At 49.1% G+C, this 71,735-nt stretch overlaps 1 protein-coding gene across 1 annotated transcript; it reads right to left on the bottom strand.

Annotated features, from left to right (window-relative positions):
- Positions 1–427: 427 nt before the first annotated feature.
- ZBTB40 (zinc finger and BTB domain containing 40) lies at positions 428–32,000 on the bottom strand (the record flags this gene model as incomplete). Its single annotated transcript, XM_082009376.1, has 17 exons — positions 428–619; positions 1,324–1,493; positions 2,503–2,589; positions 2,921–3,083; positions 3,675–3,889; positions 4,326–4,490; positions 5,224–5,430; positions 5,917–6,318; positions 11,770–11,938; positions 12,881–13,014; positions 13,648–13,837; positions 14,273–14,409; positions 17,280–17,472; positions 22,717–22,859; positions 23,386–23,581; positions 30,515–30,648; positions 31,277–32,000. 17 exons carry the CDS (start codon positions 31,998–32,000, stop codon positions 428–430), a joined length of 3,621 nt encoding a protein of 1,206 aa, XP_081865502.1.
- Positions 32,001–71,735: the final 39,735 nt, after the last annotated feature.

Genomic DNA, 71,735 nt, shown 5'->3' on the forward strand with positions numbered 1-71,735 from the left:
GAATTCTCAGGGCAGCTTTTTCTTTGGTTTCACATACCCATATCATCCCCAACTTTGTCCTGTACTAGTCTCCTTCCCTCCACTCTGTTCACAGCAGTGGAGAAACACAGGTGAACACGCCCAATTCCCATCTTTTCCTCTGCTGCCTTATTTCTCTCGAGCTGGGAGGGATAGGTGGTCCAGCTCACCTGAGCTGGCAGCTGCTGACTGCAGGGAGACTTCCCAGGCCCTTGTGAATGTCTACGAACCTCTCCTGTCTTTGTCCGTGCTGTACTTAATGCATGCCATTTCTTTTGCAGCATCACATACCCGGGGTTGCTTTCCCAAAGAAACTCTGATCTCCCTGCTGGAGCAGCAGGTTGAGGTACAGCTCCTGAACAAGTCTAGTAGATGCCAGGCACCATGCGTAGGCACCCACTGCTCACTCTCATTTGGTTTCTTCACAAATCAGCGTGACTTTGTCATCAAACAAGTCCTCCATGGTCACTGCTACCAGCTCGGAGCCAGCTTGGCTCACTTGGGATTCAGGCAATGTCACAAAGACTTGGGAGCCAGTGAGTTGGGCCTCATCAAAAGAGATGATGTGCTCTGCTGCTCCTTGCTCCGACGTCTGAATCACCTGCGTGGAAGATGACCTGAGAGTCAGACACAAGCACCACGATCACTTTGCTACCCACATCTTTCTTGGCCCCAGCTCTGGTAATAATATTTAGCTTCACGCCAGAGGTCTGCAATTACAATAGGCAGAAGCCTAATGGGAAATGCCAAACCACACACACCAATGATGCAAAAGAGAACACAGGAGAATAATTTAAATATTTCTCTCTACAAAATTGCTGTAATTTAGCTCCATAAGCAGCCACAGACAATAAACACTCTGTGATTACGCACTGGAGGAATGCTAGCCCAGGGAATCTTGCACACTGGGCTCCCTCATCCAAGGAGCTGTTCCCCACTGATGGCTGTGATATCGAAGAGAAAGAGTCTGGGTTCAAGCCTAGCATTTGGCCTCCAACAAAACATCTATAACCTCACCGGGTATGTCATCTGAGTTTTAATAGCCTCTGAGTAACCAGACACCTCTGCACACACTGTCAGTTCCTCCTCCTCGGCTCTTGAAAACTAAGACTGAACTGCTTCCCCTCCAGCAAACCCACCTCACACTAGCACAGAAATCCCAGAGCACTGGACCCCTCTAAGAATGGGGAATCAGGGAGCAGAAGGGGTGACAGGAGCCGCAGGGTGGATTTGGGAAGAGCAAGAGGGTTGGAGGGGGAGGATGGATGAACAACCACTGGGGCTGTGGCACAGAGCAGTCTTTACCTGCACAATCTGGGCTGTGGTGTCTTGGGAGAAGACCACCTTGGGATGTTCAGCACTGTAGTGCCCCTCCAGCTCTCCATGGGAGGGGAAGAGCTCCCCGCAGAGCTCGCAGGTGAAGGTGCTCTCCGTCTGCTTGAAGTGCTCGCTGGTGACGTGGTTCTGCAGGGCCCCTGGGAAGCGGAAGGATGCTGAGCAGTACAAGCAGCGAAACGGCTGGGAGCCTGGAGGCAGAAGCACTGCCCTGAGCCTGGGCTGTGATGGCCAGGGCCAGCCCAAGGGCACAGGTAGCTGCAGATGGACAGGACGCGCAAGGCTGAAACCCACCACCAGGGACTTGGGGCACGGCATGTCCCAGTGTCCCTTCTCCTGGCTACACTACTGTCTGTCAACAGTTTGTGGCTGTTCAGGTCCGTTTTAGCCCTAGCTCCCTGCAGCACCGGTGTTCAGAAACCAGGCTGGTGTATCTGATTGTAGCTGCGGCTGTCTCTTCTTGCAGAAATCTCTTCTAGCTGTTCCCTTGCACCATTCAGCACTGCTCCTTGTTGGCCTGGCTTGCACCTCCTGATTCAGCTATGGCAAACCCATTATCCACCCCAGGGGCTCTCTCCTCTCAGCGGGAGCTATGTCTAGATCTTCTCCTTCCTCACTCTTCAGGCTGCTGTTGGCTGCCCCCTCCAATGTCTTCTGATCCATCTCCTCTCCTGCTATCCCATGCACAGCCCTAGGGACCCACCTTTTGTAGTAGCCTGGTCTGGCAGTTCACTCTGCCCTCACAGCCTTGCTTCAGCCTGCACACTTGCCAAACAGCCCTTGATGTGGTCTCCCCAAGCCCAGGTGCCTCTCTGATCTTTCTGGTGTTAAACTCCCTTTTTCTCCAGTCTCTCACTAGCTGTGTCCTCCACAAACCCAATGCTTCGGGTTCAGTTCCTCGCTTCTCTATGCTCATGTCTCCTCAACTATGTTTAGCTCCCTTCTCTGCTGTCATAAGCAAATCCAGAACCCTCCTTGACTCCAGTGGCTCCAGAAGCTTAACAAACATGTCCAACCTCACCAAAACCAGTGCTTTTCCAGTTCATCCATATTTTGTTTCCTTACCATGTCCATCTTCACCCTCTCTTACAGCTTAGACATCACTCACTGAGAGGAGCAGTAACATGAACAACAGCAAGTGTAACAGACCTGAGTGCCTGCACTTCACGTGGACCTGCAGGAGAGCCAGTGTGGGGAAGAGCTCCTTGCACGTCTCACACTCATGGAACTTCACATCTGCAAACAAGGCCAAGAACAGAAAAGTATGCTCCCAAGATTTCTACGAGAGGCCTTCTGGACCAAAGCTCTGTTAATATTTCAGCAACACCACACATGCATACAGACATCAGGAACATCCTTGGAGATAAGGCAGAAAAAGGAGAGGCCAAGAGCAAGTGAGCTGCAAGATGCCGAGATGAGACTTGCCAGAAGAGACTGCCACAGGGTGCAAAGAATCTACTGTGATTTGCAGGTAAATGGGATGTGCAACCTTGTCCTATCAGAATTAGCACTACACCTCTCCCAGCAGTCGCCACGTGGTTTTGTTCACTAATGAATGTGCCGTTACCTGTGTGCTCTGTCTTGACATGCTTTCGGTGAGCAGCAGTGCTGGAGAAGGTTTTGTCACAGAAGCTGCACTGCAGGGAGGAGAACTTGGAGGAGCGGTGATTCTGAGCTGCAAAGACATCAGGGTGGTGGGTCCGGTTGTGATACCATAAACCTGACAACTGCTGCAAAGATAAGGATCAAGTCATGGTTACAAACCAAAGCTGGTCCCGGGGCATCATGACAGCAAGAAACTGTGTGGAAAGCAACAGTAACAGTGGGGCTGTGCTCAGCAGGTACAAGACCTGCTTATCCTCTCTCAGGACAAGAGCTAACACCTCACTTCTGTTCCTCCATTGCCCCTGAGGAGCTGAACACTGCTGAATCCCTCATCCTCATCTCACTCGCTGCAGGTCTCTTTTTGGTGTGAATTTTTGTTCCCTTGTAGAAATGTGCTCCCACACACACTCCCACTGAGACATGCCAGTTGCAACGTGAGTATTTTTATTCCTACACTTCCTGGCAGCTAGAAACTTTGGTGAAAGAGATTCCTGAGGGTCCAGACAGGCAGGTATGTAGCCTGTTGCAGTCACAGCCCATCTCTCTCCATGGACCTGCCTTTACCTTACGGACTCTGCCTGCTCTGTGCAATTTTTCCCTCTGCTGACCCCAAACTGCTGCACTCAGTGTGCATGGCCAGCAGAGACATCCTGGTGCAAGAGCGAGCAGCGGCAACCTCCAGCACATGAGACCAAGTCCTTGCTGCACCGGCTCACCTGGTAAGCTTTGTCGCAGATCTCACAGCTAAAAGGCTTTCCTCCAACATGGGTCACCATGTGGCGCTCCAGCAGCGATGGGGCGCTGAAGACTTTAGAGCAGGTGGGGCAGGGGTGGTACTCCCGGGAGTGGGCTTCGTGGACGTGCTTGCGGTGCTCCTGCAGCGTGGCAAAGCTCATCCGGCACTTCTTGCAGTCGTAGGGATCTTCGATGTCTGCTGCCCAGAAATGCAACAAGAACACAGGGGACAAAGAAATCAAGGGAAAAAGAGAAGAATTACGAGGAAAATTCACCGAGGGAGGAAAGAAAAGGAAAGTAAAAGCTTGTTACTTCCCAGACAAAAACTAGCACTGGAGTTTTGCCTTTGCATACAGATGTTGCTGCTCCTGCTCACCTATAGCTTCCCGTGGTATGTTCCCAGCAGCTTGCGGTTTGCTGAAAGCCAGCCCTGCCATTTTCTTTGGGATAACCCTACCCACAGCATCAAATCCCTAAAGTCTCTTGCTTTTCTTGGCGGGGGAAGGTGCTTGTAGGCACCAATAAGACCTGCACAAGCCTCTGCTGGCACAGATGGGTCTGCCATGACCCTGCAGAAGCCATGTCATCCAGGTTGGACTGCCCAAGCCAGGGAGGCAGCTGGCCACACTCACTGTGGAAGGTCCGGAGGTGGATGGAGAGCCCGTTGGCCTGGCGAAAGCCTTTCCCACACTCCCGGCAGACGTACGGCTTGTCCCCCGTGTGAGTTCGGACGTGGCGTGACAGCTCAATGGACTGGGCAAACACGGCATCACAGTACTGGCAGGCGTACATCTTCCCTGCAGTGACACCCAGGATGAGAGCCTGCACCTAACAGGACAGAAGCTCTGTGTGGACTATGCCTAATTTCAAAGGGAGAGGGAAGAGATTGTAAAGTGGACAGGCTTTCCCAGGGTAGCCAGAACATCTCAGTGCAGGGTCAAAAAGGTCCCAGAGGTGCTGGAGAAAACCACACCTGCACAAGGAGTATTAAATTAGTAAAGACCTCAAGTATCTGGAGGTACTACAAGCTTCTGGAGGAACTACATGCTGGCATGTCTCACGTTCAAAATTAACCACCCAGCTGCAACATGCTCATGTGCTGGCAGTGGAAGCGGCTGGTGCAGGGGCAGGAGAAGTGCTGGCATGAAAAACTATGTGAAATTCAGTCAGAGGGTGGAATGGGAAAGAGCAGGTTAACCAGAGGGAGGAGGACGCATCACAGGAGTCTAGATGTGAGGGGACAGAGCTACTCAGGAGAAAAACAAGGAAAGCGGAAGAAAAGGAAGTTCCCCTTAATGGAGAGCAAACTGTTAATTGCTAATTGGAGGACCTGGAGAACGGGATGGGGGAAAGGCAGAGTGGGGAACTGCAGGCAAAACCATGTGGGTGAAGGAGATCTGGGAGCAGCCTGCTTCCCAGGGCTCCCCCAAAGGATGGGGAATGGGCCAGGATGCAGATGAAGGACCAGGGCAGGAAGGGGTGGATGGAGCCAGCCAAGCCCATAGCCAGGCTCCCGCAGGGATGGCTCACCCTCAGCGTGCTTCTTCTTGGTGTGGTAGGCGAGGGCTGAGGCCTGCATGAAGGTCATCAGGCAATGCTTGCACACGAAGGGCCGGTCCCCCGTGTGCAGCCGCAGGTGGTTCTTCAGTGTGGAGTTGGCTGCGAACTTGGCCCCACACTCCTCACAGGAGAAGGGCTTCTCATCGAAGTGCTCCGTCAGCTTGTGGTACTGCATCCCTGGGGAGGCAGGCAGGACAGCGGGGTGGCATTGGTGGGACCCAGTGCCAGCCCTGCCCAACCCTGCTGCAGAGGCACCGCTCCACCCAGCCCACTTGCGACACCGGGGGTCCACTGGTGTCCTCTGGCCCAGCGGTCCACTAGGATGTTGTGAGCTGCCACAGGGAAGGCACAGAGACTCAACTCCTCTTACTCGTCCTGCTAAACCAGCCACAGAACTGGAACAGCTTGATTATTTTTGGAAGCTTTTAAATTTGCCAGTAGCCCCACTTTTCCTTGATGAGCCATGTGGAAAACCAATTAGGGAAGAACTAATCAGAAAGCGGTTGTGCTCAGTGGGGCAGGAGAAATGAGCTGAGCCGCATTGCTCATACACAACACTCACAGAGCTGCAGGGAGGAGGAAGAGGAGGAAAAGATTTCAGACTATTGCTTTATTATATTGTCCAGATTTCTGTCCAAACACCTCTGCTCCCACCAATCCTACCTGAGGCATGAGCAAACTCTCGGCCACAGATGTCACACGCTACAGGGAGCCTCTTCTTCTTGGCTGTCCCCACCACCCCGTGGATCTCCAGCTGATGCTTCTCCAGCTCCTTCTTCGTCGATTTGACCTCACTGCACTCCTTACATTGGATTTGCTTTCCTCTGGCCACCCTGCAACGTTTCATGTGCACCTTCAGGCGGCAGTAGAAGTGGAAAGTCTTGTTGCAGGCTTTGCAGACAAAACTCTTCTTGGAAGAAGCTTTTTCTTCAGGTTCCTTCAGTTCCTTGGCACCAGCACCTTCCATCTTGTCCTCATCTTTGTCCAGAGCTTCAACTTGGGATTCACTGTTTACCTTCCACTTCCTGATCCCAGGTTTCTCCCCGCTTCCCTCTGTCAAGAGACCTGTGGAAATAGCAATTCCTGTTTCAGTGGTGACTAGCAGGACTGGGCAGCAGCCCCTCAGTCTCCTTGTCTCCTGAATGCTCCTACACAGACAGTTGTCCCTGCACAGCAAGAACAGACACACATCAGACATGCTGTCCCATCACAACAGTGGCACATGGCTCTGCCGAAAAGTGGCCATGGCCATGCATGGTACAATGCATTAAAGAGTGGTCCTTGAGTTTCTCCACCCACACATACCAGGGGCTGGATTAGATAGCAAGAGCCAGGGCCAGATTTTCCAAAGAGCTTCCTCCTCAAACAGGAACAACTGCTGCTTCCAAGCATCTGCCTCCTGCTCAGACACATGTGAAGTTATGGCCATGCTTAAATGTTTGAAGATCTGAGCCTGAGGTATGATACTAAGTCTGTCATTGAGAGTGGATATCCAGCCATTAATTACAAGAAATCTCAGGAACACTTCCCAAATGCAAACTCTTTGAAAGGGAACAGATAATCTTGCTACGACCCTTTTGAGTCTTCTGGTTAGGGCCCTGAGGTATTTTAAATCGCTCATTACATTCACTTCCTACAAAGTCTAATGCTTTTCTGAGTCCCTGTAACACCATCATCTCAAAAAGCACAAGCTAGAAAATTCACCTAGGATCTCAATCTACAGAAAAGACCCACAGGGAACACACGTATGGAAGAAATCAAAATACAAACAGATATATTTGGCTTCTTTGCTATAATGAGAACCATGCAACTGTGTGGCCATGGAAACCAGTGCAGACTTCTTTTGCCAATGCACAGGAAATTCAGCCTGTGCTTGCAAAACTTCATTTCTGCCTTCCTTGCTATGGGAAGAGCTCAGCAAAGCATCCTCCCTGCACAGTGACACTGCCCTGGTTTTCCAGCCAACTAGAAACCAGGTGACATATTCCAACCAATTTGGAAATCTTAAGATGTCAAGTGGTGACGCACCAACCCCTGAATACATCAAGCAAGAAAAACAGACTGGAAGACTGGTTTTCAGTTTGTCCTGCTCTGTCAAGATAGCAATACACACCTTTCACCTCTAAGGTCTCTTCCCACATCCCTAAAACCAATACTCTCAGTTTTTCTGGCCCAAGTGAAGAAGTATCTTTCAACTTCCCAGAAATGCTGAACAACAAGAAGAGTCATCTTGCTGGGTAGGACGACTGTGGACGACAGTAAGAGCACTACGGAAACCAGGACTGGAAATGTCTAGTAGAAGTGCCATGGCAGCAGGGGTGTAACCTGAGTCACATGAAGCGAAAAGGAGTTTTCCCATGGACCCCTGTGTGCCAAGAGCTGGCTCATGGTCCTCCTCCTGCTCCTGCTGTGAAAACGTTGTTCAGGATTACAAGCCTTGAGCCTAGACAACATCACAAGACTGTAATGGTATAAAGGCAGGGAGAGCTCTTAACTTCAGTCCACCTTCATGTAGAAACGCATAAAGGGGCCCCAGGAACATCTTTCTTCAGGGGGACACTACTACTCCTGGAGAACAGTTTTGAAAGAAAGCTGACGATCACGTGAAACCAATGGCTAGGTACCTGCAACATGTAGTCCTGCACCAGTGCAACATACACATCTTGGATGTCAGGAGGAACTTTGCCTGATAGTGGAACACATCCTGAAAAGGCCTTCAAAGTCTGGCTACCGTAAGATGGGAGAATGGGAGACATGCTAAAATGCATGACACAAAGCTGATGTGACAGTAAGGTCAGGTGTCATGTTGATGAACGTGCAGGTTTCTTTAACGACATTAAGTACCATGGGCTGGCTGCTGCCTGAACAGGAGAGGACATGTGACACTGCTACATCTTGGCAGTGACTCCTTTCCGCTTGGCAGCCAGGATGCTTCCCAGAACACCTCTTATGAGTAAATACAACATTTTATACCTCGTTAGAGCAGCATCGAGCACCAGACATTATCCAGTCAGCTTCCATCCTTGGAGATGCAGGAAGCCTGGAGGTGAACCCAAGTGCTCTCTTGAGAAATAAGACCAGACTGAAGAACTGATTGCACATCAAGTTTGAGAGGCAGGAACTTAGCACGCCTTGGCCATGCCCCTGGCTGAGCCACCTGGGAGCAGACAGAGCCTGAGGATAAACATACACCAGAAAGGTACCAGACAGGAATTCCCAACTGCAGGGTCCTCTGGGACTCTGGACTTTGCATCACTTTCCATTCTCTGGTGGCAAAGACATTCAGCATTGGACAAAAAACCCTGCTGTTTATTATGGCGTATTTCATAGTAAGTTCTCTTTCTCATTTGTAAGTGGTCTGCTGAGTCTGTAATACTGGTGGCTGCTCTATCCTCCCTGCAATTCATGATAGATTATTAGACTCCAGAAGCAGATCTCTTGGTGTGTGACCATTCCGTTTCCCACTTCTTCAGCTTAAGATGGAAGAAAATTCCAGCTCCCCCTTTGCATTTTGAAGGTCATTCTGATGGCTGCTGACACACATGGTGGCTTCTAATGCAGAACCTTCACAGGGAGAAGGTTGCAGAAAGTTGCTTGCAGACCCTGCAATTTAAGAATTCCAGGGGCTGACTCAGGCCTAAGTTAGATGCTGCTCGTCTTTTTTAAACACAAGAATATGCAGAGAAAAAGCCTTTTTTTGCTGGAGTTCCTGATACATTTCTGAGATTTGAAAGTGAGGCATATCTTGACAAACATGATCTCCCAAGAAGTGATTGTGCAGAGACCTGGGAAGCAGATGGATAGAGAGGAGGTTATGGAGTTGGCTGGAAGAGCTAAGCCTCGTCCTTGCAAAGCACCAGCTGCCAAAAGTGAAAGTGCTCCAACTACAGAAGGGGCCCAAGAAGAAGCCAACAAATATCATATTGTAACTCCATCCCAGAAATCAACCCATTTCTTTGATGATGCTGAGCATGGCTGAGGATAGATGCAGACAGTTTCCTCCACAGAGGTACCTAGTTCTTTCCAAGTGCCTTAGGTCACCTAAATTAAGTATCAGAATTTTTTTCTTCAGTAGAGATGTAAAAACTGTTGCTTTCAAGTGGAAATGCAAACTGTACACATCTCCACACGGCACATATGTTCTTCAGAAATGTAAGATCTCCTCTGTTTCAAGTGGAAGCTTACATCCCTCAAACATGAGGCCTGTAATTATCATTCGTATCTCATGCCAAAAGCCACATGACTATTGATCCATAAAACCACCTGCAATATTTAGAGCTGGTAAGCAGTGATAGCAGAGCTGAGGAGACTGGACTGGAAATTAAGATACGAAAGTTCACTGTGAAGATCTGTAGGATGCCAAAAAGGGGCTGGTAACTGGCAATCCTCCTCTGGACACTTCATACACAATATATGTTTTTGTCAAGTAAATACCATTTTTCCAGTGCTCTTCGTTTTGATGTTGCTTCTTGCTTGATTTCGTCTCAACCTTGGCTTGAAGCCCTACAAAGACACTTAGTAACAGCAGTCTGCTCTCTTTGATATTGGTGCCAGAGAAGCAGGCATCTGCTAGAGCAATCTAGCTGACTCCCCAAGTCCCTTGCTGGTAAGCACTGCAGTGTCCAGGAGCTAAGATGGGCAGCACGTTCACAGGCACGTGCAATTTTTCTTGGCTTACCTCCTCTAGAGTCACCAGGGCATCAGCCCTGGCACATCCCATGGTCTGACAGGGTCAAGAGGAGAGGGTCAAGTGCCTGCAGCATCAGAATGAGACAGAGAAGGAATGGCAGATAAGAAGGAAAATGGCCTTTTCTCTAGAAATCCTCATCAGAGCCTTGACCAGGTGAAAAAGCCAACTGGACTGGTGGCAGTTGTTGGTGAAGTTAGAAGACAGGACCTAGATCTGAACTGGGCATGAATACTGGATCTACAGTGTAGAACATCTCTCAGGGAGACTGCTAATGCCACTGAGTAAAGAAAGGGAAGCACAGCATGTGCTATCACCCCCTGAGCCCTAAGGCTAGAGCAGTAAGCCAGGTCTTTGGTTTCTTCTACACACCCACTGCTCTGAGTTACCCAGTCCCATCTACTACCCCAACAAAATTTCCCCATTGCTCAAGAACACAGGCAAGGGTGCAGAGAGTGACCTAGGGGCAACACACGGGGCACACTGGGCAGCACACGGGGAACATTGGCTTCGCCTGTCATTGTCAAACACGAAATGATGGCAAGTGTCAAAGCCAGGAGGCTTGTGTTCATTCACAAAGACTGAATGGTCCTGATCTAAATTTTCAGACAAACCTTCTACCCTTAAAAAAGACGAGACATTAATTACAAGCTGCTTACTTTAACTACCTACCAATCTGCTAGTATTTCAACACTGTGCCGTAAGCTAAGCAGCTCTGGCACCACGAGTAAATAGGGACAGATTGAGCTGAACCAGCGCCTGTGCTTGGATAAAAATCACACTGTGTACATCCCAGTGGACTCTGCAGCCCAAAGAATCTGGATGCACTGGGAAGCACAATGCCATAAAAATGTATGCAAGCAAACAGAATAAGGAAGTCACATTTGCATCCTTTTCAAGAGGATGCAAACTTGCATTTAGCTTCCTGGCCCTCTTATCTTTTTCTCTAAAGCACCAAATTCTGTTAAGCATTCTTCCTTCAAATGATGGACGCAGAGATACAATTCGGCTCAGCTGGAAAGCACCCCACAGTTCAGGGCAGGGTCTCACACATGGTTATTGCTGTGCATTTGTTTCTGGAGTTCACCAAAGTGCTATGTGCATATGTTTCATTCATACCTTTGCCAAACTAGTACAGTATGTAACATTCCTCTGCTGCTGTGGGACCCTCCCAGGGGATCATTTGCTCTGTAAAGTGTACGCCTAGCAAGACCGAGTTAAAGCACAATGAAAAAACAAACTCGGAGACTAGTCTGGGACTACAAAATGCGCCATCATGGTCATCTTTGCACAAGACAAGCGCACTCCTATGTGACCTTTTCACAGTCAGCCTGTGAAGTATCCACACATACACAGATAAAGTCAAGGGACTGTAATACAAGTCCAAATTCATACAGATCCAACAGTACTGGAAGAGCCAAAGAAATGCCACAGGTTAAGGAAAAAAAAAATCTGAAAAATAACCCAACGTAGATACAGGTTACATAACTAAGTTGCTTAAATGCCTACTGAGCAAGGGCTGGGGTGGAGAAATGCAAACACAGTTAAGGAATACCAGTATGGGGTCAGTTACAATCTCTACAACCCTCATAACATACAAAACTTTAATCTTGTGCATTTTACCAGCAGTAGAAATGCACACTCCAGCGCTTGGATCCATAGGTCACCCCTGTGAATCCTCCTGCAAGTACAAGCCTGACATCTGGCCAGGGGTAGTTCTGTGCAATGACCTAAGGCCACCAGGACAGAGGTCCACTACCAAACTGCCCAAGACTCCCATGACCATGTGTAAAAGATCACAGAAGGACGAAAGCCTGTGCTTTTCTCACCTACATGCCCCAGCTCCTGCATCACTGGCTGCAGGTCTGGGAAGGACTCGTGGACATTGCACAGGAGCTGACAGATCTTGATGGCTGGGACAGACTTCTCCTGGGCTGTGCTCAGAGCTGCCTTCAAGGAAGCCTCTGAACTTTCCTTCCGAGCAGAAATACTCAGTAGCTGGAGAAGTAAGAAGAAAACATCACATGACAGAGATTTTGGGCTGGGAAAGGTCATGATGGTCTGCGAGTGAGGGTAAGTCCGCTTTATTTCATCTCTACTGCTGGGAACCTGCTCTGAGAAACCAGAAAAGAAATCCCTTTCCATACAGGTCTTTGCCCCTCTGCTGATGTATGTGTATGAGCTGAGAGAATTTCAGAATTAAAAAAAACTTACAGCAAATTAAATTCTCAGACTTTCTGTTTTGGTATTAGCTCACTTAAAACCACCTTTCCATGGAAAGAGCAGCTCCTCAGTGCCTTACAGCATTACAAGCTTACTTACCTCATAAATCTGTCTTTCATACACAACTTTCTCTGGGCTTTTCTCTCCCTTCCAATCCAAACCTGCTTCACACAGCCACTGCAAGGAGACCCAAGGTGAGGATCTGTGCATGCCCATACGTACTTCATCCTTCCAGATCTCCAACAGCAGCTAACCAGAGCAGGAATGAGCAACTGCAGACTGCTTGGTGGAAAAGGCCAGCTTGTTACTAACACAGCCCATTTTCCTTGTCAAAGGGAAAACAAGCAAGGCACTCTGGGATGCTACACAACCATGGCACCCTCAGTGCATTTTCTAGGAGCATTCCATTCTCTTATGTCCTGGAACAACCAACTCAAATGGAAACCCACTCCCCGGCAGCTCTGCTTTCTCTAGGACTTAGGCACACTTACAGAGCTGAAACAGTTTTGCTGTGTTTGAATACCCTCATTTTCACCAACTGAGAATCTCACTAGCAATTTCTTTTACCTAAAAACTTATAACTTATAAACTTAGATAAAACACCCAACACACTCCCACTTCAGCAGAGGGTAATGTCCCTTGATTTCAGTGCACGCTATGGCACTGTCCACCCTTTGAGCTCCGAACCATGCTGGCTCCGAGAGCACCCCCTCGCACCTCTTTTACTGCTTCTGTGAGTCCTGCCTCGCCTGGAGCCAAGCCCTCCAGGTCTGCTCTCTGCTGGATGGCCTCTGAGATCAGCTTGCTGTGCCGCAGGATGATCTCAATGGCTGTGCTCTCGCTGGTGGCCACTGAAGATGAAAATAAAAAAATAAAAAAATAAAAAGTAAAGGTATTTAAAAGTAAAGGCATTTAAAAACACAAAACCCAAGGAGAACCTGAAGGCCTTTGCTTCACTTAGTTTTGTCCACCCTGCTCCTGAAGCTGAGTTGTTAACAGCAGGACTGACTTCTTTAGGGCATAGGAGACAGCAAAGAACTACAGGCAAGCTTTGGTTATACTAATTGCAGCACTGACATCCAGCACAAAACCCTAGCAGACCTCACTTCTCAGTGCTTGTCCAACTTTGGGTGAGAAGATCAGGTTTTCCAAAGCATGTTGCTGAAAGAGACAGTGACAACCTCAAAAGGCATGCACAGTTCTCCCAAGGCTCAGGATTTTCTCTCCCCCAATTACAGACATCCCATTCTGACTTTTGCAGAGAAACATGCATTTCTAGGCACAATTTCTAGGCACAAGCAGCAGCATTTGCAGACCAAAGTGCTTTTCCAAGCAAGCAACTGTTTCACTGAGGACACGGGTGTTGAGACCCGTTGAAAGAAAAGAGGTTCCCAGCCAGGGAGAGGGCAAGGAGTTAGAAAGCAGCTCCTGCCAGCAGCGGGAGAAGCTCAGGGAGAGCATGGGGGACACGCCAAGGCCATTACCTGCTTGGAAGAAAAAATCTGCGTCAGGTTGTTTCCGGATCTCCTCTATGAGCAGGTTCAGTGGTGCAGGTTCCCGCACAGCCAGTAGCAGCTGCCAAATGGCAGAGACCGACAGAGACCGCTCCTCCAGCGCTGCCGACACAAGGGAGGAGAAACCACCAGCCTCACGCTTCACAACCTGCTCCATCACCTTGGAAAGACACTCAGTGAGGCACTAACAAGGGACCCCATCCATCTGCCCTGTGTCATGCTTAGACAGAACCGTGGCTCACCCCAGACCCAGCCTTCCCTTGCTCCCACCCTGCTGAAGACCTGGCTCATGGTGCAACCCAAGTGGCGATCACCCCCTTCACCCAAACACATCAGCAGTTTCCTCAACTCACTCCAAAGCTGAACATCTCTCCTCAGTGCCCAAATCAGCCACTCTTACTTGCCAATTTTCAGCTTCATATATGCTATCTGCTTCTCTCCCACTCTGGGATACTAAGGAATCATTAAACCAAGTCCGGCTAGAGGATTGCCCCAACCAAGCCGTGACAGGTAGTAAATCGAGTCCTCAGGACTTGATAGAGATCCCAGATGGGGATGAAATAGTCTGTTTCCACACGTGTAGGAGACTGCTTACCTCTCTCTCAGCAGGAGCCAGGCTCTGTGCAGCAGAGATGCCCTGCAGCAGCGTCTGGGTGTCTGTCAGGAGCTCCACTAAGTTTTCTTTATATCGTCTCAACAGTTTGGCTCCGTAATCCTCTGGGCTCCATTTAGCTGAATGCAAGTGAATGAAAATAAGAACAGCTCAGCTTGCAGCATCTTCCAAAAGAGCTTCAAAACTAGTGCAGACCAAAAAAGCCAAGGCAGCCAGTTCTCCCTGGGTCACTAATGCTCAGGGCCTTACGCTCAGCACACCTGGATTCACCTTCAAGCAGAGGATGAACATAATGAATCAAAAATTCTCCAAATCGAAGACAACACAGAATATCCTCTGCCCGTACGTGCCTACAGAAATAGATCTCTGGCACCCAAATGCCTTCTGAGTCTCAGTCCTGGTCTGAGCCCAGAAGAAGAAAGTCTCAGTTTTCAGCCATGCTCAGCAGGTAAACATGTGCCCTTGTCTCTGAAGACAACACCTTGAGATGTTCATCAGCCTCTTCTGATGCCCTGGAATCAAGGAGACCTCATTACTGACTCTTAATTGTAGTTTCATTGAAAAAGGTCTGTCAGTGAGAGTTTTACACTCCACGAAGAAGGAGCTCTGCAACATGTTCCATCTCAGCAGTGTATGACTATCAAACATACTAACATTTTACAAACACCCAGATGGTCCAAGGTAATCAAGAACTTAGCGGGCTGAGTTGTCCTTGGTGAAAATGTTGAGGGAACACAAACCAGACTTGTGATTGCAAAGCGGCAGTTACACCCTCTTCTCTCCCCTACACCAAAAAAATGCAACTTTAACCTCATTCCTTCCTCCTCCTGTATCTAATTCCAAGCTAGGTCTGCTGAGGTTTGCCCTGATGAATCTGAGAAACAGTGACTCTAGAGTAACACCACAACCCTTTACAGACACCCAGTATCAGGACACAGTGGACTAATTCAAGAAAGAGGAACAGCGTTTATTCAGGATAATGAAGAGACTTGGGCAAAATATACTGTGTACTGAAAGAAATATATGATTGTACCTGTCGCCAGATTAGTTGATAAATAAACTGGAAATTGTCAAATAGATGAATCTGAAAAGGATTTTTTTTCACTGTTGGAGAAGATGCATAGTTATACTTTTGTGGGAGAAACCAAAACAAAAAACTGTAGTTCATCCAAGACATCTGTGCGTCTTTTTTGTTTGTGTACTCAGGTCTTTTAATCATTTTGGTTCAGTACCAAACAGAACAATCTATTTTGCACAGCACTCCTTGGGAGAAAAGCAGCTAAATACACACAGCTTGGTGAAAAGAAAATACAGTCTCTGGGACCTAGAAGACATGCAGTGCTGGGTAAGAGGAGGAAGTTCTCCAGGATGGCGAAGGAGGCAACAGCAGGCCGTGCGAATCATCAACAGAAGATTCTGAGCTAATATGAAAAACTCCCTGGACAAAGACTTCTTGGAGACATGAGTCTACTCTCTGGCAAAGCTAAGGGAACCTCATTAAGCACTTGAGCTCCATAAGGTTTAGGTGTGACTTGGATGTGGCCCACATGGATCAGTGGATGGTTTACAAATAAAAGTATCTTCCCACTTCTCCCATCAGAATATTTCTGATTTTATTACACAAGTTTGAGTTGTTATGAATGCACTCTCAGCTCTGCTGCTGTACCAAGGTGAGCTTGATAACCAGAGCATGCCCTGCACCACTGTAAAAGATGTCCTCCTTTCTGTTGGCAGGACAGCACAGGACACCAAAGGCTGCTGTCAGTGGCTCAAATCATTCCCCCCCTCATCTCCACGATAAGAAATATTTGTGCTTCTGTTTGTTCAAGCTGCAGTTTGAGGAGATTCAGCTCTGTGTAATTAAGGAATGTTCCTCCTTGGAATGGGTATTACCACTAGATAATTAACCATGTTGGGAGTCTGGTGTTTCAAGAAAGCAATCGTGCTTAACAAATGACAAAGTAAACTGCCTGTCGGGAATGTTTGCTACAGAGGAAATTATCAGCGTTATGAGCACAGTTTTGCTTTCTATTAAACACTCATTTACATTTCACTGCATGTTAATTTAGTTTTTAATTTTTATGTGACTTCAGAGCTGGTGAAATTTGCATTCCTATCTGAAATGCTCAGGGGTGTGCCTAAACCCACACAAACTTGCAAGGCTGTCCCACCAGTCAAAAGATGAGGACTCATGAGTCCCTGAACCACCACAGGCAGGCAACAAACCAAACCAAAACAAAAAGGAGGGGACTAGCAGTCCAAGATAATGATGCCTAATGGGGAGACTAAGTGTGGGACTCCCATCAGCACACTGTGCTCCATACAGGAGACGACAAGTCAGTGACCATGATATGCAGAAGTGCTACCTGGATCAAGAACAGGAGCACAGCCCAACTAAATTTTCCCCACAATCTCCCTCAATCACAAGGAATTCACAAGGACAGCAGCCAGATAAGACACTGTCTGTATTTAATGTCAAGACTTCTATGACTTTGGGGAAGTTTCAGGTATTTGCTTTCAAAGCCATCAAGTACCATAAATTAAAGTCACCAATGGACCTCAGTTTGGTAAAGATGCCTTCACCTATGAAGTATTTATTACGTGAAAATTGTTCTATTTATTATGGAGACACATGCTGCTGCTGCTTTTAAGTGACTCAAAGCCAAATACTAATTTGACACTGGAGGGAACAGTTGTCCTTTCCAGAGATGACATCCTAGTTTCTACCCTATCAGTGTCAAACTCAAGGAAGGAGCCCAACAGGCTTCTGCCCCACACTGCTCATTTCATTGCCAAGCAGGGGCCTTCTTGCTGGTATAGTCCTCCTCCCCCAGTGCTCCCAGGCCATTTTTGTTTGAATAAAATGGCCATCCCATTCCCTTACATGAAATGAGATTACAAGAGCATGCTGAAGTCCAGACGAGCATCCAAACTTCCTGGCAGTTCCCTGAGCTGAGCCCCCAGGCTCTGAAATTTAGTATACCTATACCTTTGCCATCAAAGACGTTTGCTGTTGCCACCAAATTGTCTAGCAGAAGGTGGAGACCAGGGAATGATGCTTTCACAGCCCCCAGAAGTTTGACCAAACTTTCTGCTTTCAAGGTTTTCTCTTCATCCACCTTCCTGAGCAGATTGTCCACGGCTTCCCTCTGAGAGCTGCCTTCACAGCAGTCCAAAATTACCTGCGACAAAGAAACAGCCAAGAACCTGTTTGTGAGAGCTTCCTACAAACTCTTGGATTTGAATAGAGATCAAAGAAACAGGAACAGTATCACATTATACAGTATACGGCAATAATTCCATATACACTTCTTCCACTAATTTGATTAACTGGGAGGTGTTATGGGGTGCTAGTTACAGGAACATCTGAACACGTCCCAGGTATATCTGACATGTGTCACCTTGAAAACTACCCTGGTGGGTTCTTCCACCAAGTCTAGCTCTTCAAAGTGGTTGACAAGCACAAAACATTTTTTCAAAGGAAACAAAAATAGACATGAGGACAGGGTTCAAAACTATATTTCATTTAATATTTTTAGCAAATACTTTTTAAGTTGGGAGTCTCTTTCCCTTATCTCCCCAGTTTTTCTGCTTGATGTCAAAAGACAGAAACGGACAGAAAAAAAAAGACTTCTTATTTAAATAACCATCCTATTAATCGAATGATTATTTCCATGACGAGGCCACATGAGACATCTCTTATGTGAGATGCAATCACTGTAGCTTGGCAAAGCTCTAGTGTGCCAGTGTAATGCCTACAAGGCTCCTTCAAAGGAAGGCCAGTTGACAAATGCAGGTTAACCTCCTCTCTGCAAACACTGTGTTCCTAAGCATCTGAAATGCTGGACTGGCAGAAAATCTGTAGGTCACCAGCCCAGTTCCCTGCTGTCATAAGCACTACATTACACAGTCCCATTAATAAAATCATTAAGAACTGTCCTAAAACTAGTTATATGTTTACTCTCTTTCCCCTAGCTGGAAAGCTCTTCCACAGTATCATTCCCCTGTTGATTCTTCTAATTTTCAGCCCAAATTTATTCATGGACAGTGTATACCCATTTGTTCATGTGCCAACATTATCTTTTAGCTTAAAAAGCCTTCTAAACTCTCCGAGATGTTTACCCTACCCTTCCTCTCCAATTTGTTTATAAGAACATGATCATATTCCCCCTCAGTCTTCATTTCACTTGTCTAAATAAGGTGGCTCCTCTCATAAAACAGCTTCTCCACTCCCCTGATCATATGACTGTCTCTGCTTCAATACAAATTCATCTTTTTTGAATGAGACTGTAAGTGCACACAGAAATTTCAGATGAGGTCTTAATTCTAAGTTCTTGTTACCGCATCTAGATGCACGCCCTTCACTTTACACTACCACGTCATTTAATTCTCACTACTTAGTTCTCCAGCCATGTAATTCTTCTCCCTCTTGCAGATCCTCCGTGTGGACAAAAGGTCCTGTTTTTGTGTCAATAACGTTGGTGTTAATACTAAGTAAGTGCCAAGAATCCCACAGGTCAGTCCTGCCTTCAGCACAATCTGTAGTTATCTCCCAACAAGATGCATCCTTTTTTAATATCACCACTTCCTCTAGTTTAACAATTTCCTGACATGAAATTCAAATGCTTTGCTCAAGTCTAGATGGAGGCAGAGAAACCCATTTTTATCTCATCAAATAAAGATTCCAGGTCAGGCAGAAACAATTTACTGCACACCCTTTGCTGCATTTTATCCCTTTTTTTTGCTTACACGCAGTGCTTCAGCTATGTGCGTCCTCCAGCCTGTCGTGACACATATCCCTGTGCACCCACACAGCTGGTTGCCTCGATCACTGCTTCCCTCTCCCACACATCTGTCCTGGTCATAAATTGTAGGGACCCCTCTCAACTTGGAAAATACAGTAATAAACTTTGCTGTCACTCTCATAGTCACATGTGTCAGCTCCTCCAGTCTGCTGAGGGATGCCCTTTGAGTTGTGGTTTCACTTCAGCTGCAGAGAATTTCTGTTTCCATGTCTCTCCTGGATTTGTCCCTAGGCTCAGTCGTGAGTTTGAGGGTCACCTCTTCTCATTATTCTTTTTCTTTACTTGGGCAGACAAATTTTTGCTGTTTGTCTCAATATAGGCTGTGATGCCCAGCAGCCTGATGTACCGCAAGACTCTCTTCATACCTCTAAAGTACATTTCTTTGCCTGTCGGACATTTCAGCCATTCCTTGCAGATCCTCTTCCTCGCTCTTTCTCAAGTTATGAATTCACTCAGGTCTGTAACCCTTCATACAAACTCTCCTCTCTTGTTGAGGATGTAAACTTCAGACAGTCCTCCTACCTTTAACATAAAAGAAACTAATCCAACAGCTCCTCCTGCACTCTTATGAGCAGCTGATCTCATTAATTAGTTTCTCTCATTTCTAAAAACCTGTCCCTTTTTAGCCAAAACTCTGTTAGTGAACCTGTTGACATATCCTCCCATCTAATTCACACTGAGCTGACTCTGGATTGCTAAGTCTGAAGTCATCTTTTAAGAGAACACAAAAAGGTGTTTTGGGGAAGCTCATGCTGTAACCTACACCTGCTCCCAGGCAGGTGTCAACAGGCACAGAAGTGATGGCCCTGGCAGTGGGGAATGCAGTGCTGACATTTTGAGACTCATTTTCACAACAGCCAGGTGAGACAGTCAGAAAACATACCCCTGTTCTGCTTGCAACAGGACTTCTCCATGCCCTGGTGCATCTAGCTATGATTGCTCCTGCAACAGCCAGTAACCTTGCTCAAGTTGTCATTCATACCTGTCCCAGCTCTCAAGCAGTTTGGTTTGAACATCAAGCTGTGGTAGGCACTGGAGCCAAAGGGGAGGGAAAGCGCATAGCTTAAAATGCCCAAGTCCTCTCTAGAAGACAGCCTGCATGGAAGGAAAGGATGGCTGTTTCTACCAGCTACTCTGATGCTCCAGGTTCCGGGCTGTAGTATGGACAGGTCACTCTGAACTTTGCCATGACCTAAGCCATGGGACACCATGCACAAGAGGTTACCTGCTCTTCCTTTGTATCGAAGTTTATTTCTCTTAAGTGAGAATCTGCACCCAAGCCATACCCCAAATCCTCCATCTTACCTTCCCACATTACAGAAACACTAATAAAGCCACAAAGTTAAGCACTCAAAAAAATAGCAATGCTAGGTAAAAGGTTCCCCAGAAAAACATGGATTTACAAACAGGCTTCACAATACATCATGTAACAGTTTTCCAGCAAAGAAAATCAGACTTGCTCCATACACAGCTTGGACCAGGCACAGAAAGAACTCAGTTGCCCAGAAAAAAGGCTGTTACACATAAAACTCACGCTTGTCTTGCTGAATAAATGTGTAGCTAATGAGGCAGTGATTGCGAAAAGAAAAAGGAAAGTCTCATCTTTATGAACCCTGGAGAACTAGATCCTATCTCTGTCAGCCCAGAGCTCTAGTGCAGTGCTGGATGAATCAGGTAAAACAAAACCTTCAGAGGTGGCTGCTAATTCCATGTTTACTTTCCCAGTACAGCACCTGAGACACCAGAGATCTCAACTGCACATATGCCACAGGCCCACCGTTTTAATCAATTTAACTTCTGAAATAATTAAGCACTTTTCCACTTGTCTGGGGTGGGGTGGGGGAGGAAATAAACAAATAAACCAGGCCTGGAAAAAAGGGAACCCCCCAAGGTCAGTCTACACTTGGCAATTTCTGCTTTCTTTTCCTGTGCCACAGCAGGAAAAAAGCTATGCACCCATCCTTACTGGAGTGCTCCCCAAATATGCTTGTTATTTGCTGGGAGCCTGTGGGCTAAAACAAGAGCATGAAGGGATGCCACAGAAAGGAGAAGGATTTTGTATTCGTAGCAGGGTTTGGAGGCTCTGCAGCAAACAGAGCATACAGTGAATGAAGAGGATAAAAAGAAATACTGAATAACACTACCCCTCACCAAACAAGGCAGGAGTCCTGTAGTATATGATGATGCACTTAAAGGTTGTATCCTGTGTCCAGGGAGAATTATGATGGCAGAATGATTTTGGTTTATTGTTGGGTGGTTTTTTGACTTGGGAAGGGAGACAAAAAATGTCTGCATTTTAACCTAATTTCATGGGAACAAAAATAAGAATGCAGGGAAAAGGTACAGCCTTTAAAAGAAAGGCCATGCTGCAACAGGAACAGGCATATATGAAAAATCCTGATCTCCCCACTGCTGATGCAGTTTTCACAGCTAGGAGCTCAGCTCCAGGCACTCCTGCGTAGGTCTCTGCTGACAGCCACAATATCCCCAGCAGATGCCGAGTCCTTTGCTGTATTCACACCTCCCTCTCTCCTCTCACATCCCCATTCCAGGCTCAGCCATGCTGCTTTCAGAGGGGAAAATTCATCAGCCACCAGTCACACCCTAGCCCACAAGGACAAGGCAAATGCCTCTGTTGGCAGCACCTTCTCTCGCCCTCCTGCACGGAGCTGTGCCCATGCCCAGGGATGCTCCATGATGGACGCTTGGTCAGGGGCTGCGTGCAAGTGAGCAAGCCATTATTGAGGGACTTACAAGCCAGGCAGAGGTTCTCAGCCCAGCTGTCATGGCTCTGGTCAGGCTCAGTCAGACAGAAAGCAGACATCATTCATGCCACTGAGCACAACAGTGCTTTCCACCCACTATAATCCTGCATCAGGGGAACTAGCTGACGTGACAAAGTAGGACAGGAGGTCTGCAAGCTGTGTACCAAATGCTATGGCACCCTGCAAGTTTCAGCTGCACAGGCAGGGTATAGCCAGCTCCCCCCAAAACACACAAAAAAAGCGGGTTATACACAATAGTTTGACCATTATGGCTTCTGCAAATAATGCAATTGCTTACAGGAAAGCAGTAGTCATCCCCACTCATTACTGCACTGAACACACACAAAAATTAAAAAAACCAAAACAGTCAGTGGTCGTGCTACTCTTGCAGGCAACGGTGTGATAAGAGTTAAAGAAAAGAGTTAAAGCTGTGAGCCAATGACCGAGTACACAAGGACAAAGACAGGCAGCACAGTGGTTCTGCGGTTCTGCTGAAACCAAACTCGACTAGACAGCCTTCTCCAGGCTCACAAAAAGGCATTTTCAGGGCCTACAAGGAGCACCAGGCACCTGCTCTGCCCCAGGCTCCTCGTGCAGGGGCCGTCTGACACTGCGCCAGGCAGTGTTCGTCCTGGTCTTTAGGTTGCCTTCGCAGCTCAGCTTTCACTATTCCCACAGTTCAGTGCAGAAGGTCCTGAGATAACACACGCGTGCAGTCCGTGCTGTGCAAAGGGGAGGTGAAATTGCCAGGTGAGGCTAGCACATCACTTGGCAAACCATGCGATAAGATAGTGCCTGGCAGACACACATGCGCCTCCCTCATCACAGAGGTTTCCTCACTGCAGATTTTTTTTACCCGCTTCTCCGAGGCAGTCAGGAATCCCTCTTCTGCTGCCGCCAGGAACTCTACGATGGGGCTCAGCTGTGTCACGCTCTGAATCAGCTCCTCCCTGCATCCCAGCAAGCGAGCGGTCAGTGTCTCTCCCTCGTCTGTGCTCTCTGGGGGGAAAAGGATTCATAAACACAAGAGAAGAAACAACTCTGAAGGAACTGACAGGCTCCTGGAGCAAGTGAGACTGTGAAAGATCTAAGTGAATAACAAAGCTCATCCCAAGCACAAGCAGCAAAAGAAAACCACTTTGCTATTCTCTTTAAACTCTATGAAAGGAAAACGACTCATTTATCTAACAGCGCACAAAGCCATAAAGCAAACTGGAGGTTAACACCAGGTTTGCAAGGCCACTGCTTTGTGTCAGACTCAAGTAAGAGAGGAGCCTTCAATCCTGAGGCTCAGTTGTGCTCTGACCCACGCTGGCTGTGCAGCCATCGATCCAGCCCTCCAGGCAGCAATGGGGAGAGCCTCGCGCTGCCTGCACCCTGCTGCTATGGAATAGAAACGCTCCAGGATCTTGGCAAGCACGTGATAAACTTCACACATCTGAGTAAGGACACAGGGTTCCTGGAGACCTGCTTTGCTTATAAGGTTGCCCACTCACTTTGCCAGAGGCTGCACCCACTTCTCTACCTGTTTGCTGCAGGGCTTCTCTGCTGCCCCTTTCTCTCTCCAGCAAAACTGCTCTCAGCTTGGGATTCACGTCTTGAAACAGCTTCAGTAAAGACAGGAGGGTCTGAGCATCCAAGGTCTGAGCATCCTTCACTTTACTCAGCAGCTTCTTGAACACTGACTGTTCCCCTGCCTCTGCCAGACAGGCAACCAGAGCCTACAACAGAACAGGCAAATGCAGGGAAGGTTTTAACAGAGTTGACTGCCCCATACAAACCAACACAAAAACCAGAATCCTGGGGGTTTTATTCAGGGGATAAAAAATTAAACAAACAAACAAAAAAACCCCCACACAGACACACAGCACTGAACTCAAATGCTGGTCTGTGTCCACCAGTCCTGGGAAGGAGGGCAGCAAGCTCCCCTGCCAGCCCTTATCTTTACAGCGAGTCCTACAAACTGCAGCTGGTTACAGCACCAAACATCTCTTAATTTCTTCCCCTAACAGTCAAATGCCAATGTGTCCACAGGACCTAATAAAACATGGTTTAAACACCGTTACTTTGGAAGCCCAAGGCTAGAGCAGGGGACACTAGATTTCACGGCAGAACAAGGAGATCACTTGCACAGAAAGCGTGAAGCATTTTACGTGGGACTTTCAGGAATCCCTGTCCTCAAGTCACAACAGTCACATCTCCTAGCAAAAGCTTTGGGCTCGAGCATTGGAGAGGAGGCACGTAAGTAGCCCACTCTTGTGGGCTTTCAGCAAGCCTGGTAATTGTGCCCAGAGCTCCAAAATCCACTCCAGTGACCTGAAACAGCAACCACAGCCAACATAGGCACAGTTCTGGAAATAAAAGGAAAAGAAATAAGCTGTAACTCTGGCTCCCATTTCCCCGGAGCCCTTTAACGCTGTAAATATTGCCCCTAAAGACACACACTCCCCAGTTCTCCAGGAGGGATGCCAGCCTTTCAGAGCAGGCGTCCTTTATTAGAGCTCCAGGGATGCTATAAAATTACCTTTGAAGCGGAGAGCTTAGCCCAGCTCCAGAGAGAGCAGCCATTTTCTGCTGTCATTGTCATTTTTATTTCCATGATAAAAAGACTGAATGCAACTGCTTGAGGCTGCACAGGGGATGGTGGACCTCCTTTTCCTAGCAGGTGTAAATGCTCATATATTAGGGCAGTGCAACAGCACAATGACCTATTGCAAAGAGTATCCACAGAGGGGAAGCTGCAGGAGTTCATGCTCTTATCTGCTAACGGCATTTTTCCTGCCAAACAGAGAGTCATGGACATGAAGGGCTCTGTTATAAAGGAGGAAAAGACATGTCACAGATGTGCTGAAGAACAAGCTTAAAGCTATTTTTTTAATGCAAATATTAATTTGTAATGAAACTTGATAACCAGATCAGGTTTGTTCTCAAGGTTTGCATGCCTGATCCCTTCTAGATCAAAATGATCCTGTAAGACACAAAATATATTGATTCTCACTGTCCTAAAGGTGCTCAGCACCCTGCCAAATACTTGTTTTTATTAATATGGATGAAAGCTAACTTGCATTGTCGCAGTTTTTTTTTATTATTTGTAATTTTTTTTTAAATTAAAATCAGCACCGCATTGCTACCCAGAGCTCCAGATAACATCCCTTCCTCAGAGCATGGTTTTGGTTAATGGAAATGAGTTTTTAGAAATTGAAAGGCTCTGCTATTTATAGTCTCTTTCCAGAAGACCTTTCTTTGGACACGTTGCTCAGTGGGAACAACAGCCTTTTAGCATTGTTTTGAAAGAGCATACAGTGCATTTTAGACTTACTTTGAAGCACTAACAGTTCCCAAAGATCCTGGAAAAAAATGAGAAATACTGGTATTAGCTGGAATCCCAGCTCCACTTAGTCATAATGTGCCCACACATTACAGCCTGATCCATTAGGCTTTCACTGCCTGGGACACGTGCAAAACCCTTCATGGCCAAATTGGCACAAATTAGCACACATCCAGCTTCCGGACTGGAGGAAGAGATGGGCTATCTGAGCAGGGAATCCTGCTCACCAAGATCTGGCTTAAACTTGAGCTGTGCCACCACATAGGTTCAATGCCACCGAGAAGTTTGGTCCCAGCTGAGGGTGTCAGTTCTGGTGGCCACAACACTACTAACTCAGTATTGCTATGGTCAAACACTACAAAACAGACATCCCAGTTCATCTCAAACCTCCCCATGTCCACGGCAGCCCCAAGGCCAGCACTGAACAGGAATCTCTGCAAGTAACGCCGCCAGAGGTAGGTCTCCTATCTCCATATCACCTCCATATCGTCCACTTTTTTCCAGACTTCTTTCCTAACACAATCAATTCCTACACTGCTATGTCCCTTCGCCCCACCACAGGACCTCCTGCTCTGCCCCACTGCTCCTTATTATCTTCTGCTCCTTCCACATCCCCTGCCACTTTGGCTAGGAAGATGCATGAGACTGCTCACACAGAGCCACAACCTGCTCAGCAAGAGCCGAGTGAGTGCTGTGCCCTCCCAGCCAGGCACTAATCTCCCCCTCACACCAATCCACAACGCTCCTAGGAATACAGTGTCTCTGGGACTTCCACCTCACCCTCCAACACAATCGTGAGATTAAGTTTTTCTGGGTGGGGACAGGGATGCTCGAAGAGTGGCTGGCTCGAAGTGGCTGGCTTCACTGCAGGAAGCAACCCTGAGCCTGGGCTGGGCTGAACTCAACTGGTGTGCCATGCTGGGGCACAGCCTGCGACCCAGAGAGGACCTCAACCAGATGCAAATAATGCACATTCTATCAGGGAGTGCAATGGCCTGAAACAGAGACTGTGCAGGGCACCCTGAGGATTTTACCCAGCTATGTGGGGAGAGAAGGAGGGCAGGTCACTACAGCCACCAGCCTAGCTGGCCACTAGCCTCTTCCCTGCAGGTGGGCGAGCAGGGTTATGGAATTACATCCCACTCCACCGTTGGAACATCTCCCAGAAAAAAGCCACTTCAGTGACTATTACTGACTCATCTCCCTCAGGCATCAGCTTTAGAGCGAATAAAAGCACCCAAAGGGTGGTGAGGAGGGATCTGCAAGAGACAGGCTGGAAAGCCATGGGGTTTAAGGTGACAGAAGAAGCTAGCTCCCTTCAGACCCCTCCCTCACAAGCTGAGGCACATTCAGTTACAAGACTCACCCCTGAATACAGTAAATCCTGTGCCAGTACCTCAATGCCACCTCCATTCCCCGAGGAGAGCTGCACTGGCCATTCAGCAAGCTGCAAAGTCCCTGACCGCAGGAGGCTGGGCACTGTGGGGAAACTTCCAGAGACACAGGCATCAGTCCTCTGTGAACGCAAACTGCTTTGGGTTTTTTACTGGTTAATTTTTCATGTGCAGAAGGTGAAGCAAATATAAAAAAAGCCATTGGAAACCTGCACAAACAAAGCCACTGCCTGCAGCATCGGTGACATGGACAGCACAGGGACAGCTCTACACATGCAGACCACAGAGAAGCTCCTAGGCTATCGCCGCACCATTACGTCAACCAACGATCACTGTGTATACGATAATCAGAGAAAAACTATGTTCCCATTTCTGGTTCAGAAATCCAAAGTGGTTTTTTTTCAAGCCTGCATTTCTACGTGACTGACGAGGGACACCCCAGTACCAGCAACCACGGAGAACGCTGGCCCCTGCTTGCTCCACGTAACATGAACAAAAGCTCAGCCCAGACTTCCACACAAGTGCACCAGAACAGGGGGGAGGAAAACATTCTCCAGCTCTGCCAATACAAAATAAACCTCTCACAATCTATCACTCCTAATCAGGATGCAGACGATAACGGGAAACTTCCTTCTGCTGCTGTATCCAGAAATCCCTGCAGCTGCAAATGAAGGACGACAATAATTGGACAGGCCCATAGGCAATGGAAATGATCCACAAGCACAGTGACATTTATTCTACATGGGAGAATCAACGCTCCCCCACTTCATCTAAACCCAGTAGCACAGGGAACAAATGAACTGTGCAATAATTTGAATTGAGCTTTTCTAAGAGAGCACAGGAAGATAAGACTTGACACCAGCAAAGCTCCTCTATGCTTCCTCAAATTACTGCAATTTCAGTCTTGTTCTCATTTCCAAGCAGGTTTCATCCAAGCCAGAACCAAATTAGATAGGAATAGTTTATGTGAGATACACAGAGACTCTAAAACAAAAACAACCCCAAAAATCACATCTCCCTAACCAGAAAAGCAACTCACCCGCATTTTTCAGCCCAGGGAGTGGAACGTAGTATCAAACTTAGAGAGAAGCAACAAAACAAAAACTCGCTTTTTCTAACAAAAGCAAGCCCTGCACCACAAACCTCCTTGGGGAAAAAAACCACAACCTAACAAATCTCCACTGGAGGTAGCAGGAAATAAGGCACTGCTTATTTCCCACCAGATGGGAGCAGACAGGAGCACTGCAGGGAACAAGGCATGAGTTCAGAAGCAAACGAAGAGAAATACAGAGGCTACGTTCACGGCAAAATGCCACTGAAACCAGAGGAGCCTAAACACCAGGACAGCCTCAGTTGTCAACAGGCAGGCTTGCAAAACCCCCATGAACACCTGCAAGCCCCCGTGCTGCCCAGGCTTTGCTGCCCAAAACACATTGCTGCTTGCCTGTAGAGATAAGCCACCCACAATGGGCTCCTGTGCAGAACACGCATGAGGGATGGGAGATCTCCCCTGAAGCAGGGCAAACACACCCAGCAAGACCACTTAGTGCCAAGAAATGGCATCTCACCAGTTTCCAGACTGACTTTTACTTGCCCCGAGGCACCTAAGAGACTTTAAGCAAATGACTGGCAAAGTAATAAAAAAAAAGGGGAGAGGGGAAAAAAAAGGAGAGGGAAAAAAAAAAAATCCATTGACATCTACCACTGGCACAATCTCAGCCTTAATTACGCATCCCAGTCTGGGCTCTGTGGAGCCAAACTTGCACTTCAAGCATGACTTTAAAAACACACCACCGTGTCTCCACCGAAGAAAACACCAGGCCCTTGTGGAAAAAGGCTAGTCCATCTGCTGGAAACAGAGCCTAGGCTCAGGGGTGCTGGTACCCACAGGTCCTGCTTGTCCCAGGGTGGAGCTCAGAGAGGGACAGATCTGGCTGAGTCCTTGCTTACAAGAGGCTGCAGTCTGTGCCCCCCACTACCTTGGGGCCAACACTTTTCATGCCTGTCACAGCTAAGAAGTGATTTTTCAGGAAGGCTTAAAGAAAATCCACTTCTCATTTATTCAGTGTTTATTTATAGCTGCAGAAAATTTGTCCAGCTGCCGTTTTGTGGTCAGATAACCAAACTGTCTCTGAGCTCCACAATCTCTCACTTGGCTCCTGCTGCAACAGCTCATTTGGGAGCATAAAGGGCTGGACACAGGTCTGCAGACCTCACCTGCTGAGTCTTGGATGTGCTGAAGAAATGTGAAACAACAGTTACTGCAAAGCAATAAAAAATGTGGCTGTTACGCAGAGCAGAGGTAAGGCAGCACGCCTGCCTGGGCACTTAGCAGGTTCTGCCCTTGCGACCGTGGAGGCAGCACAAGCGGCAAGGGATGGCATGCCGGCACGGGTGCTGCCTGCTGGCACGGGTGCATGGAGCTGCCAAATCCCTTCTGGCAGTGCCCATCTACATCGCACAGCACCCTCCCCAGCTCTGCTCCAATTGCCAAGGTGCAGAATAGCTAAAACCTTAAACCTGACATATTTTTCTGATCAGGGCAATGAACAAACTTAATCCTTCTTGGGGAGTGCAGTCATGCTAGGAGCAATGCACTCACAGGTGCTTGTCAGCCTGGCCAGGATTGAACTTGCTGCTACACACATGAATTAGGACCCACAACTCCCTCCTAAAGCCCCAGAGACGTTAAGTTCAACACTATCAGGAGGGTCAGCAGCTAAGGGAACACACGCTTCCCTCCATGAACATTTAAAGGCTCATCAGAAAAGAAACCTGCACTCCATGCCTCAAGGGAATTCTCCTCCCTGCTGCCATACAGGTCTTTTTCTAATAAACATGTTGCCTTGGGTTTTTAAAAGCAGAATGCCACCATGGCCAAAATGTCCTGTATCCCATGGTCATACTGGTACTGGAGGGACCAAGTGACTTGAATCCAGACAGCTTCCCAGCCAGCCAGCATCGCAGCCCCCCAGCCTAGGGAATAGCATTTCTCAGCTTCAAAAGGTCAGCTAACCACAGAGCCACTGAAAAGTCAGCAATAAAACAGTCGCATTGTTATTTTTCCACATACAGAAAAGGTATTAAGGGCACTTCATGCAGCTTGGTATGAAAAACACTGTCAGAAACAGCCGGGTGAGGAGAGCAAGTACAGTCTCATCCTCACTCCATAGTGGCCACAGCGTTTTTCGCAGACCCTGCAATTGTGCAGCAGTGTGCAGCCAGCATTAGTGTCCTCCCAGACCTGCCGCAATCATTTCCAAACTCTGTGTGCTCCTGCCACGCCAATACAGATGTAACCTGCTGTTTCTGTGGTGGCTTTGAGCTGGTACAACGGCTGGTACCTGGCTACTGTTGTTCAGTTCCCAGAGTATCCTTCCGCATCAACCAAGCACCAGACTCAAATATCCCCTCCAACGGTAGCTCAAGCATCATTCATCAGCAATGACTGCTTTTAAAGCAGCATATTGCCAGGAGAAGCACTGTGGGGCGGCACCCGTAACCCCCCCCGTAACGCTCCCCACAAACAGCCTGCCATACGCAGAAGCAGATGCTCTGCAGCAAGCCCTTGCCGAGGGCTCAGGAAGTCTATTTTGGGATCTCATATGTCAGTCGTTTACAAGTCGATACAGTTCCCAAAGAAAATGCCATAAACAGGAGGAGAGAAATCAGCGCTGCAGCTCTCCTACAATACAACAAAGATGTCTTCAGGGCAGGACATATACTTCTTTACCTACGTGCACGAGCAGCTTGCTCTTACAGATGCTTCTCTCCGCGGTGCTGCTCAGGTGAGCATGTGTTGCCCTTCAAACAACCAGGCACCAGAGCCCCAGTCTCCCATGAAACTATTTCCTAAGCAGGGCACAAACTATTCTAGCCCTCAGCAGGGTGAAGAAAAAACTTGTATCATTTACCCAAGTAAACACTCCTACCTCCTTTTGAGAGGCATCAATTTCTCTGCACTCTTCTAGTCTTTTCAGCACAGCTGGGGCATCAGAAAGGGCCTCAGAGAAAACACTTTCATATCGAAGAAAGAAATCCAGTTTACAGCTTTTGCTCTCTGCTGCTGTGTGAAAGAAAGAAGAGGAGTTATTTGCTAATTGAACAGATTCACAGAAAGTATGATGTGATTGAAAGGCATCAGTTTGTAACTAGCACATTGCCTATAACAGGGAAACGGTGACTCACAAATCCCTTCTAAAGATATCATGCAGCCTGGAGGGAAAACCAACAGTTTATTTAACACCAGTTATAAATGGAACATTTATTTTAAAGCCAGTACAGCCTCTGTTTTCCTCCCATGCTGAACAGGAGTTTCAAGGATAAGGTAGCATTAGAAGGCAACTCTGTTCACTTACTGTTATACAGATTGCCTTATCAACTTCATGTCCTGCACTAATGCAGACCCCACTGTACGTCAGATGCAATCACATGCATGGGTAAGAAAAGTTTTGCTCACTGCAGCTCTGGTAAAGTGGTGAGAGTGAAGCAACTGCAAAGGCCAAAGGAGAGCATTGCACAGTGCCAAAGGAAGAAAGTCCCTGCAGAAAAGGGGTACATGCTGGTGCTACTCCCAACACAGGGCAAACTAAAAATAACAAACACAGAGAAAAAGATCCCCCATAAGAGGAAAACGTGAGTCAATGCAGTTGCAAATAAGAGGCAATGCTATGCCCAGACCTGTAAAGCCTCACCTAAATGTCTCGCTCCTCCTTTCTCCTCTGGAGGCTCAGCAAGCTCCTCTTCTGCACTGCCACCCTGCTCAGCACAGGCAGGCTGATCAGGACTAGCGCCTGAATCCACCTGGAGGGATCTGGAGGCACTCGGCATCGCATCCTGGTGAACCCAGGTGTGATTCATGGTAAGTCCCTGGCCAGGAGGAGAAATATCTGCTTCCATTTCTGCTTCTACAGGGCCAGGAGAAACTCTCTGAGAGAGGAGGATCTCTGTTTTTCCTTCAGCAGGTTTTTCAGACTGGGGCAGGTTATTAGCTTCAGCATGGTTTCCAGATGAATCTGCTGCCTGGCCAGAGACTTCTCTCACTATTGGGTCCTGAGTCGAAGAGCTGATGAGATCCCTGAGGAGGTTTTTACAACTAACAGCCACGTCAAACATCTGCAGACTATCTGCCACGGAGATTACTTTGGTGAAATTGTGTTTCCCCAGTGGGAGTTTGCCACTGTACACCATCTCCAGCAAGAGCGCAAACTCCTCAGGGGTCAACACAGAAGCATCAATGGAGATGGTGTCTGTGCTGTCCAACAAGGATTTAAAAAGCAGGCTGGCAGCAGCCAAAACCACCTTGTGTGCTCTAAAATGAACATTCCCAATGAAGATGGTGCAATCACAGAACTGCTGCTCTTTGCAGAGAGCATAGAGCTGCTGCAGCAGCTGCTTGCTGTAACTGGGAAGCTCCATGGCACCAGTCTACTGGCCTCCTCTTGCTGTGGTCTCCACACCGTTTTCACAAAGCCCAGCTAGCGAAAAAACAAAGGATCCTGTTAGCACTTTGCTCAGATAGTAGCAAGACAGAAAGAAAGAGTAAGCAAAAATTACTTTCCAGTTTACACCACCTTACTATGATGCAGTTCAGTGGTTACAGCAAGAAGAGGCCCCCTTCTGAACTCGCACTCCCCAAATTCAGCAACTTACCCCACTAGAGCTGAAGAGTCCAGGTACTGTTCAAATAGAAGCACTTCAGAAAGAGCTTGGAAATAAGTACTGAGTCCCAGGAGTTATAAAAGGGGAGAAGAAACTCCCTAATGTGCCCCGACAGAGCTCAAGGAGGTGTGAATGCTCTTCAGATCAGGCACTGCAGTGCCAGGCTTTGCCTGCATCCAGAAGCTGCAGCTGATGCCGAATTGAGCATCTGGTTTCTGAATAGCTAGATGAGGCTGCAGCACAGGACGACCTGTTCAGACCACCTACCAAACACAGAGGAGACTCCGAGGTGTTGGTTTTGACCTGCAAAGCACTAAGTGGTTTGGGATCAGTTAATTTTCTCCCCACATCACTGCAAAGGTCAGCAGGGTCATGCAAGCATTGGAGATAGATGTCTGCTTGCAGCCCAAGGTCTTCAGCACCTCCCTTCTCAGCACACCACAGTCCTAACTCATCAATTTACCAGTCTTTTCCCCCCAGCTGTAATTTCTTGAAGGAGTCCACAGCCCTAATCCCATCTACCAGAGCCTCTATTTTACTTTTTCACCCCTCCGTTGTCAGAGAGAGAACAGATAGAACATCTGCCAACAGAACTTTTATCAGCAGGATATCTGGAGTTTTTATCTAAGCTAGACAAGATAAAGATGTTACTGCCTTGTCTACACACTAGGATGCCTAACACTGGTGCTGGCAATGATGCTGAAACAAAACAGCATGAGTGCTAGAGGAAGAGCACCTGGATGGACAGGATATACATGACCTTCAACTACTTAACATCTTTGCACTCAGCTTCCTACCCTCTTGTAGAGAACAGGAGTAATACTGCCTATCATCAGGCACAAGCTTTAATGAGCTGATGTTCATACACCACCTTGAAGCCCTGTCTCACACGAAAGCAGGCTCAGAGCAATTCCCAACTTGCACGAACTGCAAGTTGCAAGCAGACGCTGCGCACAGGTTGAGCTGGTGTCTCATTCCTGCAACCTCTCTGGAGTTCAGACTTTGTGGGAAGCGGGACCTCCTGCCCACAGGCAGGCCAGATTCCAGCTGTCCTTCTGTGGGGCACTGCCTGCCGTGGCTGCGGGAAGACAGGAGCCAGGAGACATCACTTTATACCAAAGCTACAGACTACTGAGCAACCAGTTGTTGGATGCCACCCATGCGTGAGGGCTCTCCTGCCCAACCAGGAGCTCCCCTGTGCTTTAAAGATGAAGTACTATGTAACTTGCTTTTCAGTCATCAGGATAAGATCACAGATGGTTTTGACATCACCTCAAAGCAGAGGTGTCATGCTCTTCATCTGAATACCTTTGAAGCAAGAGCACAGGGCAGGTGGGTCCTTCTGTGGAAGGCAAGGAAACCTAAGCAGTTGCTGATACCCCACCCTCCTGCTTCCCAGGAGCCAGAGCTCCCCCGGGGGCATCGCCACCAAAGGCTGTCTGGTCTGCAGCTCATTTCTGATACTGTGCAAGTACCAGATCCACCCCCTCACCCGTGCACAGGGCCGACCACCTGCACTTCCAGCCTATTAAACATGCAGGCTCTGCTATCCTCCCACACAGTTGTAAATCACAAGTAACCACGCTGACATCAGCAGAGTTGCTGCTGGTCGTGGGAGAAGAAAGAGGCCCGTTTCTTTTGCCAGGCTCAAAGTAACAGCAGTTTTAGTCCACCGACTCCTTCCCTGGAGCTGAAGGACTTCCAGTATCTGAGATGAAATTTGGTCTGCTGTTTAAATAATAATACCTGTGGTTCTTCCTACAAAAGGACAAGCAGGAAACATCGATGTCCTGGAAGAGATGTCTATTCACTTTGCAATGAATAGCCTTCTGCATAAAATCTATCACTTCCACTGTGGCAAGCTGGAAGAAGCAGCAGCACCGTCTGCTCTCTCTATTTCTGGCAAGAAAGTAGACGACATATTTGCCCATGACAGCTCAAAACAGTAAAGCTCTAAGCAGCCTAGTAGCACCTCCCCTTCTTTATTACAGCAACTCAGAGCACTGGAAAACGTGTCCTGAGCAATTAGATCAGACATATTATTTTAAAAACATTTTACTACTTCAATTATTAGGAACACAAGGATCCAGAACTGCAAAGAGAACAGACATTTTTGAATGAGGGGTGATGGCCAGGACTATTGTCAAGGCAATTGCCCAGTACTTAGAACATGCTTCAGGCCTTTATTCAAAGCTTACAGCCAGAAGGGACCACCACCAGCAATCTGATTTCTCATCCGTCACTGCCTCCTAGATTTCCAGACTCAGTAACTTGGGTTTGGCTAAAGCTTCTCTTCCAGCAAGGTGCTCGGTCATGATAAGAATGGATTTTCAGGGGGAGGACCCTCCACTGCCATAGTTATTCTGTTAATTTACATGCCTTGTTTCTTACCCAAATTTATCCAGCTTCATTTCGCAGCCATCTTCTAGGCAGCTTTTGGGAGATTTTGCTGGGGGACTGGGCAGGACTGGGAATCTCTCTGAGAGCAGGTAACTAATACTTTAGCAGTGATGAGTGCTTACAGAGCACAAGCCACCTGCCAGCACCACTGGTAAGAAAATGCCATTTGTTACTTTTTCAGCTCAAAGCTGCTTCTCTGCATCCTCTTTGGAGCCAGGCTCACTGGGGTTTTCTATGAATTTCAAACTTAAGGTAAGTGGTGTGCTTCTGGGGTCTCTGACACCTAAGCCACAAGAGTGCTGCCCTATTCAAAAATACCGGCTCACTTGAGTCAGAAGGGGGGAGAGAGGAGACACATATTTGCTCATCTTAGCTGCCCTCCAGATGGGTTTTACAAAAGAATGATGAATCTTTTGAGGAACATCAAGGGATATACCTTAAGCCTCGTCCTCCAGCTTCCCAGGGAGAACACCAAGGTGGCTTAGGAGTTTGCATTCCACTAACTTCCAGTGAAGACTGCAAAGTCGATCAATTTGAGTCACATTTCCAAAAGTGCCTAATATTCCTAAGGTTCAACTTGACCACATGTTGATAAATGTCATCCTATTCACCTTTAAACAGCAGTTATCATCTGGAACTGATCTCAGGACACCCACTTCAGTAAAGAAGCCCCTTCTTCTGAACCTCCCAAGTACAGGAGGTCTAGAATGGGTCTGCACAAAACATTACCCTCCACTGTCCAGTTCCAACTCTTTCTTCCTTTTCCCAAGTATTTCTGTCCTCATACACCTCCACGGTTCAAGGGAATCATGTCTTTTTCTTTAAGCTACATTAGAACAGGAGAAGGATATGTTGATAGCAACAATGCTTCTTCACAAAGAAGGAGGAAACAGGAATAATTCTATCTAACTGAAACTGAAAAGGAGTTTCCAAATTAAATTACTTCTATTCATTATTCATATAATTACTTCAATCCAGATTCAACAGCCATCCACGTCACTAGGTTCATCAAAAGCTAATTGAAATTTAGGACTGAGCACTTGAGCAATTAGACGCTACAGAAATAGGTGCTCCAAAATGCACGGATGAGACCATCCGTCCCTCACAGTTACGAGGCTGCTGCAGGACCTCACATGATCAGAAAGCCCATCACAAGGCACAGAAAGAATTTTAATGCCACCATGACCTTAGCAAAAGGATTCTATACACCACTCACTGCCACAATTAGGGTTTTTACAAAGTGCTGGTCAACACACCTGCTGGCATTAATAAAATAACAGCAAAAGCTACTTCCTGCATTGATTAGCTGCATCTCAATGGCCAGCTTGAAGATGCGTTCCATGCCTGAAATTTTTCCTTGGGATGCACATGGAGTAGGCTTCTTTTTAGCTTTCAAACAAAATTAAAAACAAACAAACAAACAAACACAATTATTGCCGCACTGCCAAGAAATAAAGCAACACTATCACATTCCTTTTGAAGGCACAAACCCACAGCCTTGTGCTCCCTCTGCGGTCAGCACAGTGCAGTGCAACGCAATGCACAGACGGGTAATAAAGCTTACTAAAAGCAATCTGCGTACCCGGTGCAAAAGCAGAAGAAAGCAGATCTTATGCAAGCTCTATAAAGCTAAAACAAAGCAGGCAGAAAAATATAAAATGGACAGAAAGAGATAAGCAAAATGGAAAAATCCAACCTCTCTGCCTTAAGTAAATGCCACTTCTATTAGAGCTGATCGGAGGGTCTCACAGGAGCTATGCTCCCTGCACTCTTAGCTTTCTGCTCAAGGGAGCTAAAATCCAAAGCGGTCATTGAAATAAGTGCAGGAAGGCTCCCTGCCCCTGTGAGGGGAGCTCACCCCATCACTACCTGTTTTGCACTTACTCAAAGGCTCGTTTCAAAAGACTCATGTATCAGCAAATGCAGCAGGACAGAAAGCTGAGATTCATTCTCACAGAATCACAGAACCACCAAGGTTGGAAAGGACCTTCAAGATCATCAAGTCCAACCATTAATCCACTGCCACCGTGTCCCCTAAATCATGTCTTGAAGCGCCACATCCACACCTTTTTTTGAGCACTTCCAGAGATGGCGACTCTACCACCTCCCTGGGCAGCCCATTCCAATGCTTGACCACCCTCTCGGTGAAGAAATTTTTCCTAATATCCAATCTAAACCTCCCCTGGCGCAACTTGAGGCCATTTCCTCTTGTCCTATCACTAGTTAGTTGGGAGAAGAGACCAACACCCACGTCGCCACAACCCCCTTTCAGGTAGCTGTAGAGAGCGATAAGGTCTCCCCTCAGCCTCTGCTTCTCCAGACTGAACAACCCCAGTTCCCTCAGCTGCTCCTCATCAGACTTGTGCTCCAGACCCCTCGCCAGCTCCGTTGCCCTTCTCTGGACACGCTCCAGCACCTCAACGTCCTTCTTGTTGTGAGGGGCCCAACACTGAACACAGGATTCGAGGTGCAGCCTCACCACTGCCCAGCACAGGGGCACGATTCCTGCCCTGCCCTCCTCCTGGCCACGCTATTTCTGATACAGGCCAGGACGCTGTTGGCCTTCTTGGCCACCTGGGCACACTGCTGGCTCATGACATGCCAGCTGTCAACCAGCACCCCCAGGTCCCTTTCCACCGGGCAGCTCTCCAGCCACTCCTCCCCAAGCCTATAGCGTTGCACAGGGTTGTTGTGACCCAAGTGCAGGACCTGGCACTTGGCCTTATTAAACCTCATACAGTTGACCTCCGCCCATCGATCCAGCCTGTCCAGATCCCTCTGCAGAGCTCTCCTACCCTCCAGCAGACCAACACTCCCACCCAGCTTGGTGTCATCTGCAAACTTACTGAGGGAGCACTCGATCCCCTCATCCAGATCACCGATAAAGACACTGAACAAGACCGGCCCCAGAACCGAGCCCTGGGGAACACCGCTTGTGACCGGCCGCCAGCCGGATTTAACGCCATTCACCACAACTCTCTGGGCTCGGCTGTCCAGCCAGTTCTTTACCCAGTGAAGAGTAAACCTGTCTAAGCCACGAGCCGCCAGTTTCTCCAGGAGAATGCTGTGGGAGACGCTGTCAAAGGCTTTACTAAAGTCCAGGTAGACAACATCCACAGCCTTTCCCTCATCCACTAGGCGGGTCACCTGGTCATAGAAGGAGATCAGGTTGGTCAAGCAGGACCTGCCTTTCATGAACCCATGCTGGCTGGGCCTGATCCCTTGGTTGTCCTGCACATGCCCTGTGAGCACTCTCAAGATGAACCGCTCCATGATCTTCCCCGGTACAGAGGTCAGGCTGACAGGTCTGTAGTTCCCAGGATCCTCCTTCTGGCCTTTCTTGTAGATGGGCGTCACATTGGCAAGCCTCCAGTCTTCTGGGACCTCCCTTGTTAACCAGGACTGCTGATAAATGATGGAGAGTGGCTTGGCAAGCTCCTTCGCCAGCTCCCTCAGTACTCTCGGGTGGATCCCATCAGGCCCCATAGACTTGTGGGTGTCCAGGTGGCTTAACAGGTCCTTAACTGCTTCCTCCTGGATTATGGGCGGGTTATTGTGCTCTCCATCCCCATCTTCCAGCTCAGCTCAGGGGGCTGAATACCCTGCAGATACCTGGACTGGCTATTAAAAACTGAGGCAAAGAAGGCATTAAGCACCTCAGCTTTGTCCTCGACCTTGGAGACAATGTTCCCCGCCATATCCAGTAAGGGATGGAGATTGGCCCTGCAGTCCCTTGGGTATGAAAGCAGCCTCCAAGCGATGGGCAACTTTCTGGTTTTAGCTCTGAGGAGTTAAGGACAGTGACAGCCTTAAATCAGAATCTGAACACTTTTTGTATATGTTTACCAGTTTCCTGTTTTCTTGTTACTAAGATGATGACCTTACAAAAAGGGTTATTGGAAAGCCAGAAAATCATGTACTGCAATTGAATTTTCTTACCTCTCCCACCAAAAGTAATTCAGTCTTTGAAGTGTTGAAAGAGGCTGAGGGGTCATTACCTTTCTCTGGGGCGCTCCAAAGGGCCAGAGCAGGCAGCTCTCCCAAGAGGATAATGTAAAATCCAGTATGAGGAGCCAGGGCACACCAATTTGTTTTTCAATCTATTTTATTTCAGTTCAGAGAATCAGTGCAGACAGATAACAGAGGAAAATAAGCACCACTTTGACTAAATTCAGCGCTCCACGGTCTCTAAAGGCAGCAGAATATACCTCTCAAAAAACACACACCACTTTGGCTATCTGTCCGCACTGATGCTCTGCATGGAAATATAATAGATTGCAAAACGAACAGGTATGCTCCAACTCTTAAAAGCAAGTTTTCCGTTACTCTGCAAAGCAAGAGCTGCTGCCTATCCCTCCTGGAATAGGGCTGTCCCAACAAGAGCACAAAATCATACAGTGGAAAACCAGCACAAACCCAAAGCAGCAGACAAAGTTTGCTCCAGACACTGCTCGTCCATGTCTCACTGAAAGTGCTAATTATATTTTGCAGGTTCCCATAACATCTTCAGAAAACTAAAGTTGGGCATCTGAACTCCTGTTTATCAGGTAGGTTTACATCACAGAAGATTGCATGTTGCAATTTATTAGTAGCTTTATTTTAAAAAAAAAACCCACACACTACTTTGACCAGCTTTTGCAATCCATTTTGCTGTCAGCAGAAGTGCAGATTTTTGTCCCTACAAGCAAAAGGCGCAATGACAAGGCACAATGCACTTGTAAGGTGCCTTGATCCAAAGGCCTCTTCAAGCACAAAGGGGAAAAAAAAGCCTTAAAATGACACTTTTTTCAAGTGTGGTCAGCCCAAAATGGGGACTGATTGCTTCAGGGTTATCAGCAAAATACACAGAATTACTTTGAGCTGAATCTATTGAGACAGCAAGCCGGGAGGCACTTAGACTTCCACTGCTGTCACCTCCTGCTTCAGGCCATCAAGAGGCACCCCCACAGCCCCAAAACTCCGTTAAGGCAAAAGGACCTACAGCAACTCTTCAAAAGTAAGTGCAGCTGCTTTAAAACACAGCCAGAGGAGGATACAGCATTGTAAAAGCCTAATGGCATTTACCAAGGAAGCCAACTCACTTCCTCCATCTCCTGGAAGACTTCTATAACCACTGAGCTGCAGTCTGGGTGACAACGGGCACATTTTCAGCACCTTCTTTAAGCGGCATGTCTTGGCAGTTAACTCATATATCTATACTGGAAAGAGATGAAACAACAGCAAATGAGCAGTGCACAGAGGCTGAGGTGGTCAGCCAGGAGAGGACCTCCATTCTGGTCTATACTCCAAGGGCTGCATCACCCAGTCCTTGGACTGGGGTTTGAAATCCAAACCCCTGCTCAAACACAAGACACTTGGTACATTTTAACGAAAAAACTGCAGAATCATGATGCCTTATGTCTTTGGGCCAACAAATCAGGTGTTCCAGCCTTCCTTTCCACCAGAGAAGAAATTACCCCCAAGACTCACCTACAAGCCTATCACTCTCCAGGGAGGAGGTGGGGTTTGTTGACCAGGACCCACAGCACATTTCCATAACAAATCTAACCCAGCCTGGGAACAGGCTGCTACTGAACGGGGCAGCCCTGTCCGCCCTTCTCTCTGCTCCTCTGTAGGGGCTCTATCAAGCTGGTGATCACACAAGAAACTGGACAAGACCACTGATCTCTTGACACAATGCAAAAAACCCTATTTATTTGCCTTTTGATGGGTCAAGTCTTCTAACCGATTATCTCAATGAACAGACATGATTAGAGATCCAAAGGAGAGGAAACCACTGTGGCAAAAGGCATGGAAGAGCAAGATAATTCCCTTCCCTGCCTACCTTTGAAAAACTGTCTGGGGAGGTTCACAGCTTCTACCCAAGCACAGGACACAGCCCCTAACGCACATCTAATGAGAAAAATCTTTGGGGGCTTAGTGGTATCCAGCTGGCAGGCTTTGGCTCACAGAGCCAAATTTCTGGTGGAAGCAACTTTGCTTTTAAGTGTAGGTTACAAAAGTAAAGACCCCCGCCATGTTTTCTATGGTAGTGATGCAATCAACCAGGTCCCTTTGGCAGAAGGGACACGTGCAGTGTTTTAAATGAGAGGGGCAACAGTCATTCAATTTTTTGGCCACCCGTGGAGCACCTATCAAGCACACCTTGATTTAATACAGCACTCCCGTGGGGGATCCACCTCCCGGACAGGCTGTAGGCAATGGCAGCCCACAGGCTCCCTTCAACCTCCTTGTACGCCTGCAAAGGCTTCGCAGGAGTTGGTCCCTCCCTGGGTGACAGACGCTCCCAAACCCCTATCCCCGGCACGAGGCAAAGCGCAGCACCCCCGGCGCGGCGGAGCCCGGTCTCAGCTGGGCCCACCCGCGCGGGTTTGGCACCGAGGTGGGGAAGCGAGGCCGGAGATGGCGACAGCCCGGCGGGGGCAGAAGGGGGGAAGCTGCCCACCGAGCCCCTCCGGGACGCCTCCGCAGCGGAGGAGCCGACCGAAGCGAGCCGAGCGAGGCGAGCCGGTCCCGGCCCCCCCCGCAGCACAGCGCGGCCCCCAGGCCCCAGGCCCCCGGCCCGGCCGGCGCCACCGTCGCCATGGTTACCTTTATTGGGAGCGGCGCGGCGGACACGGCGCGCGACGGCAGCAGCCGCCGCCGCGGGAACAATAAAGCTTCAACAACAGCCACCCCTCCCCCCAGCCCCCCTCAGCGGCGCTGGGCCACCCGCCGCCATCTTGAAGCGGCAGCGGGCCGGCTCCCGCGGCACGTGACGGAGAAGCAAGAGTGGGAGACGGGAGAGCCGCCGGAGGCAGCTGGGCATGCGCAGTTCTCTTGCGCGCCTTCCCCGCGCGCGCGGCCCCCTCACTGCTCCCCACCCCGCCCGCGGGGCCGCCCTGAGGGAGCGAACGGCCACGGGCGCCATGCCGGCTCCTGCCGGCTGGCCTCCTCCGCGCCCGGCTGCCTCAGGCGTCCTCGGAGCCCCCTGGGTTAATAAAGCATCGTCCTCGTGGGGCAGCGCCGGGGCCCGTTGCCTGAGAAGGGCGGCAGTGGCAGGGCGCAGGCTGTGGGTAAGCAGCCTGGTGGTGGTGGATGGCCAGCTGCGAGGGGCCCACCAGGCTGAGGTGGGGGGTCCCAGGCAGGAGCAAATCCGGCTTTTGGATCCCTCACCCATGGGCTGGGCGAGAGGGAGGGAAGACCTGGTCTGCATTGGGCCTTCCAGAGCTGAGGTTATGGCCGTACTTCAGAGCCACTGGCTGTGGGAAAGGAAGAGGGCAGAGGGACACAGTCCTGGCAGTAGGTCCTGATCTTCCTTCTGCTCCATCAGCCACTTGCCCAGTTGCTAGCCCTGGGCTTCATAGCACATTGTTGGCACACCCGCCTCCTGTCTCATGGTGGCCATCTCACCATTGTAGTGGTCCCCTACACCTCTCCTAGCCTCACAAGCTAGCTTGCAAGCCCAGTTCATGGGGGCCCTGCACCACAGGCTGGGAAGACCACCTGGGTCACCAGGCCTAGAAGGGGAATCCGGGGGGTGTCACATGCAATCCCAGCAGGGACCCCCAGGGTGTCTGGCTGGCCCCAGGAAAGGCGAGGGGCAAAGGAGCCAGCAGATGCTGAAGGTCACTGTGCTTTTCAAGGTCCTGTGTACGCGTGCCGTGCATTAGTCTGTATGGCACGACGTGAGGTGGGAACAGGCTGTCCTCGCTGAGCCCGTGCGCTGGCACCCTGCTGTCAGGGCAGAGGCGACGAGACCCCGATTTGTATTTCTTCCAGACGCACGCTGGCATAGCAGGGGTGCTCCTTGTTCCTCCCCAAGACCTTGGTATGTTTATGCTCCCTGTCTCTCCGTCAGTAATCTGACCCAGCCCGTAGCTCAGAGGGGGCCTCTGGGTGCATTTCATTTCAGCAGGCTCTGAGAGCTTCCAGATGGCCCCAATAAGTGGGACTGCCCCTACTATCAAACAGCCAGTGTAGGGAACAGTTGGAGGCTAGCGAGTGTCCCTGCTGGCCTTGCTGAATCACAGTTCTGCACAGATCATGCCCTGGCTGGTGAAGATGTGGTCCCCTCTCCCATGTGTTAACATGAAGCGAGCGTTTTCTGCTTTCTGTACGGTCACACAGTGCCAGCGTGCACACCTGAAAGCTGCTGGTCCCCTTGTGCACAGCTCTGACAATACTCGGGGAAGTTTTGTCTGACTCGTGTCATTGTGGAAGCAGAAAGATTTTGGCCATATTTTGCATGAAAAAAATAAATCACTAAGTGCAGGGAGTAGCAGGTTCAGAAATTGCCATTGGTATTCCCAGGCCTGGAAGGGGGCTATCTGCTGCCATCTATTGATGGATTGAAGGGGAGACCTAATGAGCCGACTCATTTGCATAAACAAGTGCTAATTTCAGGGTAAGTGCATGGAAGTGGGGAGAGTAATATCCTTGGCTGTATAGGTTTGAAACCAGGCTGTGTGTGACCTGGTAGAGAGCAGCAAGGCCTGGGATTGTGGGTCCTGGCGACTGTCAGGCCTTCTCCACAGGGATGCAGATGAAATTCTGGGGCTGGCATGTGGTCAGGCAGATCAGCTTGCAAACAAATGGGTTTTAATTAGAAACCTACATCGTCATGATGAGACCTGCTCTGCTCTGGGGCCTGCCAGGGAAATGCCTTTTGGCTGGGATCCTCAGTGCAAGTGGCATAACCAGCTCTTCTGGCCATTAGAATAGAAATGGCATTGCAGCAGCAGGTTTCAAGGTGACTTTTGGTGAATGCAAGAAAAGCAGGACAGGCCATTTTTTTGCAGAGATGTGGACAGAGGTTCCTGGGGGACCTGCTCAGACTACGATCCTTTGCCAGTTTCCTGCAACTAGTTGTCTCTGTTACAGCTGTCAATTCCTGCTCCACCAGTTTTCTCATAAGTGCTCCTATTTATGTGCTGAAGAGTTCCCCATGAAAATACGCTGGGCCCAGATCTGGTTATTTTTATTTCTAGGCCAGTGATGATCAAAGCAAGTTGATGCTGAAGCCCTGAGAAGTCCCTAGTGTCTGTTGCTCTGTGACTGTTGACAGCAATTGACCTGAAGATGATGACCAAGCTGTGTCAGATGAAAAACCTACTCCCCATCTGCTGCAGAGAGAGGGTAGCACTTGCCACGGAGCATCGGTGAGACAAAGGGTAGCGAGCACTGCCCGCTACACTAGAAAGACCCTCCTTATCACTGTCGGATCTGCATTTGCTGGCAGGGTCATCTCATGCTGTCTGAGGCAGTAATGAACCACAGCAGAGTAGGAGCTGTGCGTTGCAGTAGGTGCCTTCTCTGGAGCAGCAAAACCTTTCCTGCAAAGTCTAGGAAGGCAGAGAAGAACCCCAATGTCTCTGGTAGCTTGTGAATTGGTCCTTGGGGAAGAAATTTGCAGGGGTCTAGTAGGACATGAGGGTTTGGCTCCATGTTTGTGAGCCTGCCTGCTCACAATATATATTGTTTGCGTTGGCTTTGTGTGGTATTTCCAGCAAACACCTGGAGCAGACACCTGTTATAGCAGCTTTTCACCAGAATTAGAGAGAGGAAAAAGCTGAATGACCATCACTGCCCAGATCAAGGCAGCACAGCAAAAGGTGACAAAGGGGTGGCTTTTTGCTGAAACCAGCTCTGGAGCTGAAATTGCTGTTTGCTTGGCAGTGATTCAAGGTGGACTGACTGCATGATGGCAGCCTGCTGAGAGAGCAGCTACAATCTCCAGCCTTGGAGGTGATGGACAGTGGTATATGGAGACAACAGTAGCATGATGAGAAGTGACAGAAGATAACAACAAACATGCCTTCAGAGAAGCCAGGCAGGCTTTCCTCCAAGGGCCTTCAGGGAAGGTAGTCAGAGGGCATGGTCCCATGATACTCTGACTACAGGGACAAAAACAGATTCAGAATTTCCCTTCCCTATCTGCCTGTTTCTGTCCCTTCTGCTGCTTAACTCAACAGGTTTTGGGGCCATGCAGTGTAAATGAAAACAATGCCATGATCCAGGCTAAGAGCAGCCTCCCCAAATAAGGCAATGGGTGAGGGAACAGGGGACAAGAACAGTGTAAATTCCCATCACAGTAACACCCTGTTCTCCCTTGGAATTGTGTTCATTCTCGTACAGCACTGGTACGAGATGAATACTGGTGAGTGGAAGTGTACCATCTGAGTGCTTTCTTTCCCCAAGTGTAGGACTGTAGAATAAATCTCCACAAGGTGATGCCCCAGGGAACTTGCAGGGAAAGACCTGAGCAATGTGACCTGGTTTTGAGTTCACCATCCTGTGAGGGATCTCTTGTGTGTCATGCAAAGGAGCCCATATGAGCATGTACAGTGTCTCCAGCTCCCGCTGTCTCATTGGGAGCAGGCAGAGGTCCCACATATCCAATCGGACCTTATCTCTTGTTCCCCAAAAAACCCCTCTTGCTGAGACGCAGCCCACTGAAACACAACCTACCCTCTGAAGCTGCGACCCTGAGATTCAGTCCTCTCCTCTCCACAGGAGGTCACATCTTCTGGAAGAATGGGTCCAGGAGGTCTGGCTGGGTGGGATCAAAACCACACTGTTTCCACAAGCTTTTGACATATCTTCCTCTGCTTTGGATGCTCTTGGAGCATCTCTTGGTGACAGCTGGGCTCTCACATGGCACAGACCTGCCCACGCAGGCGAAAAGAAGTAAGATGGGGGGATGCAGCCATTTCGGCTTAACACAGGCAGGGACAGCAGTGAGCCAAGTTCAAGGCCATGCGACCACATCTTTCCCCTCCTGGTTCATAATCTCTCTGCACCGCAGCCTGGGTGGTAGCAAGCTCCATCCCTGGCTTGCGGCTTCTCCTTTGAGCACTTGAGGGCACTGTTGGAGTTTGGAAAGAGGCAGATTTCTAGGGTGGAAGACTTTTTCCCTGTGATACCATGCAGAGGCACATCAGTTTGCAAGGACTCTGGCTTCCACTGGAAACCTTGCTGCTCATAGGGGCTTATAACTTTGGCATGAACGCCCTGTCTCAGGCAAAACTTTTTGCAGAAAATACCAAGTGATGGAGACTTCTTTTATCTTCTTCTTATTTCTGTAAGCATTTCTCCCTTCCATCTTTTTAACCCCAAAGCTTCTCTCTTGAGGGTCTGATTTCAGGGAAAGAGGTGGGCTGCACAGTCAGTTCTTGAGGGGAAGCAGTGAGTTTGATCACATGGAAATACACATCACCTGCACAGATACTTTTCCAAAGTGCTGTTTTTGCAAGGACTTGCAGCCTGTCCATGTGTGAACACAAATCTCATTGCTCCTGGTATCAGACTCCAAGGGAGCTAGCAGAGCAAGCTGTGCTCCGGGGTCAGTGCTGCAACGGCTCAGAAGGACTGCACACAGCACTCTGCTGGGAAGCTGTGCCAGAATAATTATTTACATGTGCTGGCATAAAGTAATTACTAATGGAGCGGAACATCATGCACAACCCCTCCAAGTTGTCCCAGAGGAGACACTGGGAGTTACCAAGCAAAGTGCACTCTCCATGTACCAAACTCCAGATTTCCTCCCACTCCAGTCATTCCCCTTCCTCCCAGGGGAGCAGCTGTTTCATGGCAGAGGAGTCTCTGTCCCCCATTTTGCCCCATCCTCTTGACTTTGCCAGCACATTCCGCAGTTGTACTCAGAGACTGTAAGTTGCCCTGTTTTTCCAGCTAAATTGCCCTCGAAACTGAGTCTGATGAGGTCTTTTGGGGAAGGGGACATTCATATTAAGAAGCAGGGACTGTGAACAGATTTGGAGTATTTCACTGCTGTGTTTCTGCAACCAAACTGAATTTTCACTTAAGACGTGGACTACTGGCACCCAGACTGACTTCCTAATGCCCTGTTGAATTTTCTGGTTCATCAACCTGCTTGGCTTTTGACTTCATTGCTTTTTATTGCAGTGATTCCAAGGGGGGACCATCTCCTAGGCATTTGCCATTCCTGCTCCCTTCCATGTGGTATATGGGGAAAGATATCTTGTGTCCAGGTTCCCACGGGATGCCAGACTGTGTCCACTCTGTTGCTGAGTGCGGTGGCCCAGTGTCTGAGAAGAACATGTTGAGAACATCAGGCTTTCTGTAGTGCATCTTCACCTTCTTCATCAGATTCTGATTTCAATGGCCTCTAGAAAGTCCAGTTCCCAGGTTCTGTGGTTGCTGTTGCACTGATTGCATATCTGTGATCCATTACTAAATGTGATCAGGTTTCTTCCTTCAGTCTTTTCACAAACAGGTTGGAGTTTCAGGAGGCTGCAGAGATTCCTTTCAGGATGGGGCACAGCACTTGTCTTCAGCTGAGCATCAATATCCAGCCCTGGCACCACTCCAAGCATGCCTTCATCCTCGACTCAGCATGCCTAGGCATCTGTCTATGATGTCAGCTCTTCAGTCCCCTGCTGTTGGTGCCTGGCCTCTTTTAAGCAAAATCCCACCCTAAATGTGGCCCAGAATTCACCCCTCACCTTCTTGTAGGAGCTTGCTGGTATCTGTCACATTGATTTTCTGTGATCTCACCAACCTTGCTGTACAAATTACTGTCCTATCTCAGTACCCACTTCTGTTGGGATCTTTGTAACATCCCTTGAGCCTCTCCTTCCAGCCATGCCAGTGCTGCAGCAAGCTAAAAGACTGCAGATCCATCTGCACATGCAGTGCAAGGAAAGCCCAGCTCAACTTACTTGAACTCTTTTTTCTCAGAGTTGATCTCCAAAGCTCCTCAGTAAGGGGCTGCTTCATGGTGACCAGGGATCACTCAGTGTATGCACTGCAGCGAGCTGGTGGGTTCATCCCCTTCCAGAGGACATAGTCAGCAGCTCCTTTTCTGTCTGAGCGCAACCTCCTTTCTGTCTGTAGTTGCTCTGCTAGCAAAGCAGTAAGCATCTGGCTTGGCAGGATCCCTGATCCTAGATCTGCAAGCTGCAGACAGCACTGGGCACTGAGCACAGGGCAGTTCCTCCACTGCTGCCCAGAGCCATACATTTTTCTGTCCACTCTATTCCCTTGTGTCCAGTGTACATCGCTCGCATCCAGCATGTCTCAGACACTAGCAGTTACTACTCATTATCGATCATTTCTTATAACTGTTAGTCTTGTGACATTTCTTCTGTGTTAGATCTGCTGCTCTCAGCATCTCCCCTGCATGTTCTGCTTTACTACCTCCACAGGCCCATGCTGATGCAGAGTTCCCTGCTCCAGAATCAAGTATCTATTTCTTCTCCTGTGTCTTGGCTTTAGGTAAAAAACAGTATCTCCATACTCTCATTTTTTCTGGTGACAGCACCCATCAACACCTCTCTCAGCTGTTCTAGTGCTTCAAACACCATTCCTGGGCTGAAGAGTCTGTTCTTCCAGAAATCGTAATCCCCATTTAGATAATAAAGAGTTTTCCTTTCATTTTCCTGTCTTTACTCCTGGTGGCCAGCTCTGCTCACAGCCTGATTTTCCTTTCATGCATGTGCACGGGTTTGTCTGCAATCCAGCATCCCCGGTGGTCTGGGTCCCCCCATGTTGTCCGTTTGCTCTGTTTCTAGGTGCCGATTTGTTTTCCTATTAATCTCGCTCCCTCTCTTGCTGCAACTCTCCCTAGACTGACTGCTGCCAACATGTTTCGTGTATCATGTGCTGTGTAATAACACAAGGGAAGGGGACTTCATGCCTGTAACCCAGTTCTCTGTAAGAGCTATTTCCAGAGGTGGCAGGTGCTGGCGAGGTTCCAGCCATGCGCTTGCCTGCTGACTTTGCTGCTCTCTGTCCAAATTGCCCCCTGTGGCACATGTCCCTCTGCACGTCCCAACCCAGTTGCTGCATGGACCATGTTTCTGCTGGTGCAGAGACTCCTGCCAGTCCCCTTTTTGGCCCTCAGCACACACAGGCCACTGCACGCCAGTGCCTGTTGCTGGCTGAGAATGGAAAGCATGCTCGGCTTTCCCACTACCATGATTTGATTTCTCTGCTGGAGGAGCAGGGGATGGGTACTTCTGCAGTCCCCTGATGGTGCCAAGATAGTGCCACAGTTTGGCTCATGAGCTCCATACCGGCCAGCAGGGTTGAGCTGCAGAACAGAGAAGGGCTTGATGTTCTCCATCACTCAGCCATGCAGGTAAATCTGTGCTCTGTGCACCTGCCTGGGAAGCATCCTGCTTCCAGGCCTCCATCAGAGGGGAGTAGTGCCCCAAACACTTCAAAAGAGTCCTTTCTTATGGACTGGGACATGTCCTATGGGATCATTGAAGGCCGAGTAGGAGAGGTCCTGATGGCTGGCATCTAGCAAGGTGGGACCTATCCCTAGCTGATGCAGGCAAAGCAACCTGCAGCCCATATGCCATCCCTCAGGTATCCCAGTCCAAATGCCAGGCAGGACATTTCAGGAAGTAGTATTGCAGAAGAGGCTTTTTTATCAGGGAAAATCAGTTTATGGAGTTCCTGGTAATCATCTCTCCATCCTCATGCCATAGCTTGTTGTCCCTGTCATCTGCTGACACATTTGTTTGTGCTGAAGATCAAGCTGTGGAGATGACTTGGGGGTTAAATATAACCCCCATCTTCTTTCTACAGCAGTCCACAGTCAGCTGCATGGGAACAGTGGAGGAGATGGCAAGGCATGAGAGGAAGGAGGGAAATTATTAAAATCATCTTTGTCACCCAAGAAAACATGCTGTCTTACTCCAGCTATGGTGAGAGGGGCAGGGGGGCTGCCATCCAGTCTGGTAGGAAGGTACAGCCATCCTGATCAGAGCTGGGCAAGTACTGTGTTTGCTGGCTGATTTGTGGCCTAGAAAATTGCAACCCAGAAAATGCAGTTCACGTTGACCCAGAATGGTTATTTTTTTGCAGTTTTCTTTATTGGTCGTGTCCATGAAAGCTAAGGCACTGACGTCCAGACTCTTTTCCACGTGAGCAGGACAGGCTCTGGGGAAGAGGAAGGCTGATATGAATCCTGGGCACAGGAAGGTGCGGGCAGTCTCCTGTGTCCAGGGGGTGCCCCATGCTCCCTCTGCTATCACAGAGGAGCCCCCAGCCCTTTCTGACATGGGAAAGCAGCTTACCACTGGCCAACGTTACTTGGCAACTTCAACCTGACTGGGTCAGCACTGGCACTGAATTTCCCCAAGAATTCATTATATTTTCATGTGGAGAAAAATTCAGCCTCCATGTGAGCTGCCCCTGCCCAGCAGTGTCCCTGCACAGCCCAGACCTCCTCCTCCAGCTACCCCAACCTGTCCTGCTCCCGTGGAACAGCAAAAATGACTGACACTAGTAATGCACACAGACCCGGCTGGGGCTGCAGCAACCCTGCCCGACAGCCCAGTTCCCGTATAAATCACCAGGTCACGGAAGTCGTGGCATTTATAAATACTGATCCTGTCTTTGGGGAACCTCACCATTTCGGAGAGGGAGGTTTTTCTAAATAGCATTAAATAGAGATGCTGGAGTTGGTTTTGGCTCTGTCAACAGCGTGGATCTGTGTGGCTGCCCTGTGCGTGGGCTGAGTGCACCAGCCTGGTCCTGCTCCCTGCTCCTGCTCCTCTCTTCCCTGGGGCTTGATGCCTTGAGTATCTTTATTTTGGGGTCTCTCTGGGCAGGGCAGACCTGGAAAAGGTCTGTTTGTCATGGAGCTCTTTGCAAGGGAAGTGTTTTAGGCCTCTGACTGTTTTAGCCCTCTCCCCACACACTGGGGACAGGTTGTGCATGGCCACCCACCCACCCCTCCAGGGTGGCTCAGAGCAGCAGTAACACTGCACTGGCTGTTCAATATGCTCTGTTCTGATGTATGGTACCCAGCAACAGTCACCCTTTGGGAAAAACCCCACCAGCACCTCCTCTGTGCCTCCCAGGCATCTGCACCATCTGGAAAATGGAAGAGAGACTCAGAAATAGGGTGACAAAAGGTTTCCAGGGCTTTGCAGATCTCCAGAAAGTTTGTGGGTGGGTTATGTGACTGAGATAGCATTTCTAATCCAGCCTGTGAATGCTGAGGGCTGCCCTCAGGAGGTGTTTTATTCCAGCTGCAAAGGATGAAGAATGGCACATGCTCTGTTAGGCTGAGACACTGTTCTTGTGTATGGACACATCTGGGTAGAAATTGGAGACCTTGATCTAGCCTGATCTCCTGGCATGGGGAACATCCAGAAAAAGGAATGGGTTCAGCCATGATAAGTGGTTTCAAATTCAACCACACCATCAAAACTCCCCATCCCTGAAGATGAGGGTTCCCATTTGGAGCTAGAGGCATATCCTACCGTGGTCCTTCCAAAGTGCTGGATCCTAAGGGCCATGTAATACTTCAGGAGGCAGTGCTGGACATCTTCCCTGTAGCAACAACTGCTTAAATGTTTGTGTGGATAAGACAGCCCAGGCTGAGACATAGGTAGAAGAGAGGTAACTGTTGTGAGTTAGCAGAAGCAACCAAAACCCATGCTTGTTGATCTGGGTCACCTGGGGAGGGAGCTGTGAACCAAGAGACTTCCCCTCTATAAAAGTTCAGAGACTTTTTGCTGTTTGCCCTGACTTGGCAGCTGTGGACATTTCTTCCTGAGGCTGACCTCCTACAGGGGAGGGCAAGCATGGGGACAACACACCAGATGGATGGTGAGCATTTGGTCATCCTCTCAGGAGAGTCCCCAGCCTGGCTAGGCCCCGGGGACAGTGTAGAATTTCTCCATCCTAGTGGGTTCTGGTGCAGATTTTGACCAATAAATTGTAATGAAGCATAGGCAGGCAGGTGACAGGGCACAGGAGGCTCTGGGGACAAGCATCTCAGAGACCTCCGCCACTTAAGCTAGGTACAAGACAGTCTGTCCTCCCTTCCCAGTGCAGTGGGTCTACTGCTCCAGTGGTGCTGTAGCATGGGCTGGGAGCAAAGCTGGGCTGAGGAGACCCCATTCCTGGGACCAACAGGGGCAAGTCCTGCTCTCCCTGACCCAGGGCGGATCCTCTTCTTGCACCTAAAGGGACGAGCCGATTCTCACACCTCACAGCCAGCACAGGAACCTGTCAGAGGGACAGTTTTCCTGGAGGACTGTGTATCTGTAGGCGTGAGAGATCTCTGGTGAGATGGGCTTCGAAGCACAGCGTGCACTGGAAATCATAAAGCAAGCTCTGAGCTGGCACACACTCATTCTGGTCTCTCCTTTTCTCCTGAGTTCTGCATCTTGCAGCCCCTTTAACCACCTGGGCAAGGCTCTGCATCCTTTCCTGAGGAGGGAGGCAAATTGTTCTGTGTGTCCCCATGTGCCCTGTTCCGGAGGAGAAAGCAGAAAGGCCTGTCTGCAGCACCAGCCAGGTGGCCCATGGTGATGCACATGGCCAGTTAGGAGCAGACCACACATTGGGCAGGTCCTTGGGTGGCAGCAAGCTGGAGCCCAGGGCTGAGGCCATGCAGCTGCAGATGGGTGCAGTCAGACAACTCCTCCTGGAGTTGGCCTGCTGGGCTCCCCTGCCCTGCCCCAGTGAGCAGGTAGCAAGTACAGGCAATAGCTGCAAGGGCTCTGTTCTGCACATGCTGCAGCCAAACTGTGAACCCATTTGTCATTTCTCAGCCACTTTGCTGACTCTCAGTAAAGCTGCTGCTCTCCTGCCGCAGGGCTGAGAGTCTCCCTGCCACAGGGAGAGGATCCCCGTGGGTGGGGGGGATTTACGGGTTAGCAAAACGGAGTAACTTGGGGCAATGGAAATTCAGCCTTGGAGTGAGTCAGATGCATGAGTCAGCGGGTCCCAAAGCACAGACCGCAGTGTCCAGCCTCGTGCAGGGAGAGATCAGTGTCCCGCTCCTGCTGCGCAGGATCTGCGTAGGGACAGCCGAGGGCAGGCCTGCATCTACCCACGTGGGATGCAGAGGTCTCAGAGCAGTGGAGCAGGGCAGATGGATATCACCTCACCCACCACCCTCTGCTCCCTGGGATCTGTGGCCATGGCAAAGGGACTCTGCATGAGTCATGATCCTGGCCAGCAGAACACCTCCTTCCCTGGGAGGAGAGAGCCCCAGGCTCCATGCTTGCCTGCCATGGTTCAGCGTGCAGGAGAGCAGCACACGATCAGGTGAGTCTCTTCACTGCAATCCCTGTGCCATGGCCCCTGCACTTTGGTGTGGTTCCTCTCTGATGCTTGCACACCTGGTTTTCTGCAAAGAGCAGATACTTGAATGCTGGTGCTGCCCCATCCTGCTGATTGCAATGGACAGGAACCTGATGGTTGGCTGTGTTCTGCCACCAGGATCCTCACTGGAGAGCTGCCACTGTGGGCACCATGCTCAAGAGCCAAGTGCAAGCTCTACCTGGTCTTTCTGAGGGTGGGGACATACAAGCGTGGGGCTAGGAAGGAGCAGGAGATGTGGGATGAACGTGAAGTTGGGGAGAAGCTTAGCCTGATGCTGTGCTCAAGATGAACTTTCCCCATTCAGTTGTGCATGAGGTGTATGCTTTTGCAGAAGCTAAAGCAGATGAAACATGTCAGAGAGTTGTTTTTATTCATTCACTCATCAGTGAGCATTTCAGGAGACCAGAAAATTTACAAATAAATGTCTGCCTTCTCTTGGCCTGGTGGACCGTCGCAACCACACAAACTGTGTGCTGGTATACCAGAGCTCTGTCCTTCAACCCTGACTCTGGAAAAACAAACTTCCTTTGATGCAGCTTGACCTTTGCAGTGAGCCTTGAGAAGAGAATCATAAGCACAGCTGTGCTTCTGCAGAGCAAAGACTTAGGATCTCCAGACAGCTCTGGAAGCAGGGTGAGACACATCAACCATTCTCCTGCAAATGCTCCAGGACCGCATGCAGCCCAGTGTTAAATAAATGCATGTTTTTGGTAAGCCACCAGGAATATCTGCCTGTGAGATTTTTTACCTCAATCTGGGGTTGTCTTCACAATTTTGCTGTTCCTCAGCCTGAGGTTAAACCACAACAGCCTTTTCTTTCTGCAGAGCTGAAAGAGTTCCTGAGATTTTCTTTAGCCTTAGGTCACTTATGTCTTCAACTACCAATAAAGGTTGCTGGAGTAAGAGCAATAGCCTATAAAGAAACTATAAATCCAGAAGGACTATAGCCAATACCACAAATAAGGCATTTGTTATTTTTAGGATATGTTTCCAAGCAGCTGAATGTTCACTGGCCAGAATTACAGCCCCTAGAGAAGATCCTCCAGACCTTCTCCAGAGCTAAACAGAGGACAGAAACGAACCTGGAGGCTGTAACTTTCATATAGGAAGGGCAATTCAATTAAAAATTAAAATGAGCAAGGGGCTGGAGCAGTTGTGTCGTGACAAGGTACTGAAAAGTTTTGGATTCATCATTTTGGAGAGGAGAAAATTGGGAAGGATGTGACTGAAATTTGCAAAATCCCCAAGGTGGTGAATCAGGTGAACATGAAATCAAATCCCAAGGACAAGAACTAGGGGCAGTCAGTGGAACTGGTACGATATCACTCCAAAACAGAGAAGAAGAAAGATTTCTTCATGCAATGAGTAAAACCTCGGGCTGTGGAGGGAGATGCTGTCAGCATGGTCAGAAAGAGATTAGACCAGCTAATGGACAGCAGGTCTCTAAGGGAGTATCAGAGGGAACAGGCAGGGATGTGCCTTCTACTGTCCCAAGCCCAGTGACTGTGGCTGCTAAAGTATGAGATACTTAGGCTGCAGAAGGCTCACCCAAAACAGCATCTCCTATTGCCCCTGCTAGATGCAGGCTAGACGGGCTGTAGCTCTGGCCCCTAAGGCATCTCTTATATTCCTATTCCCTCTCCTGTTCCAATTTTCTTCTGCAGGGTTTTTCCATCGGTTAGCACTCAGATAATGGGGCATCTCAGCAATGGGACTGAGGGACGTGCCCATGAGGATAACCTTCACTCTTACCATGGGAAGGGCAGGCTCTTACTGATAGGGAGGAAACACACAGGGAAGTGTGTGCTGTGTCCATGTCCAGGCATTAAGACCATACACATTCAGCTACAAACATGTAACACCCTTGGCAGCTAGATCTTTGCCTGCACAGCCCTGAAGTGCCTGTGGCTTGTGCTGGAGCCAGTGGTCTTACTGTGCCTCTCTGTGCTGGAGATGCAGTCCAGGGGTGGGCTATAGCTCCAAGCACCTCCTCAAAAAGAAAATGCAGGCAGTTGATATATCTGTCGTGGTCCAGGGGCAAGAAGACACATCCTGTCCCAGCATGGATCTAACAGGGACTTGCCAGAGTTGCACAAATCCTGCACACCCATCAGTAGAGGTTGTGTACCGCATACCATAGAGACCCATGCAGGCCATTCAGTTTAGTTCTTTCTCCTCAGGGTCTTTGCAGAGACATCAACTTTTTCCAAAATATTTCCCATGCTTTACAAATGAATCCCACCTGATTAGGAGGCATGGTGTGAGGTTCAGGCAGACCTAAGACATCATAATAATGAACTGTCTTCCCAGCCAACTAATATGGATCTTACTCCAAATGCCTCATTACAAGAAAGTACTCATTAAAGATATTTAAGCAGCAGCCAGGGATGTGTAAAATGGGTTGGGCTGGGTTAGGAAGAAGGCTCTGTCTCCACCTCTCAGTTCCCAATATATTCCTAGTCTCACAGAGAAGTCATCTAGAAGATCCTAGTCCTCCTCAGGGCCCAGAAACCTGCGTAAGGTTGCAGCTATGTTTCTTCACATCTGTATCAGGATCCAGGACTCCTCATAGCCTTGATAGCATGCTTGGATAAACCTTGTCTGCAGCTGTGAGCTGAGCACAGCTGAGTACAGTTTTAAGCCCAGGCTTTCAGTGCACTGAATAGTTTGACCAAAGCATCCACTCTGGCTTCAAGTATGAGATGTGTTTCAAAACACGACTGGTCAAGGATGAAAGCTGTGATTGTCCAGCAAGACGAAGGAGATGATGAATTTCACTCTCTTCCGAATCCTTCCCAGGGTGATCTCAGTTCCTGCCAATGACTTCCTCATTCAGGAGTCTCAGTCAAGTAAGTTGGACAAACAATATCTAGCCTCAAACTATTTTCAGAATATTTTTTGCTTACTTGTTGTTCATTTGCCATGATGCCTGACTGGGCTGCTTGGACACAGGTAGTGGCTTCTGCTTATGGATTGGATGGACCTGAAGCTTTACAAACAGAAGAAAGATGGGTGCTGAATAGCAGCTGGCAAAAGGCACAGATGCATGTTTGTGCTGTTCTCCAGCGAGTGCCAGCATCCACAGTTGGTATTTGCATCAGCCTTCCTGCTGGACAGTCAACCAGAGAGGTGGCCAACTTGGCTGCCATGTGGAGAGCCTGCGGTTTAAGTCACGTCAACATCAGATGCAACCTTCCTGCCACGACGCTTGTCTGAGCCCTTTCACATCAGAGAAAGGACATTTGAGGTGCAAAGACCTACCTACACAAAGGTAGGTAGGTCACAATCTAAGTGACCAGAAAACATTTTACCCTGGCAGTGCTGTGACCTTCTTAGACTGATGAGACACGGAGGAGGGCCCCATACCCACAGAGCAAAGCTAGGTTATTTGTATGCTGTAATTGTCATAATATAATCCAACAATGCCCTGGGAGCCCCTGCATCATGTCCCAGGAGTGACAGTCTCCCTAATTCAGAAACTATGTGTTGTGATGCCACAGAAGGTGCCTAGAGAAGTGGCGAGTCCACTAACTCCTCCTGGGTGAAAGCAGCCTCTAAAAGACTCTTCTGCTGCTCCAGCTGCAGTCCAGCAGCCCTGAAAGATATGATATTATACTGATCCTTCCTAGAGGCAGGAGGGCAAACTCCCAAAATGAGTCTGAGCATATCTGCTAACACTTCGGTGTAACTAGGAAGAGGGGCTTCCTAAGCAAAATGTGTTTGGGGAGGGAGGCAGACCTGAGCTGCCCCATTGGCACCTGCATCTACAGGACCCTTGAGCAAACATTGTCAGGAGAAGTTCAGGCATGGGTTTTCCTCATTTCATGTTTTCTTCGATCAAGCTTATTTTCAGTTTTGTCCTGAAAAATGTAACCTTTTGCTTTTCTAGAATTCCCAGCGATGCCCAGGGAAATGAATTTTATTGCACACTAAGCAAAAAGGGGAGACCCTCCCTCCAAGGGTCACCAGCCAGGATCCTCACCAGAGGTAATAATCTGCACAATCATGAAATCCTGCTCCTGATACCTTCATGATACTATCCTTGTCATGCTGGGCTGAGCAGTGCTATAGCCTATTTATGACAGAGAAGCTGTGAGCTATGCTGAATGTGAGAATGAGCAACTCAACTGCCACAAGACCCAGCCACGACACTCCTGCTTCAGGAAGTTTTCTTCTAGGTAACTTCCCAGGAGCTTACTCCTCATGAAAATACATTTTCAAAGTATCAGTCAGATGCAGAAAGGTATTCTTTCACATTTGCCAGGTAAAGAACAAGCTCCCAGAAGCATTGCATTGATACAAAAGAAGAAAGGGTCAACACAGATGAATGTATCAGAAAAGGGAGGTTGAAATAGCAGAAGTTTTACAGTCTCAGGTAGGACTTTACACAGAGCAAGCACAAAAGCTTGTCTGCCTTTGCAGATGTCAATAGGAGCTAAGCGAGGCCCTACCACCATGTCAGCATGTGATGGAATACCTCTCTCTTGCCACTGTGGGTCATTTCAGGTTTCCTTAGCTGAAAATTCTAACTTCACTTCTAATTTCACCTGCGTTTCAGTTCACATGGTCACAGAAGAGTGGCCAGTCTACGTTTCAAGGCTGTATGGGATGGAGAGCTTACCACGTCTCTGGGCTCCTTGTTCCAATGCTCAGTTATTCCCACTGTTAAAAATAGTTACTTTATCTCAAGCCCGACAACCACCAGCTTTGCTTTCCAGTCCCTGGATCTTTTTCTGTCTTTGTCTGCCCTCTTAAAGAGTCCTTTGCACTCAAAGTATTCCCCCACATCAGTTCTCACAGACCATGATTAAATCACCTCTTAAAAACTAGATAAACTAAACAGATCATGTTCCATTAGTCTCTCGCTGAGAATGATTTCTAGCCCTGGGATAATTTTCTAATTCTTTCCTGAGTCCTTTCCAAGTTTTCAGTGTCACTCTCAAGTACAAGCACTAAACCTGAATGTGCCATTTTGGTGATGATGTCACTAAAATCACATGCAGGAGTAATGCCACCTCCATGATGTTCCCTGCTTGTGCATATCAAGATCATATTCGGCCTTGCAGCAGCAGTGGGAGTTTCTGTTCTCTGGGTTTCAGCTGACGCCTAAACCCTCTCCAGAGTCCCTGCTTTCCCTGGTCCGTCATCGCAGAAGTGGCCTGCACATCTGATATCAAGCAATCATTAAACTTTCACTGAAGTATCCCTGATTTTCTGTATTCTGGTGCCTACATCCCTCCAGCTTGATTTCTTCCTGTGCCACCAGGTATCCATCTGTGTTTTTCTTTAGATAAGATTTTATCCCATCTCAGGCAACCACACTGTGCTGTCATTAATACCATAAACAAGTTTTTCCCATGAAGTTCTTGTGCTTGCAGCATACCAGTTGCTTCCAAAGGGGAAAGAAAACTTTTGCCATCACTTTGCACAGTACAGATCATTCCAGTTGATTTCTGTAGCATTAAGTCAGGTATTTCTAAAGTGAGAACATTTTAGGAACCGTCACAGGCAGTCCCAAATTTGCATCCTGGGAAGGGTATCATGGTCTTGACAGAAGCAGTGCATCCCACTCTGGAAAAGCATCTGAAATACTGAAAGGACATTTTGTTTGGAGGGATCCACCTTTCTTCTTCAGCTGCAGAGAATCCCAGATGGCTCCTAGACTAGACAGCAAACCGAGGCAAAGCCGAGTGACAATGGGAGTTAAAGTCCCATTTTTCAAATAGCCAAAAAGAGTCAGTGGAATGCAGCATCCAAATTCTTGTTCCAGCTTTCATGCATGTGCCTCTTAGCAGAGCTCAGGATCCTCACCCACCGCCGGGACGGATGGGAGCCGGGCAGCAGCACCCCTGTGCCCCCCACGCTCTGCACCGCAGGCACGGCTCTGGCGGGCGCTGCGCTTCTTTCCCCACAGCAGATGCTGGGTTCGCACGCTCTGCATATCTCCAGGGGATACTTCCCATCTAGCTGTCAAGGCTCTTAGTTAACAAAGTATTTAAGAGGCTATGGTGCCTCTTAATAAAGCACTTGGAAATATCTTCAATGTTAAGAGGTGAACTTCGGTTAAGTGCTTTGCAATGGAAGGAGCATGGAAAAGTCAGCTTGGCCGTACCTGTTTGAGCTGTATCGCTGAAGGGCCGGTGTCAGCCCAAGCCCTGCGAAGCCAGAGACAACCTGGGGGTTTCAGCAGAGGAGCTGGATGGGCTCCAGCGCTGTTCACCGACTACCTGCACGTCCCCCTTGGCTCTGCATGTGGCAGGGAGAGGGGTGGGCTGAAGCTGTGCCATTTAGTAGATCGTCAGCTTGCTTCGTCTCAGCTTTGAACAACATAGGGCAGTCTGTGCCCTCTGTTGCTGCCCTGTGTCCTCTGAGGAACAGCCTGGGCAGGCTGGGAGAGCAGAGGCTGGTGGATTTCTGGTGGAATAGTTTAAAAAGGGGATTTGAAGGGGAGGGGAGAGGGAAGTCAGATGAGAAGAAGGAATATTGCTCCCAGACATTAAGGATAATGCAATGGGGAACTACCATGGGCTTGGAGGTCCCCGCTCCAGGGTAAACCCCAAACTCCACCCCAGGAGAGAGAGCAGGGCCCAGCATGGGTCCCACGTGGGTATCAGCCAAGCAGGTGGCAGTCTGCACACCTCTGGCCAGCCTGGACCATGGCAGGAGATCTGAGGAGCTGGGAAAACCTTTGTTTTCAGAGGAACAGCCTTCACCAGAGGGTTCCCTTTGGGAATGAGATGAATCCCTGGGTCTGTCCTGGCCCCATCTCAGCAGAGCTGTGCTTTCCCCAAGCACTGCGAAGATGCACTTCACCCTTCTGCTTTTTTGGCTGCACCAAATCATCCTGCATCTCCCACTGCTACCACCATCTCTCCGCAGGAAACCAGCAACTGCCAAGCAAAGGCAATAACCAGCTCTGGAGCAGCTGCGTCTCAGATGGCAAAAGCAGGTGAGAAGCTTTTCTAGCTTTTCTGGTGGCTTTTGTATCTGTATTTCCTCCACTCCTTTGCTATGTACCAATTTCTGAACCAGGACCTGGCCTTTGGGGCCCATGCCATCCCATGCCAACACATACAAGCCCTGGGAGAAGGAGGACCTGGCAAGAGGACTGGGAAATATTGTCACTTCAGCTGAGGTCACTCTGCAGCCCATCTTCTACCCAGAGACCTCAAATGAAAAAACTGGAAAATAACACTGGAACAAACTCACATGTTATTCTCCAGCCTGTCATTACCCTGAGTCAGACGGAGACGAGCGAAGAGCCTCTACCCAGGCTAGATTGTAATCAGAGTGATGGAAAAGACCATTAGGTCATCTGGGCCATCTGCCCCCACCAATACACGCCTGTTCTCTGCTTCATGTTATCTAGTGCTTAGCTTGGAGTGAGTCAAGTGATGCAGCTTCCAGTTTCCCACGGGAGACTTTTCCTAATAAAACTAATAGCTGAGATGGAAACGTTTCCTGATATTCTGCCTAAATATGCTGTTGCTCACATACATCCCATTACTCCTGCTGATCCTCCCATGGGGCTCTCTGAAAGCATGTCTCTCCTTGGTGTTCATACCCATCACATTCCTGCTGACAGTTACTGTCATATTTTCCCTGGGTTGCCATCTAGACGAGCTACATTTTACAGTATGGTGGTAATGACTCCAGACCCAAGGCTGCAAATAGCTTTCTTCATCCTTGGAGCCTTTGGACTCCTCCTAAGAAGTCAGATTCCCCATAAATTCTTCAAAGGAGAGTATTCTGAAGAGGTTTTGTGCAAAATCAAGCATGGGGCTTAGAGAGATGGACCCTTGAGTGAAGAGCTTGTTTCCATATTTCTGAATTTTCTCATGATGATTCTTTATCATTTGTTCTGATCTAGTTTTCCTTCTTTAAAATTTGATCTCTGATTTCTCCAGGGATCTTCATCCCTCTTCCACACTTAATTAGAGCTTTAAGTCTTAGCAAGATACGTGATACCACTTAGAGGACTGATTCAGGCACTAGATGATTTAAAGGTTTGCAGTTTGTAAAGAGACTTCAGCATTTCACTAGCAAGGTAAATGATGGAGAAAAAGGGAGATAGGTAGATATATAGATTGATGCCTTTAGGAGCAAGGAATATAGACATGACTTGGAAACTTTCTAAATACTTCAGTACATATGGCCTGGCTCCTTTTTTTATTTGTTTATTTTAGGATCTTTGGATTGGAAGGGACCTCATCTAGTCCAACCCCCCTGCTATGAGCAGGGATATCTTCAACTAGACCAACCTGCTCAGAGCCCCGTCCAACCTGACCTGGAATGTTCCCAGGGATGGGGCATCTACCACCTCTCTGGACAACCTGTGCCAGTGCTTCACCACCCCCAATGTCAAAAATTCCTCCCTTATATCTAGCCTAAATCTCCCCTCTTTTAGTTTAAAACCATCAACCCTTGTCCTATCACAACAGGCCCTGCTGAAAAGTCTGTCCCCATCTGTCTTCTAAGCCCCCTCTCAGCCCTGGCAGCTGCTCTAAGGTCTCCCCGGAGCCTTCTCTGCTCCAGGCTGAGCCCCCCCAGCTCTCCCAGCCTGTCCTCCCAGCAGAGCTGCTCCAGACCCCTGATCATCTTTGTGGCCTCCTCTGGCCCCGCTCCAGCAGGTCCATGTCTCTCCTGTGCTGAGGGCTCCAGAGCTGGATGCAGCACTGCAGGGGGGTCTCCCCAGAGCGGGGCAGAGGGGCAGAATACCCTCCCTCGCCCTGCTGGCCATGCGGCTCTGGGTGCAGCCCAGGGCATCTGGGCTGCGAGCGCACATTGCCAGCTCATGTCCAGCTTTTCATCCGCCAGTAACCCCAAGTCCTTCTCGGCAAGGCTGCTCTCCATCCCTTCATCCCCCAGCCTGTGCTGATACCGGGGGTTGCCCCGACCCAGGTGCAGGACCCTGCACTTGGCCTTGTTGAACCTCAGGAGGTTCACATGGGCCCATTCCTCCAACCTGTCCAGGTCCCTCTGGATGGCATCCCGTCCCTCAAGTGTGTCAACCACAGCACTCAGCTTGGTGTCATCTGCAAACTGGCTGAGGGTGCACTTCCTCCCACTGTCTGTGTCATTGATGAAGATATTAAACAGCACTGGTCCCAACGTGGACCCCTGAGGAACACCACTCGTCACCGATCTCCATCTGGACATTGAGCCATTGATCATTACTTTCTGGATGCCACCATCTAACCAATTCCTCATCCACTCATCAAATCCATGTCTCTCCAATTTACAGAGAAGGATGTTCTGGGGGACCGTGTCAGAGGCCTTACAGAAGTCCAGATAGACAACATCGGCACCTCTTCCCTTTTCCACTGCTGTGGTCCCTCCATCATAAAAGGCCACTAGGTTGGTCAGGCAGGACTTGCCCTTGGTGAAGCCACGCTGGCTCTCTCGAATCACCTCCCTGCCATCCATGTGCCTTAGCACAGCTTCTAGGAGGATCTGCTCCATGACCTTCCCAGGCACAGAGATGAGGCTGATGGGTTGGTAGTTCCCAGGGTCCTCCTTGCTGCGCTTTCTAAAAATGGGTGCAATGTTTCCCTTTTTCCAGTCACCAGGGACTTTGCCTGACTGCCATGATTTTTCAAATATCATGGAGAGTGGCTTGGCAACTACATCAGCCCATTCCCTCAGGACTCTGGGATGAAGAGGCTTATTAAAAGAAGTGATTTTCAGGGTTGTACAAGCCCCCTGGTCAAGCAGCTCTCCAACATGGAATGAAGCAAGGGTGGGGGATCCCCTCAGTCCCCAGCGAGCGTGGGGTGGGGTGTGGCCCTCACTGAACCTGGCTGTTGCTCAGCCCCTACAATCAAGCTGAGCATCCACCGCGCCTCAGGGCTTCCTCCAAGGGCACAACTGAGGAGCACGTTGGTGGCAGTGAGGTGTATAGAGAGGAAGGACCTGCTCCCTGAATGAGTCGTGGACACACAAAGGGTGTGCAAAATTGCAGGTTTTTCCTTAGAACTGAGACCTGGCTTTCAAAGCACTTCTTACCATCAGCTTTTCAGCCTCTGAGCTCCACTTGCAAAAACCCTGCCATGTTGACTCGACACCACCAGCCTTGGGATGCTTCAGTCCCTGAGGGGAAGAGTGTCTTGCATGGAGCAGAATGAGCTACAATCCAAGATGGAGCCCCTGTGTAGGTCAGATAAACAGAGCTGTGCCTGCAACAGGAAATTAATTTAAATTTAGAAGAAATAATTTTTTCCCTTGGTTGAATGAGATGGGAGATCCTCCTTCTGTTCTTCATTAAGCAACAAAGGGTGAAACCAACAGCAAATTGTGTGCAAACCACCCAACTGCGGCCCTGAACTCCTGAAACATCTTTATTCACTTAATCTAGGATTCAGGAAATTCTCGTCCAAGCCGGTTTTATTGGGTGGTTTGAATTGAGCTCTCAGCCTCCCAATCAGTAACAGATGAACAATTTTGCATAACATTTTTCTCCTGGATTTTTGGCTCTGCTCCGTCCTTCCTAGCGGCTGAGCTGATGAAGCCTGTTGTTCATCCTTTCGGAGAAGCCAGCCTTGCTCCGATTCTGGGAACGGCCACGGGCTGCCCTGGGTCCTGATGAAGGCCAAGTCCCACCTTTCTCTGTTCACCTCCATTGGTGGCTCATCTCCCCATCTCCTCTGTCACCACCTCCCTCCTTCCTCCAGCTGCTTCCAGGGCTGGCATCAAGTACTGAGCCCGTGAAGATCAGCCAAAACCAGGTCCCAGGTGCTGAAGGGGCAGTAGATGGTGATAAACCGAAATGCAGCCTGAGTTGTGTAGACTAGACATCTGCTGATAAAATACAAGGAGGGACAGGTCCTCGCTGTGGCTGGAGCTGCACGGGAAGAAAGGATGCTCTATGGGCTGACCTGCCCTTCAGCACCTCTCCAGGCAGGTGACTGCTGGGGTTGTTTTTATCGTTCACTCCTGAGTGTGGCTTTTGTTGTTGGGAGCGGGCACAGATGGATTTCTGCAATGTTGGGATACCTTTGGCATCAGCATCCATGTTGGCCCATCACCCAGCGCATGCGCGGGTGCTCCCGGCTGTGGCACGCACTGTGCCTGCAGACCTGCCGTGCACAACGTGTTCACGTCTGCCGGGAGCGACGTGTGTGTGTGCGTGAGCCTGTGCGTGCTCGCATGGATGCTCATCCCCATGGCCAAAGTGGTGCCAGTCCACAGGGCTCCTCCGCCCTATGGGTGTGCGTGGCCTCTGGACAGCTGGGAGAAAGCAAAAGGAAAAGGACGAGACGCTGGAAAAAGGGAGGTGCAAAATGCCTGGAGAAATCCCAGCCCTTTGGCAAGGGGCTGTTCGCGTCTGCACCCCCGTGTCCGTGCCCGTGCGTGTTACTTGTCAGCATCTGTCCCCACCCTCATGGCCTTGGCTGCCCGGAGCCGCCCGGACTCAGATGAAGGCCAGTCAGGAAATTAAAAAGGTGCTACCCAACCCCCTGGTCCCCCCTCGTGGGTGGGCTCCCTCACCTGCCCATCGTCCCCCGCGCCCCTGCCGACCCTCTGGCAGCAGATTTTGCCGGATGATGTTGCCGCCTTGACGTTTCGGCGCTGCCAGTTCCCAGAATAACCTGGTCCTGGGGCTGGGGAAAAACACTTGCTCAGCTGATGTGTTTGCTCAGATGCTTCAGCCCAGGCTTTTATTATTATAATGCCTCCGAGATCTGGGGCTTAGAGGGGGATTTGCTGCCATGTGCCTGACAAAGAGGAGTGACCTCAGCGACACCGGAGAGCGGAGATCGTGTAAAATCTTTCTGGCCTCTGCGTAGGAGTGCCGCTTCCCTTCGTGGCTGCCTTTGGCTCCATCTGCTCTCTCCGCAGACAGATCTCCCTGTTAGTCCCTCTTGGGTGGAAAGAGGTCCGGGCAGGAGAGGAGCGTTCACACAAATGGGCTTGACATTATTTGCAGAGCTCCCAGATCAGTATGTCCTGAATTTTAAGCACGAGAGCGATTCCCCTCGCTCCGGTGGGTCAGCAGCTTCTCCTCTCCATCCTTTGGGGAGCAGGGCAAAGAGCAACCAACGCATCGTCCCGTCTCACGAACTGCTTACCCCATGCACTGGGTCTCCAGGGCTGAAGGAGCTCCCTGCCCCATCTGTCAGCTTGCCTAACAGAGACTTGACCCAGGCTGTACTTTTCTACCTAGGTCTCTCCTGTGTGGTTTGGTGGTCACTACTATGCGTTGCAGGGTTGGAGCCGAGTCAAATCAACATGTCAAAGATCATATTAGACATTCCTTCACTCACCCCATGAAATATTGGCCATCTTTTCTGCCACATGGAGCAAAGTAAGTTGCAAACCCAATGGGAAAGGCAAGGAAAAGAGTCATTAATAACTGTACTTAATTACAACCTAATTTCTTGAAAAATGTGTTTGAAAGCAGCTGGCAACAAGTTGAACTATGTGGAAAGTTTGAAGAATACCAGACCAGACATTAATTAGTCAACAGCCTCCAGAAAAGGTCAGGCTCTGGAAATATTTAAAGGTCCCGTAATAAAATGAATTTTAATTCCAATGCTGAATGAAAACTTCATTGCAAATCCCCAGAAAATAGACTCCTTCCCCACAGACTACACTGTACATGTTTGTGGGTGACTTGCTGTCTACACAGCACAAACTCCCTCTGGGGTTTCCCAAACCATCTCTTCTAGTTAGCTCCTTTTGGTTGAAAACTTCACACAAGCAACTTCATTTCCACCAAGGGCTAAGTATCGTTAGCATGAGACCTCTAATACTAGCCTCTCTAAATTACTGGTTGCCCTCTGTAATACAGCATGACCTGTCCAGAAGCCTAATGCCACCAGTAAAATCTGATCTCAAACCCACGCTGTGCATGGAGACAGACAATCTCTTGGGAAGGGCTGCAGAGATGCTGTGGCCATGAGCAGTATGACAGATACGGCCAATGGTTTGATCCCCTGCAGTTCTGGCAGAAGCGAGGACCTTTCCCTTTGCCACATCAGTGATCGTGTCCTGGGCGTGCAAGTCATTCAGCAAACGTGAAAGTCTCAGGAAGGAAATCTGCTGATAAAGAAAAGCACCTACTAGTAAAGGATGACACTCACCCAAGAAGCATTTGACCGAAAGGCATTATCAGGAGACATTTTCCATGCCTCTGAGTTTGAAATATTTCCTTGCGTGTTCCTAGCTTGTTGGTTCTCCAACCCTGTCCTTATCCTGGCCTACCTACCTTGGAAAACCTGTACAGAGGAAGGTGTGAGACCACATGTGTCATGATATTTATAGTCAGAAGGGGCACATCTACCAGTCAGTGGGAGAGAGCTGGCCCATGCCACAGACTGTCTAGTCGAACCATCACATTGTAGATATCATCACCTTCCTGTATAACGGTACCGCTGTTCAGGTTGTGTGGCATTGCCCTGAAAGCATGAATTCAAGGTTTGCAGGGAAAGAAGAGCATTCCTGGTCCTATGACACGGAAGCCACATGCTCAGCCTTCACACGTAGCTGCCTGTTGCTTACCCATTCTGGCTGCTATTCCTCTCTGCCACGGTGCGCTAAATGAAACGTATCTCCTTGGGAAGTGGGACTGGAACAGGCTGGAGCTCACTGGCGGATGGTTTTTGGCAGAACATAGCATCATTGAAAGTGCGATGTGCAGATTTTGACTGAGTGCAAGCTGGTATCTTTGAGCTCTGCCTGCTTCCCTGCTGGCTCCTCTGCCCACCCAGCTCTGAGGCGACCACAAGTCCCAGCCCTCCCATGCTCCTCAGCCACGTCCAGAGCAGCTGGCAGGAAGCAGCGGCTTCCAGGTTTGCAGGAAGTTGCAAATAGTTTGGTTTCAGAAATAGCAAACTGTTTGGACTGCAGGTGTTTCCAAAACAAAATATCTTGGTAGCTTTCTTCCTTTGAAAGATTTCATGAGGTTTGTGTGTCAGTCCAATACAGAATAAGGCATTTTCCTAAGATCTCAAACTGTTTGCAGGGAGAGCACTTCTGCCATGTGATGGTTAAGTACTGCTAGTGCCAAAAAGTTGGCAAATCTATGGGGACACATGTCTGACCACCAAGACATTGCTCTGTTCTCCTTTTCCTTTCCTGGCACTTCTCCCGCGATGCAAATGGGAGAGGGAGGTGGGTACAGTCTAATATCTCACCACTGACAAGGAGGCGGGAAGCAGCAAAACAAAATTCTCATCTTTCCCACAAGTGGCAATGGTTTGCAAGAGAAATTGTGGGGTATCCTTTTCTAATCCCAACCTTGGACTGTTCTTCTGGAGCTGGGAGAGATGTTTCTCTCCTCCACTTGCCATCCAAAGGTGCCTGGTCCATCTCTGCAGGATCAGTACAAAGTTGCCAGAGAGGCCAGGCTCCCTCTACAAATTCAGTCCTGAGGGTTGCAAGGGGCAAACAGAAAGAATGTTTTTGTCTACGGCTCATTTTGGAGGAAGTTTCCTTTCTTTCTGCTCCACATCCTCTCATCCCTGCCCTGTCATCTAGAAAACAGCACAGCGCTCCTGCTTCTGAGGAGGCACCAGGACCAGCTAGGTGGTCAGTGTGTTTGGAAATCCTGCTTCCAGATCTACTGTCACCTTGTGCCAGACAGACTGGGATTTGCTCATTGATCCATTTTGGGGGACACATCACAGGAAAAGTCAGGTGGAAAAAGTGAGAGAGAGAAAAAAAATAACCTGCTGTAAGCCAAGGGTGGGATCTGGGATGGAGGAGAGAGGTGCTGGAAAGGCACAGGTCAAGTTCTGCAGTAGGGAGGATGGGTTCAAGTCTCCGGTGATCCCAGGCAACAAAATGGTGACACACATTTTGTCCTTTCTGAGAATCCTTCTTGCTTGGATCAGACAAAGACAGTGGACTGACCTCTGGCTGAGTCCTCAAACCAGTCCTAGGATCTAAGGGGCTTCAACAAAGCAGAACATAGCATGGCCATGGGGAAACAGGAGTGAAACCCAGCACTTCCTTCTGTTTGGTGTTGAAAGTGAAGGTGACTTAGGAGGAAACATCAAGTGTCTTGCCAGTGATTGCTGTGGGCTCAGATCCCTGGGCTCCATCTCATTTACAGGTAGGGTACATCTCACATATCACGTGCATCTGAAGAAGAGCCGTAGGGCTCCATACCATGCTGGAGGCTATAGTGGCATAAATACCTGCATTCCCCAAGTCAGAGGAGGCCCTCCCTGGCAGAACGTGTCCTTCCTGCCAGCCATCAAAAATGGAAAAAGCAGTGGTGGTTGTATCTTCACAGAATATTGTGGCACTGGGGGTCACTGGAGCAGAAGAGGGAGAGGACCCCCAATTCTGATTCCCTCCTGCAGGAGGACATGCTGTTACTAGCGACTTTGCAATCCCAGGAACGATATTGCACACACAGCATGCCACAAAGCCACCAAGGCACCTCACAGGATGTCCACCCTCCGGGGACGTGCTGCTTGTCAGGTACAGGGGATGTAGTGCTCCGGGGCTGAAAAGCGTGGCTGCTGTAACAGCCCACGTGAGAAGCTCTGACAAGGAAGGAATCCATTTAATATGTTCCTCTTGAGAGACCAGGAGACAGTGCAGACCAGAAGCTGCTTGGAAGTAACTTCTCTGTCTTCTCCTGGCTTATTAGGGGATGGAGGCAGGAAGGGGTGAAGCAAGCTAAACATAGGAACACATGGGATCATGGACAGAGGGACAAAGCATTCTGCCCCCAAATAACATTCTTGTGAGTCTGTCCCTGGCACACAGGCTGAGCCCTGAGCCAGCTACTGTGTTGATGAATCAACATGACTTGGGTTTAGGTGAACCGTCCCCAGCAGCCAGGCTGCTGGCTGGGTGAGTCGCCATCCTGCCCTAGGGTCCTGCTGGGTGCAGGGTGACAGACGGCAAAGATGTCCTGCACTAGCAGCTCTTGAGGGTTTTTCTTGCTAAGCCAGTGGTCTCGAGTCCAAAAATAAGAATTGATGGGAACCGCTGCAGGCAGCCAGCAAGGAGCTCTGCAAGACCCCAAACAGCCCAGTCTGCAGAAAGGCATCACTAACCCCAGCTGATACCAGGCAGAAAACTGCCTGGGCCCCACCTTCAACAGTGGAAAGCAAATCCCCTCTCTGTGAAAGGAGGTAATCTCTGGGCTGTATCAAGGAGCCTTGACATCAGCTAGGACAGTCCCAGCACTGCTTTGTCCTGTGGGCTGCTACCCAGAAGAACCAGTGTGCCATGTCTCCACCTTCTTGGCCCAGGGACATATACAGAGCATCTGTGGGGCTGCCAAGCATCTCCCTCACCTTGACTCTGAAGCCTTCATTCCCCACCAGGCAGCGAGTGCTATCAGAACTGGCAGTCTAGCAGAGCTGGGTGAGGAGTAAGTCAAGGGCTTGGAAGATTTTCCTGTGCGCAGTGATTCATGGCTCATGTTTGTCAGTAGATGGGAGTGTTTGGAGAAGAGCCAAGTCATCATGAAAACATTTACAAATCCCAGACGTTTTGTGGATTTCACCACAAATTATCTTCTGTCCAACACAGCCAACCCACACGTTCGTCGACATTTTTGAGCTGCAGTTTATTAATCCTCCATTTCCAGCAATGGTGTGAAGAGGGCAATGGCCAGAAAGAGAGGACATTCCATTAGAGTTGTACCAGCTGGACAGGTGAAGCATGAGCTGTTGGAAGCCAAATGACTCCTCTCATGGCTGCATCACCTTGCCAGCAGTCAAAGAAACATGGATGAAAGCCTTCCCTGGGGGAGAAGAAAGAAGAGGCTGTGCCGGTTGTTCCTGGGAAGACAAAGGCTCTTACTGGGGGCCACGCCAGCTTTACACGTGCAGAATAAAATTACTGAAACCGTTTTGGTACCCACTGCTTTGTGTCTTTTGTTCTGTCTCAGAGTCTGAGGAGCTTGTTTGGAAAGGAGAAATAATGCCCAAACTGCCCATCACCACCAGCAGACACCAGACTGAAAAACATGCAAAGGTTTTTGTGCCCCCCTTGGCTCAGCATGTGCCAGACACAATCCTCACAAGACTGCCCAGCAGCAGGGTCTAGGAAAAGGTGAAAAGCTCTCAAAAGTCATGCCTTATTGACACAACCTCCCCTGATCAGAGCAGAGGACAGGAGTAAACGAAAGACCTGTCTGTGAGCATCTATGGAATGTGTAATAGAAACATAAAGACTGAAGGAGGGTGTATAGGGGTCAAAGCTCAGGAAAAAATGTCATAAAGGGGTAAAAGACTGTCAGACATTGATGGCACCAAGGTAATTCAGATTACAGCACAGCAGTGAGCAGCTTTTCAAGACAGACCAACTGGGAAAAGAAAAGGCAGCCCCAAAGAACTACATAAAATTAAGGACAGACTATGCCATAAAAAGGACTCAAAAAAAAAAAAAAGAGTCAAAAGTGTGTAAATCAGCAGTGTTACCCACTGACTCATGGAGTGGACCAGCATGAAGAGAATGATCAACTCCTAAATGGTACCAAAATGTATACCCAAAGCCAATGCATGGGCAGCAGCCTGAGAGCCCAGGAGATGTGAGGACTCTCTAGCTGGCATCCCTTCTCCTCTGTGTCATTCCAAGGAGCTCTGGACTGACCGCCTGCAGATATGTCTCAGTGCCTGAATGCTGGACAGTTGTCCTGGTGCTCTGGGTGTGAGGCACTTCAGTGCGTGAAAACAGTTTTGTTTGAAATAAAATCACCTTTTCCTCTAAACCCTCTCTCACAGATATGAGGAAATATGTGGGAATATGGGGAAACATATGGGGACATGTGAGGAAACATTTGCATGTAGTGGAGGAAAGTGCCAGCTTCCTATTCCAAAAAGAGGACAGAAACCCATCCTTTTTCATGGCTTATTGGGCTGATCCCTCAGAGAAGCTACAGACCCTGGTTAACCTGATGTTTTGGGATGTAACTGGGTAACTCTTCTCCCCATCCCTCACAGTGCAGGCTGCCCCTCCATCACCAGGGGAAAAGGAAATTTGGCATGCTGGAGATTTCCTTCAGGGCCTCCCAACTTACGACGACTCCCTCAGGCAGGACAGAGATCGGCTTTCCTGCTTGTGGAGCACAGGAAACACAGATCCGTGAAGGCCATGGAAAGCTGCTCATACCTCTCTGGCAAAATGGCTGCCTGGGGAGGTCTCTCATTATTCACCAGGCAACGAAAGCAAGAAGTTGGACCGCTGAGGAGGACCGGTCCTGGAAAGGTTCACCTGAGAGGGGCAATCCCACTCAGGCTGATGCTGGGATGCTCCTGGGGTTCAGGAGAGTCGTCTCCATTCTTACCATCCACAGCTCTCTTGGTTCATTATTTCTGATTCAGACTTTCCCTCTTGTGATATCCAATGTGTATAGCAGCAGATACGGCTAACGCTGCTGGAGACTTTCTGTTGTGTGCCCTTGCAGAGTGGCTCGTGACTCCCTCCATCCTTCAACTTTGGAGCAGAAGTGGTATTTGTGATATTTTAATTTCTATCAGCTCCTATACCTCGCCAGTGTGGGTAGATACCGAAACGTGGCAGGGACAAATGAACTGCCCCCTCCACAAAAGCCCATCATGACCAGGCAAGATGGTCCCCTAGCTCCTGCAGCCAGATGGGACCACACATGGTGGCAGGTGCAAAGCTTGGCCCTTTGCTGGACATGCATGGGTTGGCGTTAGCTTGCTTTGGCCGTCCCTCCCCTGCAGACACTTGCCCCCATCCTCCGTGGCAATGCCAGGTTTTACACATGTGGAGTGGAAGTGCTGCCAGTACCCAGCGAGTTGGGGCCACCAACGGCTCTTCACACCGTGAATGAGCAGCAGGTCACATTGCACCTCTTGGTGCCACCCACTTTGAGGAATGGCCACACAAACTGGTGGCTGAGGTGTCTCTAGGTGTTAAGCAGCCTTTTACCAGGACGAGATCTCAGGGCTCCCACGCTGCAGCAGAGAGCCAAGACCTCTAGACTGCAGCCGGGCTCTCCCCTGCCTGCTCTCTGCCTGTCCTCCACCAGGACCTCTGTAAGGTCACGTTGGTTCCAGTTAA

This window comes from Phaethon aethereus, assembly GCF_964289735.1.
Source record: "Phaethon aethereus genome assembly, chromosome: 21".
NCBI lineage: Eukaryota > Metazoa > Chordata > Aves > Phaethontiformes > Phaethontidae > Phaethon > Phaethon aethereus.